At 33.8% G+C, this 72,089-nt stretch overlaps 2 protein-coding genes across 5 annotated transcripts; one reads left to right on the top strand and one right to left on the bottom strand.

Moving 5' to 3' along the window:
- Positions 1 to 31,521: 31,521 nt before the first annotated feature.
- On the bottom strand, positions 31,522 to 32,808 carry LOC134688142 (uncharacterized). The gene is made up of 2 exons (XM_063548615.1): positions 32,454 to 32,808; positions 31,522 to 31,617 (listed from the first exon to the last, which is right to left on the bottom strand). The coding sequence occupies exons 1-2, from the start codon at positions 32,784 to 32,786 to the stop codon at positions 31,522 to 31,524; spliced, it is 429 nt and encodes a 142-aa protein (XP_063404685.1). The 5' UTR covers positions 32,787 to 32,808.
- Positions 32,809 to 45,551: 12,743 nt separating this feature from the next.
- On the top strand, positions 45,552 to 64,504 carry LOC134688513 (sex comb on midleg-like protein 2). 4 transcript variants are annotated; one of them, XM_063549290.1, is made up of 13 exons: positions 45,552 to 45,633; positions 47,782 to 47,857; positions 48,635 to 48,705; positions 49,096 to 49,330; positions 50,056 to 50,144; positions 50,663 to 50,906; positions 51,378 to 51,569; positions 52,126 to 52,326; positions 53,936 to 54,112; positions 54,711 to 54,857; positions 60,793 to 60,938; positions 61,586 to 62,960; positions 63,165 to 64,504. In XM_063549290.1, the coding sequence occupies exons 2-12, from the start codon at positions 47,785 to 47,787 to the stop codon at positions 61,706 to 61,708; spliced, it is 1,698 nt and encodes a 565-aa protein (XP_063405360.1). In that variant the 5' UTR covers positions 45,552 to 45,633; positions 47,782 to 47,784; the 3' UTR covers positions 61,709 to 62,960; positions 63,165 to 64,504. The 4 variants fall into 4 exon arrangements, with proteins under 4 accessions (XP_063405360.1, XP_063405361.1, XP_063405358.1 ...); XM_063549291.1 differs by having other exon boundaries at positions 49,084 to 49,330; positions 54,726 to 54,857; XM_063549288.1 differs by having other exon boundaries at positions 49,084 to 49,330.
- The last annotated feature ends 7,585 nt before the right edge of the window (positions 64,505 to 72,089 follow it).

Below are 72,089 nucleotides of genomic sequence, written 5' to 3'. Positions count from 1 at the left end.
GTGTTATGCATGTATATACTTGTAGAAAGAAAATCTTCCATAGATTTGATTTCTAATGATCATACAGGTGAAATATAATCCCTTTTGGGTGTAACCATGGCAACAATCTGCATTTCTTAGATACAAAATATAGCAAAAAAGGGGGGTGAACATGTAACAAAAGTCTCCAAAATGTGGTCTAAAGGGAAATTTCAATGAATTACATTGATACCTTTCCTGAATTCATAGGTTCATATCTATCAAGTGGTCAAAAAAAATCATATGCCTTCCTGCTCGTTTTTCCATAAAATTGATTTGAAAAGATCGAGCGCAAAATCTTTGTTGATAAACACTACAATAATTTATGGACCTATGAACGGTACGGATAGGAAAATACGGACCGTCAATCATAGAAATGGCCTATAAAACATGTTAAAATCAATATAAATGTTCATATAAACCCACTAAGAAGGCTATACTATTCTTCAATTATCTAAAAATCAATTTTATTGTACAAAAACTTTCATATTTAAAAAAATTCACAGGGGCCATAATGCGAAACTAAACTTCTAACTGTGTATTGCTACCTTAAGGATTAACATTTTTTTTCCCAATTCCACTTTAAATGGATTTCTGTTTTCTACTAGTTACAACGAGCATTTTTGCCTGCTAGTTTTGGAAGTAAATATTTTATGAAGGTTAACAGTTGACACTGAAATGCAACAAAAAAGTGATTTTATGAAACATGCCATGTCAAAGTGCATGTTCTCCTTTTTTAGTCAATTTTCTAAAACTGTACCTTCTAACCCTGTCTTTTCTTGTTTAAAAACTTTAATTAACCTTAACAGTAGACAACTTTTACAAGTTAAAGCTATTTTAAAGCTCTAGAACGTCAAATTTGTTGTGTATTACCATACCAAAGCCTTGGTTAAAATTTAGTAAATACTGAATTTATTTATTACAGAGGGGAAAAAAATAGGCTTAATTCATGCTGAATTGTGACTTTATACTTGCTAAAATAATAAATTTGATTAAGTCGCATGAAAAAATATAAAGCGTTCCCTTCTAATGTTTCTACATAACGCGCAATCTTCTTTTCCAAGGGGTAGCCCAATAAAGTATCAATCTATAACGGAGCCAAGTCTTTGTGTCAAAATGTCTATATTGGTTGCTAAGGACAATAAACAACAAAACTAACATATATTGTCATATAAAAGGTTGTTTCTCCCTTAGAAGTGTATCTATAACATAAATATCAATAGTTTTGTGGTATGTTTGTCTAAAAAAAAGCAATTATTTGCTTTGTCAAATGCCATAAGGATTAACATTTTTTTTCCCAATTCCACTTTAAATGGATTTCTGTTTTCTACTAGTTAAAACGAGCATTTTCGCCTGCTAGTTTTGAAAATTGGTTCAGAAATAAATATTTTATGAAGGTTAGCAGTTGACACTGAAATGCAACAAAAAAGTGATTTCATGAAACATGCCATGTCAAAGTGCATTTTCTCCGTTTTTAGTCAATTTTCTAAAACTGTACCTTCTAACCCTGTCTTTTCTTGTTTAAAAACTTAAATTAACCTTAACAGTAGACAACTTTTACAAGTTAAAGCTATTTTAAAGCTCTAGAATGTCAAATTTGTTGTGTATTACCATACCAAAGCCTTGGTTAAAATTTAGTAAATACTAAATTTATTTATTACAGAGGAAAAAAATTAGGCTAAATTCATGCTAAATTGTGACTTTATACTTGCTAAAATAATAAATTTGATTTAGTCGCATGAAAAAATATAAAGCGTTCCCTTCTAAGGTTTCTACATAACGCGCAATCTTCTTTTCCAAGGGGTAGCCAATAAAGTATCAATCTATAACGGAACCAAGTCTTTGTGTCAAAATGTCTATATTGGTTGCTAAGGACAATAAACAATAAAACTAACATATATTGTCATACTAAAGGTTGTTTCTCCCTTTGAAGTGTATCTATAACATAAATATCAATAGTTTTGTGGTATGTTTGTCTAAAAAAAAAAGCAATTATTTGCTTTGTCAAATGCCATAAGGTAGCAATACACAGTTAAGAAAAAAACTTAAAATTGATACTCATAATTTTTAAACACCCTCTTTTGTGTGTTATGCATGTATATACTTGTAGAAAGAAAATCTTCCATAGATTTGATTTCTAATGATCATACGGGTGAAATATAATCCCTTTTGGGTGTAACCATGGCAACAATCTGCATTTCTTAGATACAAAATATAGCAAAAAAGGGGGGTGAACATGTGACAAAAGTCTCCAAAATTTGGTCTAAAGGAAAATTTCAATGAATTACAGTGATACCTTTCCTGAATCCATAGGTTTATATCTTTCAAGTGGTCAAAAAAAAATCATATGCCTTCCTGCTCGTTTTTCCATAAAATTGATTTGAAAAGATCGAGCGCAAAATCTTTGTTGATAAACGGTAATACCAGCGGAAGAAGCGGAAGAAGGGATCCCGTAGACCGCCCTACGTCACGATTCATGAATTATGCATATTCTATTTATAGGCTATTTATAAACGATTCTGAAAATACTTATTCTAAAAATAGAATATTCTCAACATGTACAACTATTAAAAAAAACGACTCAAAATCATAACTTTCATGTAACACGGTGAATTTGCTTTATTTATTTTTTATCACATGAAAAAAAGGAAAATGTACCGCATTACAGTAGCATATATCATTGTGAAAATATATATATACAGATTCCTTTTTAAAATACATATGATACATTTGATATAGATATGATAAACAGTAGTACTTTAAAAGTGCCTTAATTATGTTGTAAAGACCTGCAAATGTCACATGCACGTGGTCCTATGGCTTTGGATGTACTATGGAATTAATAATATTTGTATTATCCGTTTAAAAGAGTATTTTATGTAGGCAAATTGAAAAAAAAGATATAGCCTACACATGTTAAACATGTTACACGTACTAAATTAAGGCTTTACAGGAGTGTGAGAGGATGTTTAAACTGGTCTGCGTTTAAAGAAACGAATCTGTTATCTGACCCCCTGTTGTCTGACCATTCTACTATAGCGGGACGTTCTATAGGAACCATTGTAACTTGTTTACAATAAAGCTATGTGAGGGCGTTCTACATGATCCCCTGTTGTATGAACCCTGTATATTTACTACAGAACGTTCTATAGGATTCCTTATATTGTTTGTTTATCATGTATACACTAAAGGACGTTCTACAGGATCCCCTGGGCAGTCTACAGGATCCATTGTTGTCTGAATATTATATATATATATATATATATATATATCTAGTATAATATAGAACGTTCTATAGGAACAAGTTTCTGGTCAGGATTCTTCTGCAAAAAGCTCATACCAAATTTATGAAATACATTCTTGGTGTAAACAGAAAGTCAAGTAATATAGTTGTAATGTCAGAGATTGGTAGATTTCCTTTGTATTTTACTATAATTTTATCAATGTAAAAACATTGTCATATATAAAATAAAAAAAAAGAAGATGTGGTATGATTGCCAATGAGACAACTATCCACAGAGACCAAAATGAAACAAATATTAACAACTATAGGTCACCATACGGCCTTCAACAACGAGCAAAGCCCATACCGCATAGTCAGCTATAAAAGGGCCCGATAAGACAATGTCTTTGTTCTAATTGCTCACTCAGTAAAGGTGAAGATGAGCTTCATTTTTTATTAGAATGCCCTCTTTATGATATTCAAACGGACGATTTTTCCAAGACATTTCTAACAATTGTTATAATTTTGTAAATTTAAAATCTTCTAAATTTTTATGGCTCTTGACCCAAAAACATGTTACTCTTATGGAAAAACTTGGCTGTTCTATTGGTGACTGTTTTGAATTAAGCAGATCAAGTATGAACTCTGACACTAAGTCAAGTAAACAATTTGAGAATAAATACATATATAATGTAATTTTATTAGTTTTTGGCTTGATTCTGACCAATGCTCATTTTCCAAATATATATGTGTACGCCTCTATTATTGTTGTTGTTACCAATTATGTAAACCAATTGTATCTGATTTTATGCCCTTTATGGGCACTGTAATTTTGGAGAAAAAATATATATAGGATCTCATATTGTTTGTTTATCATGTATTATACTAAAGGGCGTGTTCTCCAGATCCCCTGTTGTCTAAATATTATATATTAACTATATAACGTTCTATAGGATACCCTATTGTTTGTTTTTGATGTATCTACTGGGCTAAGAGAACGTTCTAAAGAATCCCCTGTTGTTTGTTTATTATGTTTATACTAGAGGACTCTCTACAGGATCCCTTGGTGGGTCTTTGGGATCCCCTGTTTTCTCAACATTATATATAAACTATAGAACGTTCTATAGGATACCCTATTGTTTGTTTCTAGTGTATCTACTAGGCTAAGAGAACGTTTTACAGGATCCCCTGTTTGTTTTTCAAGTGTATACTATAGGGCGTTCTACATGATCCCATAGGCGGTCTACAGGAACCCTTGTTTTCTCAACATTATATATATACTAAAAGACGTATATGATCCCCTGTTGTTTGTTTTTCAAGTATATAATACAGGGCGTTCTACAGAATACCTGAGCGATCTACAGGATACCCTGTTTATAAAAATTATGCATTTAAGATAGTACTTTCAATAGGTTCCCCTGTTGTTTGCCTATCATGTATATACTATAAGGCTTTCTATAGAATCCCTTGGTTGGTCTACAGGATCTTCTCTTTTTCAACATTGTATATCTACTATAAGACGTTCTATAGGGTCCCCTGTTGTTTGTTTAATATGTTTATACTATAGGGCGTTCTACAGTATCCCCTGGGTGGTCTACAGGATCCTCTTTTGTTAAAATATTATGCATCTGAGATAGGAAATTCTATAGGTTCCCCTGTTATTTGTTTTTCAGGTAGATACTAAAGGGCTTTTAAGATCACTTGGGCGGTCTGTAGGATCCCCTGTTTTCTCAACATTATTTATTTACTATAAGACGTTCTACGGGTTCCCCTGTTGTTTGTTGTTCATCTTTATACTATAGGGCGTTCTACAGTATCCCCCGGGCGGTCTGCAGGATCCCCTGTTTTCTCAACATCAATTATCAACTATAAGACGTTCTATAGGATCCCCTTTTTTTGTTAATCAAGTATATACTAAAGGGCGTTCTACAGGATCCCTTGGGCGGTCTGCAGGATCCCCTGTTGTTTTTTGTTCGTGTTGATACTATAGGGCGTTCTACAGTATCCCCTCGGCGGTCAGCAGGATCCCCTGTTTTCTCAACATTATTTATTTACTGTAAGACGATCTACAGGATTCCCTGTTGTTTGTTTTTCAAGTGTATACTATATATAGGGCGTTCTACAGGATCCCCTAGGCGGTCTGCAGGATCCCCTGTTTTCTCAACATTAATTATCTACTATAAGACGTTCAATATGATCCCCTTTTTATGTTAATCAAGTATATACGAAAGGGCGTTCTACAAAATCCATTGGGCGATCTGCAGGATCCCCTGTTGTTTATTGTTCGTGTTTATACTATAGGGCGTTCTACAATATCCCCTGGGCGGTCTGCAGGATCACCTGTTTTCTTAACATTATTTATTTACTGTAAAACGATCTACAGGATTCCCTGTTGTTTGTTTTTCAAGCGTATACTATAGGGCGTTCTACAGGATCCCCTAGGCGGTCTGAAGGATCCCCTGTTTTCTCAACATTATATATCTACTATAGGACGTTCTATGGGGTCCTCTGTTGTTTGTTGTTCATCTTTATACTACAGGGCGTTCTACAGTATCCCCCGGGCGGTCTACCGGATCCCCTGTTTTCTCGACATTAATTATCTACTATAAAACGTTCTATAGGATCCCCTTTTTTGTTAATCAAGTATATACTAAAGGGCGTTCTACAGAATCCTTTGGGCGGTCTGCAGGATCCCCTGTTGCCTTAACATTATATATCTACTAAAGGACGTTCTATAAGACCCCCTGTTGTTTATTTTTGTTGTTCATGTTTATACTATAGGGCGTTCTACAGGATCCCCTAGGCTGTCTGCAGGATCCCCTGTTTTCTCAACATTAATTATCAACTATAAGACGTTCAATAGGATCCCCTTTTTTTGTTAATCAAGTATATACTAAAGGGCGTTCTACAGGATCCCTTGGGCGATCTGCAGGATCCGCTGTTGTTTATTGTTCGTGTTTATACTATAGGGCGTTCTACAGTATCCCCTGGGCGGTCTGCAGGATCCCCTGTTTTCTCAACATTATTTATTTACTGTAAGACGATCTACAGGATTCCCTGTTGTTTGTTTTTCAAGCGTATACTATATGGCGTTCTACAGGATCCCCTAGGCGGTCTGCAGGATCCCTGTTTTCTCAACATTATATATCTACTAAAGGACGTTCTATGGGGTCCTCTGTTGTTTGTTGTTCATCTTTATACTACAAGGCGTTCTACAGTATCCCCCGGGCTGTCTGCAGGATCCCCTGTTTTCTCAACATTAATTATCAACTATAAGACGTTCTATAGGATCCCCTTTTTGTGTTAATCAAGTATATACTAAAGGGCGTTCTACAGGATTCTTTGGGCGGTCTGCAGGATCCCCTGTTGTTTATTGTTCGTGTTTATACTATAGGGCGTTCTACAGTATCACCTGGGTGTTCTGCAGGATCCCCTGTCTTCTTTACATTATTTATTTACTGTAAGACGATCTACAGGATTCCCTGTTGTTTGTTTTTCAAGTGTATAATATGTATAGGGCGTTCTACAGGATCCCATAGGCGGTCTGCAGGATCCCCTGTTTTCTCAACATTATATATATATATCTACTATAGGACGTTCTATAGGGTCCTCTGTTGTTTGTTGTTCATCTTTATACTATATGGCGTTCTACAGTATCCCCCGGGCGGTCTGCAGGATCCCCTGTTTTCTCAACATTAATTATCAACTATAAGACGTTCTATAGGATCCCCTTTTTTTGTTAATCAAGTATATACTAAAGGGCGTTCTACAGGATCCCTTGGGCGGTCTGCAGGATCCCCTGTTGTTTATTGTTCGTGTTGATACTATAGGGCGTTCTACAGTATCCCCTCGGCGGTCTGCAGGATCCCCTGTTTTCTCAACATTATTTATTTACTGTAAGACGATCTACAGGATTCCCTGTTGTTTGTTTTTCAAGTGTATACTATATATAGGGCGTTCTACAGGATCCCCTAGGCGGTCTGCAGGATCCCCTGTTTTCTCAACATTAATTATCTACTATAAGACGTTCAATAGGATCCCCTTTTTTTTATAATCAAGTATATACTAAAGGGCGTTCTACAGGACTACTTGGTTGTTCTGCATGATCCCCTGTTTTCTCAACAATATATATGTACTATATGACGTTCTATGATCTCCCTGTTGTTTGTTGTTCGTGTTTATACTATAGGGCGTTCTACAGTATCCCCTGGGCGGTCTGCATGATTCTCTGTTTTCTCAACATTATTTATTTACTATAAGACGTTCTACAGGTTCCCGTGTTGTTTGTTTTTTCAAGTGTATTCTATATATAGGGTGTTCTACAGGATCCCCTAGGCGGTCTACAGGATTCCCTGTTGTCTTAACATTATATATCTACAATAGGACGTTCTATAGGGTCCCCTGTTGTTTGTTGTTTATGTTTATACTATAGGGCGTTTTACAGTATCCCCTGGGTGGTCTACAGGATCCTCTTTTGTTAAAATAGTATGCATCTGAGATAAGAAATTCCATAGGTTCCCCTGTTATTTGTTTTTCAGGTAGATACTAAAGGGCGTTTTACAGGATCCCTTGGGCGGTCTACAGGGTACCCTGTTGTTTATGAAAATTATGCATTTGAGATAGGACATTCTAAAGGTTCCCCTGTTGTTTAATTATCATGTATATACTATAAGTCTTTCTATAGGATCACTTGGTTGGTCTGTTGGTCTATAAGACGTTCTATATGATCCCCTGAAGTTTGTTGTTCATGTATATATTATAGGGCGTTCTACAGTATCCCCTGGACATTCTACATGATTCCCTGTTTTTGGGATACGATTGCTGTCAAGCAATCTGTAGACTTTTACCGTTGATCCTATGATACACTCCCTCACGTCATTCGTTTTATTCTAAACATTCAGCAACATCTCAGATTCTTATGATTGTCTTGCTTTAAAAGGTAAAAATAAGCAAAACAATTGAAAATAAACAACTTTCCTGTAATGTTTTACTCATAATCTTCATGTGTGATATTTTCCTTGACTTATATGCGTGTTTTTAACAATACGGAAAATCAGAATTAAACAGTATTTATATTTAGTGTTTTTATAAATTTAGAAACACGTCAGAGGGAATTCCCAAATTTTGATAACTTGCAAGAGATCTCTGAAAGCCGATCGATAATTCTATTTCTGTCACAAGAACTGAAGTGGAGTATTTCTAAATTTTACCGTTATTAAACTGATATTTGATACTGTACTCTCATGACGAAATGGAGAACCATTCATCATATCATTTAATAAACGTTCTTGTTCCAAATCGCAAGTCGCGGTTTGTTTATGTATTAATGCCCATGCGTGGTCTCATTAATTAGAGACAAAAAGAATTGTAGAGACAAAAAGCGTCAAGAAGCGACAAGAAGAATAATATTAGCAACAAGAAACTATTTAGCGACAAGAAAACATTTTTTTTATTTATATTACTTATTCGAAATAAATATTAAAAAAATATGCAAAAGAAAACAATTTCAACGACAGGAAAGTGAATTTTGATAGGGGAAAAAATGAAACTTGTAAATCTAATTCAGTTGCTACATTTATTTACATGATATTTTATAAAGTATCACAGGAAGTATTACCTTTACCCTGTCGTTTTATGGTATTACTTATACTTGTGTTTTAGAACAATAATATATTTTGTCTTTTTATTTGTTTTTAAAACTATTTTTGTACAATATATAATTAACTTGCAAAATGCATTATTTGTGCATAATTGTCCAGAAAATACATACACAAATAGTGAAATACAAATTAAGAACTGAAATCAAACAAGAGGAAAAAATAATTATAATGTGAATATTTTTCATCATTTTATTTAGTGTATTGTCTCATTTAACGATATTTATCATGTTTATGCATATAGATTGAAGATTAAAGGAAACTGATGACAATCTTGAGTTTTCAACAGGTGTTCACTATTCGGTACAATAATTGGATATTCTGGTGTGTGTAATTGATGAAGGTGTTAATGGATGTTATTGTAGCAATAAAACAAAGGACACGCACCTAGTTAATCTCATTTGTTGCTCTTAATTGTGTATTACCTTAGAGTGAAGCCACAGCTAATGTTGGTCCTATCAGGAAAAATTAATTGTACAGTTATGAAGGAAATAATATTTCATGTTTTTGTTTTATTAAATCCTTCAAAAGGAAGGTGACAAATCTTTGTTTTTTTTTTTCATTTTATAGCGTTTACATTTCCTTTGCTCTTACACATGTTTAATTTCTTCATCTATCAATATGATAATAAAAAGTACACCATCATTTCCTCGAAAAAAAATTATTTCTTCATCTCTCAATATAATCCTAAAAAATTATTTTGATGTATGTGATAACAAAATGTATTCTTGTCGCTAAATAGCTTCTTGTTGCTTTTTGTCACTTATTATTTTTCTTCTTGTCGCATCTTGATGCTTTTTGTCGCTAATTAGTGAGACCCCACATGCGTGTAGTTTTCCTGATTTCAAGGGGTATCAGATTGAGTGATTCCCCGCTTCATTGATTAATTTGAAACTCATGGGACTCTTTCTTTGTCTGTCTGCATACGGAGGGCTATTGTTGTTGCATAATTTTAAATCATATGCATAATTTAAATTAAAATAAATGTTTCATCGTAAAAATTACCTATAACACCCCTTCAGCAGAAATGGATTCTTCCATATTATCGTTTTGAGTTGTCTCCCTTTTCGAAGTATTCGTCAAGAAGAATTAACTCGTTAATGCCGATAAACGTCGTATTATATTAAGAACGATCTCAATGTAAACAGAGGAGTGTGTACGGAAAGGATTCATGCCATCTGACCCAAATGAACTTCAATAATTAAAGAGTAAGAAATGGGGTTCCTCCTAAACTGGTCCGCCGTTCTATATATAGCTTCGCACCGAAGGTCAGTGTAGCGATAAGTGAACACAACAGGTGTCCAGTTTAGGGTTCCTCCTAGAATTACGGTGATAAGATACGGAAGCAAGTTAACTCGAACCACGGCATTGGAACCAAAAAAGTTAACTTGTACTACTGGGAAGTCGTACCATTCAGAAAAATATATTAAAAAATATGATGTTTTATGGGTTTCTGTTTGTAAACTTAATAGAAATAAAGTTGAATTACTTGAATTTTACACAGGAGTTAAATGAAAACTTAGACAAAAATAAAGACTGTTTTAAAGCATTAATGTTTTAACTGATCTTTCAAACTAGAACATAGGCAGATCCAGCCCCCCACCTTTTTCGTGGAAAAAAATTGGTTGATTATAAAGGAAATCATTGAAGCATGACTGGAGCGGGCCCCCTCTTAGGTCAGTCAGCGGGCTCCCCCTTAGGTAGTCCAAATAATTATGACTTCTTGAAAGGCTATGATAGTTTTTTTCTTTGACGCCTTACAGTCGATGTAAGGCGTCAAAGAAAGAAATTATAATAGCCTTTCAAGACGTCATAATTATTTGGACTACCCCTTAGGAAAAGTTCTGGATCCGCCACTGTAGAACTTAATCCAGAGGAAAGTTAAAACATTGCTTTAACTGTACCTTATTAAAATTGAACATGTTGAATATATATATATCCAATTTAAGTTAATTAAAGCTGTAATCCATGATCACAAATTGAATGCTATGTTTACAATTGTTGAAAGCCATGTGCTTTTTTTGCGGGAAAATGCGGACCCCCTTAACAGGAATCAGTTACATTTCATTGTTACATTTAATTATAGTCAGTAAAAATAATTTTCGCAATCATTTTGACTAACTGCTAAGATTTAATTATTCATGAAAAATTTTCTCCGGGTGAAACTGTTTATACTTTAAATAATTATCTACATCTGCCACAGTATTTTCTATCCAATATACAAGGAACATTAGCTACAAATTGGTCATTGTACTTTAAAATTATATACATTTTACAGACTTAAGAGGTATTGGGGGAAAGTAATGTATATCATGTATATTCATCATTTAACACCATTTGAATGCATTTAAATAAGTTGGTACGAGTTAGCAACGGTACGAGTTTGCATTGGTACAAGTTTTTTTTTAGTGGTACGAGTTTACATCGGTACAGGATAACTATAATTCGATAAAACACAATAAGTGCATGGCTCCTACACTTGTAACGGGGATTGGCTATTCTTTAAGTTGAGTGACTATTCAGATTGTTACATTTTGCATGTGCAGTTGAATTAGTTTAGAGAATAATACTATCCAGCTGTACCAGGGTTACCGGCCAAAAATGCTTGAGACTCACGCTTGTTCATGCTTTTTTGTGGCAGTATTCTTGGATCTATTTTTTTCCTCTTTGATCTTTTCAATTTTGGCATTTGTTTAATGAAAATTTGGCAGAACTGCTATACATGTGTCAATGAAAACTATGGCAATCTTATCCCTCAGAGCATTCTGCTCTTTGATTTTTTCAAGTGTATACTATTGGGCGTTTCTACAGGAATCCGTAGGCGGTCTACAGGATCCCCTGTTTTCTCAACATTATACATCTACTATGGGACGTTCTATATAGGTTAGACTGTTGTTTGTTGTTCATGTTCTTACTATATGGCGTTCTACAGTATCCTCTGGGCGGTCTGCGGGATACCCTCTTTTCTCAGCATTATTTATCTGCTATACGACGTTCTATAGAATCCCCTGTTTTTGTTGTTCATTCACTTGGCGGTGTACACAATCCCCTATTGTCTGAACATTATACATTTACTAAAGGACGTCCTATAAGAGCCCCTATCGATTGTTTTTCATGTTTATACTACAGGTCGTTCTACAGGATCCTCTTTTGTTTAAAATTATCCATCTGAGATAGGAAATTCTGTAGGTCCCTCGGTAGTTTGTTTTTCATGTATATACTATAAGGCCTTTATGATCCCTTGAGCGGTCTGCAGGATCTCCTTTTTTCTCAACGTTAAATATCTAAAATAGGATCCCCTGCTGGTGTTGTTCGTGTTTATTTTATAGGGCGTTCTACAGTATCCTATTTTGTCTGAACATTATATATCTACTATAAAACGTTTTATAGAATCCCATATATTGTTTGTTTATTATGTATATATTAAAGGGCGTTCTACAGGATCCCCTGTTGTCTGAACATTATATATCTACTATAGAACGTTCTATATGATCCCCTATTGTTTGTTTATCGTGTATATACTAAGGGGCGTTCTACAGGATCCCCTGGGCGGTCTACAGAATCCCCTGTTATCTGAGCATATATTTACTTAAGGACGCTATACAGGGTCCCCTGTTGTTTGAATATTATACATCTACTATGGGACGTTCTATATAGGTTAGACTGTTGTTTGTTTTTCATGTATATATTACAGGGCGTTCTACATGATCCCCTGAACATTCAAGGGTCGGTCTTCGGGATAGGTTAATAGTTGTGTATCTGCTATAGGGCGTTCCATGTAGAATCCCCGAAGGACATTCTTTGGGATAACCGGGTCGGTCTATAGGAGCCTTGTTGTTTGTGCACCATGTATCTATTAGAGGGCGTTCTATAAGATCCCTTGTGGTTTAATAATTATGTATCTGCTATAGGGAGTTCTATTGGATCCTTGGGGCGGTCTATAGGATCCCCTGTTGGTTGTTCATCATGTATCTATAACAGGTTATTCTATAGGATCCCCAGGTCGGTGAATATGATTCCTGTTGTTTGTTAAACATGTTTCTTCCAGAGGGTGCTTTATAAAATGCAATTTATATAGGAGCCCTGTGGTTTAATAGTTGTGTATCTGTATATGGCGTTCTATAGGATCCCCGGGGCGGTCTATAGGATCCCATTGTTTGGTTATCATGTATTCACTAGATTTATCTACTAGAGAGCGTTTTAATTGATCCCCTGTTGTGTCTATAGGATCACCTGTTATGTTATAATCGTGTATCTGCTATATGATCCCCTGTTATTTGTTCAACATGTTTCTTCTAGAGGGTGTTCCATAAACCCCAGGGTCGGTCTATAGGAGCCCTGTAGTTTTTTCATCATGTATCTATTAGAGGGCGTTATATATATGCTCCCATGGGCGGTCGATATGATCCCCTGTGGTTTAATAGTTGTATATATGTATTGGGCGTTCTATAGGATGCCCTGTTGGAATATATAACAGGTTGTTTTATAGGATCCCCTGGGCGGTCTTTAGGACCCCGTATTGTTTAATAATAGCGCATCTGCTATAGGGAATTATTTGGGATCCCCGGGTCGGTCCATAGGATCCTCTGTTGTTTGTTCAACATGTTTCTTCTAGAGGGTGTTCCATAAAATCCCAGGGTCGGTCTATAGGAGCCCTGTAGTTTTTTCATCATGGATCTATTAGAGGGCGTTATATATATTATCCCATAGGCGTTCCATAGGATCCATTGTGGTTTAATAATTGTGTATCTGCTATAGGGCGTTCTATTGGATCCCCTGGGCGGTCTTTAGGACCCCGTATTGTTTAATAATCGCGCATCTGCTATAGGGAATTATTTGGGATCCCCGGGTCGGTCCATAGGATCCTCAGTTGTTTGTTCAACATGTTTCTTCTAGAGGGTGTTCCATAAAATCCCAGGGTCGGTCTATAGGAGCCCTGTAGTTTTTTCATCATGGATCTATTAGAAGGCGTTATATATATGATCCCATAGGCGTTCCATAGGATCCATTGTGGTTTAATAATTGTGTATCTGCTATAGGGCGTTCTATTGGATCCCCGGGGCGGTCTATAGGATCCCCTGTTGGTTGTGCATCATGTATCTATAATAGGTTGTTGTATACGATCCCCTGGGCGGTCTATAGGATCCTGTTTTGTTTAATAATCGCGCATATTCTATAGTGCGTTCTAAAGGATCCCCGGGTCTGTCTTTAGAATCCCCTATTGCATTGTTTAATTACCTTGCATCTGCTATAGAGCGTTCTATGGTATCCCTTTCAAAGGGCGAGGGTGCATATTGTTATTGGTTGGTTTTTTTCTGTTTTTTTTTATTTTTCACCATAATTTTATTGTGGTCCTTTTATTGTCCCGACAAGTTCTCGGAAAAGGATAGACACATTCATATTTATGGAATTATGGCATAATGTAAACCATTATATAAAGTTGTGCTTTTTAATAATGGGATGGTCCAAGATGGTCTCGCTTACTATAAACACTGGTCAACAGTTTTTTTTTAATGTTTTTTGTATATAATTATAGTATTCCTGAGCATAGAACCATGATATTAAATATACAAAGTAGGTGTCAACAATTTGTATGATCCTCAGAACTACATGTACCTAGCAGTAGGTAGTTGTGTTTTTTTAGTATACATTTTATTTCAAAATTGCTGACGGTAACCTAGCAATGACAAGGTCACAGTGTGGGAACGGAACTGTACGGTTTTTAAATAAATTGGTCATTTGGGAAACTGTCAAGCGGGGCTCCGACATTTGCAAAATAACAAGTTTCTTGATGGAAACTTTGATGAATCTTATGCAACTATAAAACGTTTCTGTTTCAAGTTTTGATATCTAAAACATTCTTTATGTAAATATGAACCAATAAAATGATAAGAAACATATATGCACCCAAACGTGTTCCTTAGAATGGTGGAGCTCCGTGTAAAACGATAAAAATTGTCACACAACAGCGATCAAAACTGTCAAATATACATCGAAAAATCAATGTTTGCTACCTGCATTTTCACATGTACCTTTTCTGATTTATAGTCTTACCTGTCTGAAAGTTTCAAAGTCATTGTCCCAGTAGAAATCCAAATATATGCATTTTCTCAATGTCGGATATTTTTATTGACTGTACAATCGCTTGCACGTTTACTGTAATATCACTCGGAGCCTTCCTGTACAATCACTTTGAGCTTTCCTGTAGAATTGCTTGGCCAAATATATTATTGCATTGGTTGTTTCTTGCTGTCCTATTATAGTTATGCGTTTGCTTTTCTACATTGGCTGGAGGTATAGGGGAGGGTTGAGATCTCATAAACATGTTTAACCCCGCCGCATTTTTGCGCATGTCCCAAGTTAGGAGCCTCTGGTCTTTGTTAGTCTTGTATTATTTTAATTTTAGTTTCTTGTGTACAATTTGGAAATTAGTATGGCGTTCATTATCACTGAACTAGTATATAATGTGTAGGGGCCAGCTGAAGGACGCCTCCGAGTGCGGGTATTTCTCGTTACATTGAAGACTTGTTGGTGACCTTCTGCTGTTGTTTTTTTCTATGGTCGGGTTGTTGTCTTTTTGATACATTTCCCATTAATTCCATTCTCAATTTTATCTATGGTATTTGAAGTGAAAATAAACACAAAACCAGTCATTTTGACAATTAATATTCTATCAAGGAACCCTTTTATGTGACTATATCAGAGGCAAAAACAAAATGTGTACAATAGATATAAAAAAAAGGTGTTGTATGATTGCAGAGAGACAACTATCCAAAAAAGTCCAAAAAGACACAGAAACTACCAATTATATGTCACCGTGCGGTCGTCAACAATGAACAAAGCCCATACCGCATAGTCAGCTATAAAATGCCCCGAAATAACAATGCAAATCGAGAAAACAAACGGCTTATTTATGTACAAAAAATGAACGAAAAACAAATACGTAACACCTAAGCAAACAACCACTGAATACTTATACAAGACAAAAGAAAAGGACAGTACAAAATATGTTCAGAATCTAATCTTAAATAAAAATGAAAATAATCCTCGTACAAAAATAAATATTTATATATACCGACAGGTGACTAGATTCTAAAAGAGTAATTAGCATATTTTGAATTTTACTTAATATATTATTTACCAGCAATTTAAAAAAAGATAATAAATACATATTTGAACAATACAACAAAGATTTTTTTATTAAAGTATCGGGATATTGTAACTTGATAAAGGAATTCGAATGTGGAATGGTGGTAGCTAACCACTGATCCAAGAAAAGACACGTATATGTAAATAAACATGATATTAAAATGAAAAGATGTGGTATAATTTCAAATGAGATGTCTGTTTATTACAAGCTATAGCTACTGGTAGAAAAAGCTCCACTAAATCAAATTTTATCTAGGATGGGAGAGGACTTGATATCTGAAAGACAGAGAAAACACAAAATCCTTCAACATGATTTTTTTTTTATATCAATGATTCGGGAACCTTTCAATATTCTGCAACTATATAGCATCCGACAAAGGAACGAAACAGTTTTTGTTTTTTAGTGAGAATAACATTTTATCAAACCTCATTTATATTTTCAATATATTTTCAATATAAAAATAAGGAGATGTGATATAATTGTCAAATTTCAAAAAAAATAAATAGATGTAAGCAGTTATAGTCGGCTATAAAAGGTCCCGACATGAAAAATAAGAATCAATACCTTTCGAATTTAACTGACGGTCTAATTCATAATAAAACAATTTACGAGAAACATATATGACAGACATGAACCATGAACCATGTAACGACAACCACTGAACCACGGGCTCTTGACTTAAAACAGGTACATAAAGAAATTGGCAGGACGTCCACAAAATAAAAAAAAAATCGAAAAAAATGGGGTTTCAACCACCGAAATTCCCTCTCCCCGCATACCGGATACCGTCCAATGCAGGCTGCATCCATTCAAATAAAAGCTTCAAACATCAGTAACACTTTTGAGTGTGTAATTTAGTTTTAACAAAAATGATTACAATTCCAAATAATTAACTGTAGTGTAAGTTATTAAATCGTATCAGAAAAAGGAGAGAAAAATCATGTCCGACATAATAAAAATAACCAGGGATCCTATAGACCGCCCCGGGATCCTATATAACACCGTATAGCAGCTACACGATTATTAAACAAGAAGTGATCCTATAGACCCAACAGGGGATCATATAGAACGTTCTCTAGTAGATACATGATTAACAAACAACGGGATCCTATAGACAGTCCCGGGGATTCTATAGAATGCCCTCTAACAGATACATGAAAAACAAAGAACAGGGGAACCTATATAATTTCATATCTCAGATGCATATTTAAAAAAAAAAGGGGGATTCTGTAGCCCGACTAGTGGATCCTGTAGAACGCCCGATAGTATAAACATAAAAACAATCAACAGGGCATCCTGTAGACTGCCCAGGGGATCCAATAGAACGCCTTTTAATATATAAATAATAAACAAACAATATAGGGGATCCTATAGAACGTCATATAGTAGATTTATAATGTGAAGACAACAGGGAATCCTGTAGACCGCCCAGGGGATCCTGAAGAACGCCCTATAGTATGAAAAACAATCAACAAGGGGTCTTATAGAACGTCCTTTAGTAGATATATAATGTTCAGACAACAAGGGATCCTGAAGACCACCTAGGGGATCCTGTATAACGCCCTTTAGTATATACTTGATTAACAAACAAAAGGGGATCCTATAGAACGTCTTATAGTAGATATATTATTTTGAGAAAACAAGGGATCATGTAGACCGCCCAGGGGATCCTGTAGATCGCCCTATAGTATATACTTGAAAAACAAACAACAGGGGGCCCTATAGAACGTCTTATAGTAGATATATTATGTTGAGCAAACAGGGGATCCTATAGACCGTCCAGGGAATCCTGTAGAACGCCCTTTAGTATATAAATGAAAAACAAACAACAGGGGATACTTTGGAACGTCTTATAGTAGATATATATATTTTTAAACAAACGGGAATCCTATAGACCGCCCACTGGATCCTGTAGAACGCCCTTTAATATATACTTGATTAACAAACAAATACGGGATCCTATAGAACATCTTATAGTAGATATATTATGTTCAGACAACAGGGGAATCTGTAGAATGCTCTTTAGAATATACTTGAAAAACAAACAACAGGGGGCCTATAGAACGTCTTATAGTAGATCTATTATGATGAGAAAACAGGGGATCCTGTAGAATGTCTTGTAGTAGAAACATAATGTTGAGAAAGCAGAGGATCACACAGACCGACGAAGGGATCCCGTAGAAAGTCCTCTAGTAGATACATCAAAAATAAACAATAGGGTATCCTAAAGAACGTTCTATAGTTTATATATAATGTTCAAACAAAAGGGAATCCTGTCGACTACCTAGGGGATCCTATTGAACGCCCTATAGAATATACATGATAAACAAACTACATGGGATCCTATAGAACGTCTTATAGTAGATAAATAATGATGAGAAAACAGGTGATTTTTAAGAACGCCCTATTGTATAAACATGAAAAACAATCAACAGGGGGTCTTACGAACGTCCTATAGTAGATATATAATGTAAAGATAACAGGGTGTCTTTTAGACCGCCCAAGGGATCCTGTTGATCGCCCTTTAGTATATTAACAAACAATAGCGGATTCTATAGAACGTCTTATAGTAGATATATCATGTTGAGCAAACAGGGGATCCTGTAGATCGTCCAGGGGATCATTTAGAACGCCCTTTAGTAGATATAAATTTTTAAATAAACAGGGATCCTATAGACCGCCCAGGGGATCCTGTAGAACGCCCTATAGTATAAACATAAAAAACAATCAACAGGGCATCCTGTAGACCGCCCAGGGGATCCGATGGAACGCCCTTTAGTATATAAATAATAAACAAACAATATAGGGGATCCTATAGAACGTCCTACAGTAGATATATAATGTAAAGACAATAAGGGATCCTGTAGACCGCCCCGGGGGATCATGTAGAACGCCCTATAGTATAAACATGAAAAACAATCAACAGGGGGTCTTATAGAACGTCCTTTAGTAGATATTTAATGTTCAGACAACAAGGGACCCTGAAGACCGCCCAGGGGATCCTATAGAACGCCCTTTAGTATATACTTGATTAACAAAATATAGGGGATTTTTTAGAACGTCTTATAGTAGATATATTATGTTGAACAAACAGGGGATCCTGTAGAACGTTCTATAGTTTTTATATAATGTTCAGACAAAAGGGGATCCTGTAGACTACCTAGGGGATCCCATCGAACACCCTCTAGAATATACATGATAAACGACAACAAGGGATCCTATAGAACGTCTTATAGTAGATAAATAATGATGAGAAAACAGGTGATCCTTTACAACGCCCTATTGTATAAACATGAAAACAAACAACAAGGGGTCTTATGAACGTCCTATAGTAGATATATAATGTAAAGACAGCAGGGTATTCTGTAGACCGCCCAAGGGATCCTGTAGATCGCCCTTTAGTATTTACATGATTAACAAACAATAGGGGATTCTATAGAACGTCTTATAGTAGATATATCATGTTGAGCAAACAGGGGATCCTGTAGACCGCCCAGGGGATCCTGTAGAACGCCCTATAGTATATACTTGAAAAACAAACATCAGGGGATCCTGTAGAATGTCTTGTAGTAGATACATAATGTTGAGAAAGCAGAGGATCACGCAGACCGACGAAGGGATCCCGTAGAAAGTCCTCTAGTAGATACAACAAAAACAAACAATAGGGTATACTATAGAACGTTCTTTAGTTTATATATAATGTTCAAACAAAAGGGAATCCTGTAAGACTACCTAGGGGATCCTATTGAACGCCCTTTAGAATATACATGATAAACAAACTACATGGGATCCTATAGAACGTCTTATGGTAGATAAATAATGATGAGTAAACAGGTGATTCTTTAGAACGCCCTATTGTATAAACATGAAAAACAATCTTATTAACGTCCTATAGTAGATATATAATGTAAAGATACCAGGGTATCCTGTAGACCGCCCAAAGGATCCTGCAGATCGCCCTTTAGTATACATGATTAACAAACAATAGGGGATCCTATAGAACGTCTTATAGTAGATATATCATGTTGAGCAAACAGGGGATCCTTTAGACCGTCCAGAGGATAATTTAGAACGCCCTTTAGTATATAAATGAAAAACAAACAACAGGGGATACTTAAGAACGCCTTATAGTAGATATATATTTTTAAATAAACGGGGATCTTATAGACCGCTCAGGGGATCCCGTAGAACGCCCTATAGTATAAACATAAAAAACAATCAACAGGGCATCCTGTAGACCGCCCAGGGAATCCGATAGAACGCCCTTTAGTATATAAATAATATACAAACAATATATGGGATCCTATAGAACGTCCTATAGTAGATATATAAAGTAAAGACAACAGGGGATCCTGTAGACCGCCCAGGGGATCCTGTAGAACGACCTATAGTATAAACATGAAAAACGGTCAATAGGGGGTCTTATAGAAAGTCCTTTAGTAGATATATAATGTTCAGACAACAAGGGATCACAAAGACCGCCCAGGGGATCATGTAGAACGTCCTTTAGTATATACTTGATTAACAAAAAATAGGGTATCCTATACAACGTCTTATAGTAGATATATTATGTTCGGACAACAGGGGAATCTGTAGACCGCCCAGGGGATCCTGTAAAACGCCCTATAGTATATACTTGAAAAACAAACAACAGGGGCCCTATATAACGTCTTATAGTAAATATATTATGTTGAGAAAACAGGGGATCATGTAGACCGCCAAGGGGGTCCTGTAGAACGCCTTCCAGTACATACTTGAAAAACAAACAACAAGGGGTCCTATAGAACGTCTTATAGTAGATATATTATGTTGAGAAAACAGGGGATCCCGTAGACCGACCAGGGGATCCTGTAGAACGCCCTATAGTATATACTTGAAAAACAAACAACAGGGGGCCCTTTGAACGTCTGATAATAGATATATTATGTTTAGAAAACAGGGGATCCCATAGAGCGACCAGGGGATCCTGTAGAACGCCCTGTAGTATATACTTGAAAAACATACAAAAGGGGGTCCTGTAGAACGTCTTGTAGTGATACATAATGTTGGGAAAGCAGAGGATCACACAGACCGACCAAGGGATCCCGTAGAAAGTCGTCAGTAGATACATCAAAAACAAACAATAGGGTATCCTAAAGAACGTTCTATAGTTTATATATAATGTTCAGACAACAGGGGATCCTGTAGAACGTCCTTTAGTATATACATGATTAACAAACAATAGGGGATTCTATAGAACGTCTTATAGTAGATATATTATGTTGAGAAAACAGGGGATCCCGTAGACCGACCAGGGGATCCTGTAGAACGCCCTATAGAATATACTTGAAAAACAAACAACAGGGGGCCCTTTGAACGTCTGATAGTAAATATATTATGTTTAGAAAACAGGGGATCCCGTAGACCGACCAGGGGATCCTGTAGAACGCCCTGTAGTATATACTTGAAAAACATACAAAAGGGGATCCTGTAGAACGTCTTGTAGTAGATACATAATGTTGGGAAAGCAGAGGATCACACAGACCGACCAAGGGATCCCGTAGAAAGTCGTCAGTAGATACATCAAAAACAAACAATAGGGTATCCTAAAGAACGTTCTATAGTTTTTTTTTATATAATGTTCAGACAACAGGGGATCCTGTAGAACGTCCTTTAGTATATACATGATAAACAAACAATATAGGAGATCCTATAGAACTTTCTATAGTAAAAATATAAGGTTCAGACAACAGGGGATCATGTAGAACGCCCAGAAGAGCATGTAGAATGCCCTTATAGAACATGAAGCTTCATTATAAACAATTAACAGGGGAAACAAAGACCAGCACCCCCAACCCCACCACTACCACCACCCCCTCACACCTCGTAAAAGAAATGTCTAAGAACGTGTAAGCTACATGTTTTTTTTTTCAATTTGCCTACATCAAAGTACTCTGTTAAGCGGATAATAACAATATTATTAACTCCAATTATATTCAAAGCCATGGGATAACGTGCATGGGACATTTGCAAGTCTTTACAACATAATTAAGGCACCACTACTGTGTGTCATATATATGTGAAATATCATATATATCTTAAAAAGGAATATGTATTTGCTTAATGAGGGCACAATGATATATGCTACTGTAATGCGGAACATTTTCCTATTTAAGACACCATTTCACGTTGAACGTGAAATAGTTTCTGACATGAACGTTGCACGAAAAATAAAGACTTTTTGCATGGTGAACCTTTTGTGATTACTGTCCTCGTGTATATATGAACTTTTTATTTTACTTAATATTCCCTATTTAGTGTGTACACATTTATGATACAAATAATTTACAACTTTTAAAAAATTATATAAAGATATTCTGAATTTTTAAAATGCAAATAAAGGAACAACATCATTGGCCTTACCGCCTTATCATTTCTTATCACGGAAACAAAATTAAATCAATTTCGTTCTTGACCATGTTGACGATCCCTGTCTAGTGTTTGATTAAATTTTTTTAAATACTGAGCACGCAAATAAGCATTTGAATCACGAAGCACGTATAAAAATTACATATTAAGCAGAACATGTTGAACACCTATAGCTGTTTTGCACGACTGAACGTGAAATAAAAAGGTAAAAACACGTTGAACGTGAAATAAAAAAAACGCGATCACGTTCCACGAAAATAACCCTCTACCACTCTCCATGAAAGTTAATGATTTTGCATCGTCTTTTTTTAAGATAGTTTTATTTGTTAAGAAAATTCTATTTTTAGCATTAGTATTTTCTGAATCATTTAAAAATAGTCTATAAATAGAATATGCTTAATTCATGAATCATGACGTAGGGCGGTCTACGGGATCCCTTCTTCCGCTTTGATAAGCCTGCCTTTGATAAACACTACAATAATTTATGGACCTATGAACGGTACGGATAGGAAAATACGGACTGTCAATCATAGAAATGGCCTATAAAACATGTTAAAATCAATCTAAATGTTCATATAAACCCACTAAGAAGGCTATACTATTCTTCAATTATCTAAAAATCTATTTTATTGTACAAAAACTTTCATATTTAAAAAATTCACAGGGGCCATAATGCGAAACTAAACTTCTAACTGTGTATTGCTACCTAAGATATTACCTGCTGTTCCAGAATACCCGGATATTGACAGTTTGTAGCCACTGGACTCGTTGCCAACGTTGAAACTTGAGTATACTGCTTGTGCATTATTTCCATCATTATATTCCGAATCAACTCTCATGTTATATTTTCGTTGTGACAAAATGGTATGCAGATTATCATTTCCTGAAACGAATAAGATAATATTTTTCATTTATATGTCTTATCACATGTATAAAAAAAAAACATTAGTGCAAACACACGTCAGGGGCTGTGTTATTTTACTGTACTGTATTGAAGTTATAGATTTTGCAGATTGATTCTATATTCTAGTAACTATTTTATTGAACACTCGTACAAGTTTTTATAGTTTATCACAAAATTTATTATTTTCATACAAAATTTCAAACTGTGTCAAGAGTAATAGCGTGTTGCTGATGTTTCAGCATGACCAAATTCAAATATATTCTTCTCTATTTGCTGTTCATGTTAATCTATACTCTCCTGAAGGAGGATAATAAACATATATATATATATATTAAGAAGCTTGAGCATACAAATAGCATATAGCATTTTGAAATAAAACTGTAGAGAAATTTCACTCATTATTATTTTGATATTCTAAGAATCATACAACACAAGAGAAGTAAACATTTACCCATCTTACAAAAGAATGAAATTTGAAGCAGTTACTTATGGACAAGTGGCATGGACTTATATTGATTGTAATATTATGGAACACATTGAAAAGGGGGCGAAATATACCAATGGGACAGATAGAAAATAAACTAACAACGCCATGGCTAAAACATAAAAGACAAAACGACACATAATAGTACTCAAGACACAACATAGAAAACAAAAGATTAAGCAACACGAATTCCACCAAAAACGGCAAGCAGATACTGCTCCACATGTGGCATCCGTCGTGTTGCTCATGTTACTACAAACCCGGTAAATAGTCTAATTCGGTATGTCACATTCGTGGTGAAAAGGGATTGTAGTTACGACATAAGGTACATATCCGATATCATCTGTGAAACGTTTCCATAACGGTCAACCATCTCGTGATGGCGTCCATAAATTTACGAAGGGATGATTTCAATTTCACCATTTGGAACTCTTGGTTTAATATCTTCCTTGTGAGCAGCAACCCTCTATCAAGTCAATCATGATAGGAAATAAAAGCCCGGGAATATCGTTTCAACTGGGAGGTATATAATCCGTATGCTGATGGAATGTTGCTACATATAAATGGAAAGATTGCAATTGGGACTCTTAAGTCATCACATTTGTCGCAAAGATTTGTTTTCAATCGACTCGCATTATCAATTTCTATATGTAAGATGCAACTAATCATGGCACATGCTAATCCACTTAAACGTAGTTTTCGGAATGAATTATCATGTAACGCCAAACAAGAGTAGAGCCATAGATTACGTATTCAAAAATCTAATTTCAGCAAAGTATTTGACAAAGTTTAGACCACTAGAAGACAAAAAGAAAAGCAAACATGTATAAGAAATATGTTCCGAAAGACCAAAATAACAAGCTTATGTCTAGATAAAAAATCGTCATGATATATAGATATAAAATCAATGGTACCAAAGGAATCCAAATTAGGCTTCGAAATTATTTAAATACAACATTAAAGATATGCCAGAAAACCTTAGATATGCTTATGAGTCTTAAACAAAACTCTTAATTAAAAAAGAATATATGGATGCGTCATAGCGACATATAACACCAACACGTTTTAGTCAAAAGATGCATGGTATCAAGTACAATCTTGCATCAGAGTTGTTATGATGTGATAACATCAATAGCACCAATTGTTTCGCACCAGATGTGCATTTCGACCATTCTATATAAAGAATTTTAAAGACTGAATGATTTGCTGAATACTGCCACGGACAGAAGTCTTGAATTAATTCGTTTTTACTTGCATATTTGATTTAAATAGCACCATTATAATTCCTTGAAAGAGCGTTTGTGCCGACACTCAACGATTTGTTGAGTTGAATAATAAAACCTATAATTCCGGGGTTTTTGAAAACAGCAAGTTTTTTTAAGTCACAAAAGAAACTTACCTAACCAAAATTCACCGGAAATATTACCAAAACCAGTTTTGTATTCATGCCAGTTCTTTTCAAATGTTTGCTTTCCATTAAAGCGATGCTGTATTACCTTTTACGGAAGAAAATAAGTTACTTCTTATGTAAAACTATTTTCTTAACTATAAAATTTGTGTTTATGATGTGTTGCCAGAACAGCATTTCCTTGAAACTATAAGCGCCTATCTAATAAAACAACTTTAACTGTTTTTATATAACTCATTTGAAAGAAAAATACTTTTTTTCAAACATTTGTACAAGAAAAAGTAATTGGCTTTAAATGTAAGTTTGACGAATAATAAATATTTTTCACTATGGATTCAAATGTTGTTCGCACAAATGACGTTTTAAGGGGCACTAGAGCTGTCAAATTCATGGTCACCGATTTGACAAATTCTCATATTTTATTTATAACAATGTAAAACATTTATCCAAACTATCAAAAGTGTGAAATAAACAGTTTACAGAACATAGAGTCAATAATATGTAGATTCGTTTCGTGTGTAGTTAAGTCTAGATTCCATCTATCGAGTTGACTTCAGATGACCAGATAAGCGATGTAAACATGAATATACTAATTATTAGATATAAATCGATTAAACTAACACTGCAGTTGGATTTTTATAGGTCTGTTTAATTTTATTTTATACATTAAAAATATACGTTTCTCTTCGTTTTTACATGTAGAAGAAAGATAAGTAGTGGATCGAATCAGTCTTCAAATGATTAACCTTTGTTTTACTTTCAATGTTGACATTCCTTTCCTTTAAATAAACATTACACGTACAAAGCATGCGTTGTCCATCTCTACTTAAGGGGTGAAATTGAAGGTCAAATGAATACGGATTTAATGAAGTCAACTTATTGACTTGCAAGTGGATAATTCATTATCAATATTATTAAGCTTAATTTGACAAAATTGAACCATTTTGGCTGCTAAAAGCGAATTATTATTTCATTATTTCATTTTTATTATTGATTGAACAAAAACAAATCCTACTTTAGATTTGTATACATCTCGTAGCTAGTGCTCCTTTAAATGACTAAGGATGTTCCAACCCAGGAATGCATAACCTTAGCTGTATTATCAAAACCTTCTCAAAGTTCTTCAACCATTTTGGGAATCACTGATAATCCATTTTAAACGAAACGCGCGTCTGGCCTACACATTTGTAATCCTGGTATCTATAAGTTTATATACGAGTTTATACGAAGCTAAACAAATTTATAGAGAATAGAAAACATTTCCGTTAAAATAGTATATTAGGAAAAATTTCAAGTATTTAAGCGAGAACTGTCAACGTACTTATAAGGCTGCACAGTACTGCTTATTGCTTATAATTTTAATAGCTCTATAAAAACAAATTAATATCAAAAGGAAAGAGTTGAAACATATTAGAAAATAAACCAAATGATCGATGATTCATTGGAATCACAATAATAGAGCAATCTAAGAACATAAACGTACTGTCCATCCAGTTGAGCCAGCAACCATATAGCAATATACTGTTATATTGGTACCGATGACATAAATACCACTGGTGCTCCCTGTCGGAAGATCACTACAATCCGTTGGAAACTCATGGCTCTTTTCTATCAATTATAAGAGAAAATTAATATGTAACATCCTTAGAAATGGCCATTATTATATTATATTCGTTTCTGTGTGTGTTTCATTTTAATGTTGTGTTTCCGTTGTGTCGTAGTTCTCCTCCTATATTGGATGCGTTTCCATCAGTTTTGGTTTGTATCCCAGATTTGCTTTATCTCTATCGATTTATGAATTTCGAACAGCGGTATACTACTCTATATATTTATGGGTAAAATATCAATGTCCGTGAAAATTTTAGAACAAAGTTGGAACACAGTGGCGAGAGATATCATAGGGACATCCAAACTCACTAGTCAATAATAACGGACAACGATATGGCTAAAAAATCAATAAAAAATCAAACAAACAAACATCCAGACAAACAACACTTTAAAATTATTTGTTTTGACTTAAATGAAATCGTCGGTATTCTCGTTTTTCGCAGCATTTTATAATGGCGTGACACTTCCGCTTATACTGTTCAGATTGTTCTTCCCATTACCACAATAAGGGAAGAAACTGGTACGTTTTTTTGGCTTAAATACTGTATTCTTCAATCGAACATTTTATCTCGTCGTCAATGTCTTAAAAGGACACTGTAATGCTATCTATAATACAGGTTTGTAAACCATTAATTAAATGTGCAAATTTGAAAGACCTTTCCCATTACCAAAAGAATAGAAAACAACTTTTATATTCTCAGGCATTTCACTTATGTAGAAAATTGTTGATTTATCGTAGATTTATAGCTAGATAACCCGCTCACGTGTATGACAGCCACGTAAAATGAAAACGTTTTCAAAAATCAGCTTGGTTTATTTACTATTCATTTTTGTAAAAAGGAATAGCAAGATGCTCTGCAGTTCGTTTTTAACATTTGTTTTAGGTGTAATACCACCATTGATTTTTCCCTATTAGTCTTTGTTAAATTGACACTTTTAAAAACATTGTACAGTATTTACCTTTATTTCAACCAAAGAAATACTTTGCATGTGTAAAGTTTAATCCTTTCCAGTGATACAGTGAAAATTTCACACTACATTTCATTGCATATAAGAAAATAATCATCACCGGAAGTAAACAACCCAATTTTTACACTTGTATTTACTGGTTACTTGCTTTGGTATCTATGTTACCTTAACGTTCCAGAATATTTTATAAGACGATCAAATAAAAAAAGAATGATGCATTCAGACATCCAACATACATATTTACGACTCAGAAAAATTTAAGTGCATTGAAATGCAGGGTTAATTTTCTACAACTGTCAAATTCAAGGGAATATTTTTTTAGGCCTACTTTCGTATGCAACCGGATGTGGCGTACCATGATTTGGTGGTATTACACCTTTATGTAAGCATGGAATAGTTTGGTTTCATAGTTACCCAAAAAACTCATCAGTTGAATAACTTCTTTCATATGCTCTGTAAAAATAATAAAATAATGTTTTGACAGGAAAAACTGCTGTTATTTTCAAATGTAGGGTTGACTGTGTACTGAAAAATCCAACTAAGTAAACATATGTGTTGTCAGTATAAAACACTCAGGATCTCAATAATGTTTCATTCAAGCACTTGTTTCAGAGAAATATTTTCAAAAGATTAACTTCTTCAAAGTGGCACAAAACAAATGTATAAGTGCCTATGATTTTATCTTATGAAAGTGTTGTTGAAGAATTTTCAATCTAACTATATAAACCCTTCCAACATTCAACAAATGACGTAACAATAATTACATTTCGGACTTACTTATATTGTCATTTGGATTTTGAGATGACGCATTATTTGGCATTATCGCTGAAAAAAAATGTTTAGGTTTTTCAAAGTTCAGATTATGAAACATATGGCATAAAATGATATGAACAGTTATGATATAACCTGTTGTGAGGTGGCTACCCATATAATAACAAGCATTTCAAATGCTAAATAAATCAAAAACTGCAAAGGGGATATCAAGAATTTGGTGTCTAACATTCCCAATATAAAGATTTAACAACACAGTTCGGTGCACAGACCGGGCTTCAATATATATAGTACCGATATAACAGGCGAGAGGAACCGATTGTATTACTTAAAATTTCGATGAAGTTTGATGTGTGATGAAAAATGTTACATCAAAATTGATAGAATCAAGATTTGTGCTGGAAAAAAATGCAACCGAATATTTTTCAATCTGTTCCTGATTTGCTGCATAAAGTTCTATATTCTTGATATTTCAATTTGATCAGCCATACAAATTGTTTGACTCGGAAATATATGAAATAGTATATTGCATATTTCGTTGCCTAAACGATATTCACATAGAAAGTTTAGCTTTCCATCGACAAAATATCGCTGGCCTATTAGTAAAAAAATAATAGTATGTGTGTTTCCTATTATCTTTAAAAAAAAAAGGGTAGGTAGTTTTTTTTTTATTTTACCGCATTTTGTTTTACATTGAGTCTATGGAAGAGAAATTCTGACTTTAACAGTGCTTTTTGAAAAACTGGACAAACCAAAGCCAAATACATCTGGTAGAATTTTTCCAAATTGTATAAATTATTTGTCGTGATTGAATGTATGCACATTTTCTTTCGTTTTCATTTTATAAATTATGTATGTAGAACAATATCACCTTGTATATTGCTTTTAAATATAATTTACCTGTACTATTCAAAATGCATCGAAACTTAGTGTCCCATCTTCCTGAATGTAAGCAAAATGAGTACGGATGTCCCTGGAGTTTATAGCCATCCTTGCACCGAAACTTCAATCCAGCTCCGAGGTTTTTATGATTTCCGAACTTCTCATCAGAAATCGCATTATTTGCGTTTGGATTATCTACACAATCTGTTATGCGAAAGTGTACTTTTTACTAAGAATATGTATGAAAATATTTGCTTAATTCGCTGTTCTTGACTTTGATACCTTAACGGCTAATTATGACTTTGCCTTGATATAAAAACAAATCTGAAGAACACATGTTATATTTACTTTCAACCTTCAATAAGGTACATATAAATGTTATAGCAACCCAGACTTGGGTTTTCAATTTTCCATTAATCTAGTTTCCAGATCTATATTTTGTTTTGAAGTATCGAAAGTTTCTTCTTATTTTATATTTTTTTATTTTTCACGACAGTAACATAATGACGTAGATATGAGCAACTATTGGTTACCATACAATAGGCTTCAACAATAAGACTAACATAATGGAGTACAGTGAACTAAAAGGCATCAACATGACAAAAAAAGTATAGCATTGAAACAGTCTCATTTGTAAACAAAACAATAAAAGGAAAAAATGAACAAATAACGATAACCACTTAACCATTTGATGACGGACTTTCAGTTTTGAATTTTCCTCTAAGTTCGGTATTTGTGTTATTGAACTTTTCAATTAAGTCTTTTTTAAATTTTCGATACTATTAGTTTAGCTCTTTTACAACTGAGTGTTATAGTAATTTGAAGGCTGATCCCTTACAAACATGTTTAACCAAACAACATTATGTGTGTGCTAAAATCCATCCTTAAACTTTTTCAATGCCATCAACTTGAGCAATATAAAATCAACGGTACCAATTTTGTTGCACCAGATGCGCATTTCGACAATACATGTCTCTTCAGTGATGCTCGTGACCAAAATATTTGAAATCCAAAGCATATATAAAAGATGAAGAGCTATAATCCAAAAGGTCCAAAAAGTAAAGCCAAATTCGTAAAAGGAATCAGAGCTTTGCATGAGGGAGATACATTCCTTAATTTATAATAATTCCTAATATTTTGTAACAGCAAATTTCAATAACACATAAAATCCGTATTTTCATGCCAGTACCGAAGTACTGGCTACTGGGCTGGTGATACCCTCGGGGACTAATAGTCCACCAGCAGAGGCATCGACCCAGTGGTAGTAATAAAATCAACGGTACCAATTTTGTTGCACCAGATGCGCATTTCGACAATACATGTCTCTTCAGTGATGCTCGTGACCAAAATATTTGAAATCCAAAGCATATATAAAAGATGAAGAGCTATAATCCAAAAGGTCCAAAAAGTAAAGCCAAATTCGTAAAAGGAATCAGAGCTTTGCATGAGGGAGATACATATCCTTCATCATAGATCTATTAACTCGAAAATACTTTCCTATTCTAAAGATCAGTATGTACCTATAATTTCTCATACCCATACATAATCAAAAGCAAATTAAATTTTCAATTGCAAACACGTGTTGCATTATCTCAATATTGATGGCTTCAAGTCCAAACCTCTGATTGCATCATTGCTAGTTCACCATTCATATATAATTCAACTTGAATTGCCACATTATTTGTGTTGACTTTATATTGGCAGTAAAAAGTACAATTACAAAAATACCGAACTCCGAGGAACATTTTAAACGGAAAGTCCCTATAGGTTGGTTTCATATATTTCGTATGTCTAATACACAGGTGGCATTAACTCTCATATGGAGTCGCAGTAAGTATCGAATTTGTATAAATTGAACGAAATGTCTTGAAAATTGAACAAGCAATTTGGAAAAATAAATTTGTCCATAACTAAGAAAAGATCTAAGCGACATATTTGAAAATCTCCATTTACTGTATGAAAAGGGTTTGGTGATAGAACAATAATAAGAAGTAAAAGTACAATAAGTCTGTCCACAGAAAAGAAAGTTAATACATTGATTACTTACAAACTTGTTCACATCGAACTTTGTTATCTTCAAATAAACATTTGTCTCCTATAGCGCAATGGTCGGCTCGACATACTCCTGCTAAACTCTATAATTACAAAGAGAAAGTAAAAATAGATGACGGAAAACAGTTCTGAGATCAAAACACTGATTATTATGTATTTATTTTCAATCATGGAATACTTTTTGTATGTATTAATAAAATACCTATAACGTTATCAAAGGTACCAGGCTTATAATTTCATACGCCAGACGCGCGTTTTGTCTTAAAAAACTCACCAGTGACGCTCCGATCAATAAAGTTAGAGCAAGTTCAAGCGCATTGAGGACACAAAGTAATGCCAAAGGTTATAGTGATCTTTGTCTGGGATAAGAAAATTCCCGTGGAATATGTTAGAATGTTCCTCCTTCGGATAATGGGACTCAAAAGTAAATTTAAAACTAGGATTTTATAACAAAAGTGAAAATACGTATACATTTGTAGATTGATACATATTCATCCACCATCCATTCTTCAACTGATAAGAAAAAAATGATGAATGATAAATGAAATGTTTTGCAATGAAAAATTATTATAGATGTGGTATGATTGCCAATGAGACAACTGTCCACAAGAGACCAAAATAACACAGACATTAACAACCGTGCGGCCTTCAACAATGAACAAAGCCCATATTGCATAGTCAGCTATAAAAGGCCCTAATATGACAATGTAAAACAATTCAAACGAGAAAACAAACGGCCTTATTTGTATAAAAAAAATGAATTACAAGTATATTAATCCGTTCAAATGATATTCAAGTTCTATTATAAAAGGCGATATCAACTACCTAGTATTTAAAATGAAAAAGATGAATTAACGTTCAGTTTAAAAAAAAATCAAAATCGAACAAAAATGAAGATCAATGTAACGAATTTAGTTACCTCTGGCCAGGTTGATATATAGCTATACATACATCCATCTTCTACTTCCAAATCTCCCTGTGTTATTTCGCCAACAACGTCGCACATTTGCCAGTCTGGACGATAGTTAATGCCTTTACATTGTGAAGTGACCAGACATTCTCTAACACAATCTACCATACCAAGTCTCAACATTCTGCGAAGGACATTTATTGAACTGCATCGTGCAAACTCAAGTTTCCCTTGTTGTTTAAAAAATGGTTGCTTACAACTGAAGTCATTTTTGTGACAATATTCTTTCATGGAAAATCCATCTATAACAGGTAAAACGAGAAAGATACCAAACATAGACATGGTACTCTCAACAAGACACTGTCATAGCATATCAACTGTGCAACAGCTTTATACCTATTTTAAGGATAGTGCACATTTGAATTATTTATCAAAATGAAATGCATCCAAAAACAATCTGATTCAGAATGCCAAAACGATTTTTTATTTAAGAAAAACATGGATAATTGTGTAAAATATTGAGATATGTTTCAGTAGCTGTTATATTACCTAAATGTTATCATAAGTATACCGAAGGGAAAGAAAAACAGTTTTAAAGCATTGGCAATATGTTCTGTCTTTTATCGATTTTATAATTTTTTTTTTTAATTTTACGCTAAGTTAAGTTTTGTATAAATTAATATGTATATGTTATAGGAAATTTGTGAAATCAGGGATTTTGTAAAATCACTAAAATTTCAGGGAATTTAGAAAATCCCTGATTTTGACTAGTGATTTTACAAAATCCCTAATATGTTTATATTAAGAAAAACACATTTCTGAAAGAAAGTTATACTTTATTGTATTCATGGATTTAACAAAATCCTATATATATAGACCTATTTTCAGTGAGTTTGTAAAATCCCTAACAATTTCAGGGATTTTACAAAACCACTGAAACTGTTAGTGAGTTTACAAAATCACTAAATAGTCCGGTGATTTTACAAAATCCCTGGTTTTACAAATTCCATGAAACATATACATACTAAATCTAAATCTTTGAAAACATTTTTTGGGAAAATGAAAAATGAAAAATGACGAAAATACCAAACTCCGAGGAAAATTCAAAATGGAAGGTCCCTAATGAAATGACTAAGTCAAATGCTCAAACACATCAAACGAATGGATAACAACTGTCATATTCCTAACTTGGTACAGTCATTTCGTATGTAGGAATTGGTCTATTAAACAAGGTTTTAGAGCTAGATAGACCTCTCACCTGTAAAACAGTCGCTTCAAAATTCCATTATATTGATGACGATGTGAGAACACACGTGTTTAAATGTCCAAATTACGGGTACAGCAGTCAACATTGTGTTCTATTTGATAATCGAGTTCAAAAAGCATCTGAAATCAATCTTTCAATTTAATAACGTGATGAACATTTGAGATCCATCCGTCGGCCTATCTATCAATAGCTCTTTTATGGAGCCGTCGATATTCTTTTAATAAGCGGGGTTGCGTTCAATATCGTAGCGCCTACATACGGCTGGTCGTAGATTTAAGACTATTGAACGTGTATCTAGCATAGCTGCTACATAGATATTGATAGCAACTAGGCCAGCTACTCATTTGGTCGACAAAAATCAACATAACACTACGTAGCCGTTACAATATTGAACGCAACCCTGTCGATCTATTTATTTTCTACTTTTCGATATAGTTCGTACTTTTTATGCACTTATGTTTAAATTCTCCTATTTAAATGATAATTTCATTTTCTACTGTAAACAGTTAATAACATGTAATTTTATTATTCCTGCTTATGATGACCAACATGTTATATTCAATAATTCAACATATTACATATATTCCCGACGTTAAGTTGCAACATGTGAAATTTAATAAGTATCGGATCTATCGAATATATATTGTTTATAATAAATTTTAAATGTAACTCCAGTTTTTACCTTAAACGTTATGTATTCCTTATCGTTGTTTTCTTTCTTCTATAAAATAGGTTTTTGCTAATAGCCTTGCAGAGACTTGCTCATTCATTTTCCTTTGGATGATAACTTCGTGTCACACTAACATAACTATCATCTCGCCATATTTTATTGCTATACGTTTATTATCTATGCAACTTTATATAAATTATAAATGTAAAAGTTGCGTGTATATGGTTTTCAAATAATTCAGTTGATACGACATCGAGCACCTTTTTTTTTTTTTTTATCTCATTACCTGATAGTATTATCAAGCAGCGTCATTGCTATCATACAAATTAAATGCCGAACATCGTTTGGGTCAAGGTCAGGGTTATCTTTCATTCGGTATTCAGATTTTCATTATTAATTACAAATGTTATATAATTCAATAATCGTTAACTTCTTATAAATAAAGTAAAATCAAACGATAGGTATTCCATGATTATTTGTCATATTGATTCTCTCTTCCCACGAAGTATAATGGGATTCATGATGGTGAAAGTCATTCGGTTCAGATATGCTTTAGAATGACCAGAATATCTTTACGACGATGGTGACAGACATTTGCTTAACAAATCACCGATTTGACTTTCCAACATACTGTTTGACACATGTAGGCTGAAGCAGATATGGAGTTCGTGTAGTCTTGCAAAATATGGTGTACTTTGAAGTTCTAAAGAACTTCTGAATAGTTTTAAATTTCGGTCTGTTTCTGAAATTAATTATAACATAACTTTTTATTTTAAACTCTGTATACCACCATTCCCTATGTAAAATTAAGTATTTTCTAATATACATTGACGACAAAATTTCTTCCTATTTGACGTTTACATTTTCTGACGTCATGCATACGAAGCAATGAATGTATTTTTTTTTTATTTGATACATGCTTTGTGTGCATTAGTGTAAATGCTTGTTTGTTTTAAGATTAAAACACTGTGATGAATGCTGTACCCATATTTTGACCATTTTACCTATTATGTCGCATCGTTGTAAATATAACGGAATTTTATGCGACTGTCATACTAGTGAGAGGTTTAGCGGTATAAAACAAGGTTTAATTCGCCATTTTCTACATTTGAAAATGCCTGTACCAAGTCAGGATATGACAGTTGTCCATTCGTTTGGTGTGTTTTGTCACTTGATTTTGCCATTTGATTCAGGACTTTCCGTTTTTAATTTTCCTCGGAGTTCAGTATTTTTGTGATTTTACTTTTTTGTTTTAATTCGATTACCTATGGAAAGTCTTTGTGTGCAGTATTTGACTGCAAGCTATACATCGTTCTTATCCACAGCCCTCACAGCAGTCTTCTGACGACGAGCTTAATTTAGATCATAAATCAGTCCTCATCAACATACTTTTGGGTATTGTATGTCTACGGATAGTCGGTACGGTTGACCTGGAAAGGAGAGTTCGAACGACGTCGATACATTCTTCGATGAGTTCTAGATTTACCGCAGTGGAAAAACTAACTAGAGGCTCTAAAGAGCCTGTGTCGCTCACCTTGGTATATGTGAATTTAATAAAGGAAACAGACAGTTCATGACAAAATTGTGTTTAGGTGATTGTGATGTGTTTGTACATCTTACTTTACTGAACATTCTTGCTACTTACAATTATCTCTATCTATAATGAACTTGTCCGTGTAGTTTCAGTGAAAATGTTAGTAAAAATTTACAAATTTTATTAAAATTGTTAAAAATTGATAATAAAGAACAATAACTTCTTAGGGGGTCAATTGACTATTTTGGTCATTTTGACTTATTTTTTAGTCTTAAATTGCTGTACATTATTGCTGTTTACAGTTTATCTCTATCTATGATAATATTCAAGATAATAACACAAAACAGCAAAATTTCCTTAAAATTACCAATTTGAGGGCAGCAACCTAACAACGAGTCCGATTCATCTAAAAAATTCAGGGCAGATAGATCTTGACCAGATAAACAATTTTACCCCTCCACAGATTTGCTCTAAATGCTTTGGTTTTTGAGTTATAAGCCAAAAACTGCATTTTACCCCTACGTTCTATTTTTAGCCGTAGCGGCCATCTTGGTTGGTTTGCCCGGTCACAAAACACAATTTTTAAACTAGGTAGCCTAATAATGATTCTCCCTATGTTTGGTAAAATTTGGCCAAGTAGTTTCAGAGGAGAAGATTTTTGTAAAAGATCATGGAGATTTACGAAAAATGGTTAAAAATTGACTATAAAGAGCAATAACTCATAAAGGGGTCAACTGACCATTTTGGTCCTGTTGACTTTTTTGTAAATCTCACTTTTCTGAACATTAATGCTGTTACAGTTTATCTCTATCAATGATAATATTCAAGATAACCCAAAACAGCAAAATTTCCTCAAAATTACCAATTTGAGGGCAGCAACCTAACAACGAGTCCGATTCATCTAAAAAATTCAGGGCAGATAGATCTTGACCAGATAAACAATTTTACCCCTCCACAGATTTGCTCTAAATGCTTTGGTTTTTTAGTTATAAGCCAAAAACTGCATTTTACCCCTACGTTCTATTTTTAGCCGTAGCGGCCATCTTGGTTGGTTTGCCCGGTCACAAAACACAATTTTTAAACAAGGTAGCCTAATAATGATTCTCCCTATGTTTGGTAAAATTTGGCCAAGTAGTTTCAGAGGAGAAGATTTTTGTAAAAGATCATGGAGATTTACGAAAAATGGTTAAAAATTGACTATAAAGAGCAATAACTCATAAAGGGGTCAACTGACCATTTTGGTCCTGTTGACTTTTTTGTAAATCTCACTTTGCTGAACATTAATGCTGTTACAGTTTATCTCTATCAATGATAATATTCAAGATAACCCAAAACAGCAAAATTTCCTTAAAATTACCAATTTGAGGGCAGCAACCTAACAACGAGTCCGATTCATCTAAAAATATCAGGGCAGATAGATCTTGACCAGATAAACAATTTTACCACTCCACAGATTTGCTCTAAATGCTTTGGTTTTTGAGTTATAAGCCAAAAACTGCATTTTACCCCTACGTTCTATTTTTAGACGTAGCGGCCATCTTGGTTGGTTTGTCCGGTCACAAAACACAATTTTTAAACTAGGTAGCCTAATAATGATTCTCCCTATGTTTGGTAAAATTTAGCCAAGTAGTTTCAGAGGAGAAGATTTTTGTAAAAGATCATGGAGATTTACGAAAAATGGTTAAAAATTGACTATAAAGAGCAATAACTCACAAAGGGGTCAACTGACCATTTTGGTCCTCGTGACTTATTTGTAAATCTTACTTTGCTGAACATTATTGCTGTTTACAGTTTATCTCTATCCATAATAATATTCAAGATAATATCCAAAAACAGCAAAATTTCCTTAAAATTACCAATTCAGGGGCAGCAACCCAACAACGGGTTGTCCCATTCATCTGAAAATTTCAGGGCAGATAGATCTTGACCATATAAACAATTTTTCCCTCATGTCAGATTTGCTCTAAAGGTTTTGGTTTTTGAGTAATAACCAAAAACTGCATTTAACCTTCATGTTCTATTTTTAGCCGTGGCAGCCATCTTGGTTTGATGCTGGGTCACCGGACACATTTTTAAAAATTAATACCCCAAAGATAATTGTGGCCAAGTTTGGATTAATTTGGCCCGGTAGTTTCAGAGGAGAAGATTTTTGGAAAAGATCATGGAGATTTACGAAAAATGGTTAAAAATTTACTATAAAGGGCAATTACTCCTAAAGCGGTCAACTGACCATTTTGGTCATGTTAACTTATTTGTAAATCTCACTTTGCTGAACATTATTGCTGTTTACAGTTTATCTCCATCTATAATAATATTCAAGATAATAACCAAAAACAGTAAAATTTCCTTAAAATTACCAATTTAGGGGCAGCAACCCAACAATGGGTTGTCTGATTCATCTAAAAATTTCAGGGCAGATAGATCTTGACCTGAAAAACAATTTTACCCGGTGTCAGATTTTCTCTAAATGCTTTGGTTTTTGAGTTATAAGCCAAAAACTGCATTTTACCCCTATGTTCTATTTTTAGCCATGGCGGCCATCTTGGTTGGTTGACCGGGTAAAAAAACACAGTTTTTAAACTAGATACATCAATGATGATTGTGGCCAAGTTTGGTTTAATTTGACCCAGTAGTTTCAGAGGAGAAGATTTTTGTAAAAGTTAACGCCGGACGACGGACGACAGACGACGGACGATTGACGACGACGGACGACGGACACCAAGTGATTAGAAAAGCTCACTTGGCCCTTCGGGCCCGGTGAGCTAATAACAAAATCTGAAAGACTGAAGATGGCCTCAACAATTATTCATTTATTATTCAGTCTATTAAGGTAGCACACTACAAAGATTTTGTTACTACCAATCACTAACCTTTAAAAGACTGTAACTTTCTTATCAATGCATAAAAACAATAAAAGAGGCAAATATAGATAGATACAGGATAAATCTTTTAAATGAATGCAATTTTTGTATTATGCAATCATTATGTAATCAATTATTTTGTAATTAGTGGCAATATATCGATCATTTCACTTGAATGAATTAAGCTCTATCATCTCTTTAACTATACAGAAAATTTTAACGAAATCTTAAGCAACACATCATGGGCTTCAAAAGGGTGTCCCAAATTGTCCCTATTGTATTCCTTTCTCTTATTGATCTCTAATTAGTGTAAACATCCTAACAACATAAAAGAAGATAATGTTTAATTAGGTGTTAAATTTGTTATATACATTCTATCTGAAATCTGAGACACCCGTTTTTAGATAATGGCCATAGGAACAATATATATAATAATCAACCCACTAGGAATACCGTGGAAATTTGGTGAAAAATATTTTAGACACAGTTAACATTGTAATTGGTTGCATAATTGTTGCATAATACTAAAAATTGCCTTTATTTGAAAGAGTTATCTGTTGGCTATCCAAAACTACTACTTTTATAAATTTTTAAGCATAATTAAGAAAGTTTTAGCATTTTAAAACTTGGTAGTTGGAGTTATTAAATCTTTGTCTTATGCTACCTCAAGAGCTTTTCAGATCAAAATGACCGTTTCTGGTTAAAAAATGGTTTGCTAGTATTTTTTTAAAGTGGCACATTTACTGGGTTTGAGGAATCCATGTACGTGTTTCCTTTTAAAACTGTCCTGGAATTTCGATATCTTCTTGTTTCTCATCTGAGTCAACACTATTTATGTTTCCTGAGTGTTAATGTTGTCCTTTACTTGTTAGAAAATTGTTCTTTCGCCCTGATGGATATATCTAAATTGTTAAGATATTCTTTCAATTGTAAGTTATCAACTCTGTCCGGGACAGAATAACGTCCTTTTGATAAAAAATCTGATATTAACACTTTAATTCTGTCAGGGATAGAAATAAAGTCCTTTTGATTTAACTCTGACATAAAGACTTCCTTTTTAGCTCACCTGGTCCAATGGGACAAGTGAGCTTTTCTCATCACTTGTCGTCCGTCGTCCGTCGTCATCGTCCGTCGTTGTTAACTTTTACAAAAATCTTCTCCTCTGAAACTACTGGGCCAAATTAAACCAAACTTGGCCACAATCATCATTGGGGTATCTAGTTTAAAAATGTGTGGCGTGACCCGGTCAACAAACCAAGATGGTCGACATGGCTAAAAATAGAACATAGGGGTAAAATGCAGTTTTTGGCTTTTAACTCAAAACCCAAAGCATTAAGAGCAAATCTGAATGGGATAAAATTGTTTATCAGGTCAAGATCTATCTGCCCTGAAATTTTCAGATGAATCGGACAACCCTTTGTTGGGTTGCTGCCCCTAAATTGGTAATTTTACGGAAATTTTGCTGTTTTTGGTTATTATCTTGAATATTATTATAGATAGAGATAAACTGTAAACAGCAATAATGTACAATAAAGTAAGACATAAAATAAGTCAACATGACCAAAATGGTCAATTGACCCCCTAAGGAGTTATTGTACTTTATAGTCAATTTATAACAATTTTCATTAAATTTGTAAATTTTTACTAACGTAGCAAAGTACGATTTACAAATATTTCAACATGACTAAAATGGTCAGTTGACCCCTATAGGAGTTATTGCCCTTTATAGCCAATTTTTAGCCATGTTTTGTTAATCTCAGGAATCTTTTACAAAAATCTTCTCCTCTGAAACTACTAGGCCAAATTAATCCAAACTTGGCTACAATCATCTTTGGGGTATCTAGTTTAAAAATTGTGTGGCGTGACCAGGCCAACCAACCAAGATGGCCGCCATGGCTAAAAATAGAACAGGGGTAAAATGCAGTTTTTGGCTTACAACTCAAAAAGCAAAGTATTTAGAGCAAATCTGACATGGGGGTAAAATTGTCAAGATCTATCTGCCCTGAAATTTTCAGGTGAATCCGACAACCCGTTATTGGGTTGCTGCCCCTGAATCGGTAATTTTAAGGAGATTTTGCTGTTTTTGGTTATTATCTTGAATATTATTATAGGTAGAGATAAACTGTAAACAGCAAAAATGTTCAGCAAAGTAAGATTAACAAATAAGTCAAATGACCAGAATGGTCAGTTGACCCCTTTAGGAGTTTAGTAAATTAATCCAAGCTTAGCCACAATCATCTTTGGGGTATCTAGTTTAAAAAATGTGTGGCGTGACCTGGCTAACCAACCAAGATGGCCACAATGGCTAAAAATGGAACAAAGGGGTAAAATGCAGTTTTTGGCTCATAACTCAAATGCATTTTGAGCAATCTGACCACTTTTAAATTGTTTATCAGGTAAAGATCTATCTTACCTGAAATTTTTAAATGGATCGGACAACCTCTTGTTAGGTTGCTGCCCCCTGAATTGGTTATTTTAAGGAAATTTTGCCGTTTTTTATTATTATCTTGAATATTATTATAGATAGAGATAAACTGTATACAGCAATAATGTACAGTAAAGTAAGACATAAAATAAGTCAACATGACCAAAATGGTCAATTGACCCCCTAAGGAGTTATTGTCCTTTATAGTCAATTTATAACAGTTTTCATAAAATTTGTAAATTTTTACTAACATTTTCCACTGAAACTACGGGGCCAAGTTCTTTATAAATAGAGATAATTGTAAGCAGCAAGAATGTTCAGTAAAGTAAAATGTACAAAAACATCACCATCACGAAAACACAATTTTGTCATGAATTCATCTGCGTCCTTTGTTTAATTTTCACATAGACCAAGGTGAGCGACACAGGCTCTTTGGAGCCTCTAGTTTTCTTATATCTACAATATCGTTCACGAGCAATTGGCAACTGGTTTTCACGACGCCCTCTGAGAAGCCTTGTAGATGTGTTGATGAGGGTTGATTTATCATATTAACATCTTACTACTGGCCAAATGAAGTCCTTGTGTGACTTCAAATATTCACGTTTTATTCAGATGTGTTATCTCTCAATCGATTTATGACTTTTGAACGCCTGTATACTACTGTTTCCTTTATTTGTTTACCAACAGGAACATCATCTGAGAAGCAGTATACTCACTACAATTGTTATGTGTACCCTCCTTATAGAAGCAGAGCTACACATAAGACAATCCAAAAAGAGTCCTGCACTCAATTCGTCCATCTGAAAATCAAAACTCAGCGGATATTATCATGTGTTAGTATCGAATAGAAATATGCAATCGGACTTTTCTCTATAGAACTGAAAATATCCATTTAAATACAGTCTACCGAACTTGGAAGAGCTTCTAGCTTGTTTCCCAACAAAAAAGGGGGAATGGCAGGTCTGCTACCGGTATACACATTTTGAGGAACAATACATTTTGGTCACTTAGTATACAGAGAAATCGGCCTTTATCGTATTTGTATTGACACTCGGAGTAAAATATGGAAATGGATGCAGTTTGAAATTTCCGGGGAAGCATAGAAAGCTTTAATAACAGTTGAAAAACTGGAAATTGAAATTCGACTTATCTATCTCTCACAGGCGGCGGCCACTGAAGAAATGTTATACACTTTGTGCAAACCCAGTTTGCCCTGTATACAAACTAGCGAAAGAAAATCTCTACATTTTTAACTAAGTTTAAACAACTCTGGGAGATGTTCTAATGACCTAATAAGTCCCATTAAAACAGAGTAACAGTTATATATTGATAAAATTGGAATCCATCAATGGAAAACTAAGATTCAAAATATGGACACCTAATGGCTATGGTACGCCCGAACCACTTCACTTGCGATTAATCTAGATAATCTTAAGGGGGTTCTTAAGATTAAGTAAAAGGTGGTTAAAGCGTGACATGAACACCCAAAGCAACTGTATTAATTGTAGAAAATTAGTGGGCACAATATTTCAAACTTGTGGATTATTTTCTGAATATTGTTGAATCAATTTCTAGCACTTTGAGTTAAGAATTACATCAACAGACGTTATCACAGTAAAAAACTCAAACATAATTTAGCAGGATCATTTGTCTCATGCAGACTTGAATTTAAACATTACTTTTCAGATTTGAAAATAGTTGTGTGTATAAAATACAGTTATTTGTGAGAGTATACGAACCTCAGTGAGGACAGTTTAAATATACATGCACTTGTTGGTATTTTTGTATTCGGAAGTCGAAGAGCTATAAAACGTAAATAGGGATCTTATTATATTCAATAAACTATAATAAAATTGAGAATGGAAATGGGTAATGTGTCAAAGCGACAACAACCCGACCATAGAGCAGACAACAACCGAAAGCCACCAATGGGTCTTCAATGTAGCGAGAAACTCCCTCACTCTGAGGCGTCCTTCAGCTGGCCCCTTGAAAAATATGCATACTACTACAGTGATAATGGACGTCATACTAAACTCCGAATTATAAACAAGAAACTAATACCAAAAATCATACAATACTAACAAAGGCCAGATGCTCCTGACTTGGGACAGGCGCAAAGTTGCAGCGGTGTTAAACATGTTTATGAGATCTCAATCCCCCCCTTACCTCTAGCCAATGTAGAAAAGTAAACGCATAACGATACGCGCATTTAAATTCAGTTCAAGCGAAGTCCGAGTCCGATGTCAGAAGATGTTACAAAAGAAAATAAATAAAATGGCAATAATACATAAATAACAACAGACTACTAACAGTTAACTGACATGCCAGCTCCAGACCTCAAGTAAACTGATTGAAAGATTATTTCTTCATCATATGAATATCAGGCACAATCCCTTCCGTTAGGGGGTTAGTATCATACTATCATAAAATATATGAGAAGAACATAACCCGTGTTATGACAACAACTGTTTAAAAAAAATGTGTTTAGTTCCGATGCAAAGACCCTATAAGTGAATCAATATTAAAGCCAAAATATGCAATCTTTAATGACCTGACAACAGTATCGTAACTATGTCCCTTCTTAGTAAGTCTGTTTAAAGATTTTGTAAGCTTTTGAGGTGAATATTGACATTGTTGTGCTTTGTAAAGAATATTACAATAAATGATTGGATCGCATGATGAGTTATATTTACGAAGTATTTCCGTATACCGATGATCAAATTTAGTAAATGTTTTGACTAGTTTGTGATATCGAAAACCCTGGTGTAATAATTTTTCAGAAAAAACAGAAATTTCTCTAGCTAAAATCGTATACGTTGTTACATACACGAGCGAATCGTACAGATTGAAATATATAAACACCATAAGATGGTGACAAGGGAACGTCACCATCTAAAAATGGATAATTAATGATAGGAAATGAAAAATCATCTCTTTTATCATAATTTTTTGTATTAAGCTTCAGAAAGAGCAGTGGTCATTGTTAGTATTAGCTTTATTTAAAGTAAGTTCAACAGGCCGATAAATTTCTTGAGTATACATACTGAAGTCGTCATTATTGAGAGCTTATATATCATCCAAATACCTAAAAGTATTGTTAAATTTTTGTTTCAAATGTTGTTTCGATGGGTCTTTGCTAATGTTCATAAATTGTAACTCATAACAATACAAAAACAGGTCCGCAATTAGTGGTGGACAGTTAGTCCCCATTGGAATTCCAATAAATTAACGATACACAGAACTCCAAACCGAACAAAGAGTGTTATTAAGTAAAAATTCAAGAGCATATATAGTATCAAAGCATGTCCAATTGACATAGTTCTTTTGTTTATTGCTACTAAAAAAAATAACAAAAAAATGAACATATGTACTCGCATTCTGATTTTTTAAATGCCCAGTTAATTATAGGGATGTGTTCATCCTCAATATGCATGAAATATTTGCCACTGGACGTTAAGCAACCAACAATCAATCATTCAATTAGGGATGTGATTTTTTTCTTAATAAGAATATGAGGCAAAATGGTATATAGGGTAGACAAATCAGAACTTTGAACAGATTCAAAATAACCTAAATATGCATGCAATTTATCAAGTACTTTCAACGAGTTTTTGACACTCCAAAAGTAATTAATTCCACTATTTTCAAAGGCCTTATTTGAACAATTTATTATCAGTTTTTTTTTATTGTACCAAGTGTACTAGTAAGTAAAATAGACAATTAAGTAGGGAACAATGACTTGAAGATGAAATAAATCTATATGTGTAAGGTTTTTTTTTGTAGCTTCGGAAGCCAGTTCATAGTTTGGACTTCATGATCTTTCATTGTTTTCATTGTATTTGGTTCTGCTTGTAAAGAAGTAGTAACTGTTAAAACTTTAAAGTTTGTGTTTGTATATATATCCAGATGTCGTTTTATATAAGACTTAGAGCCTTCAGTGTATATAAAAACTTGTCAAGGCGGACTGCTTTAAATATCTTCCTTCCTAGTTCATCGATATAATAAGAAAGGGGCCCTTGTTATATTGTATAAGTGACTGATTTTACCCGTTTTCGCCCCGTATCTACTGGTATCTTCCTCACCTAACCACACGAGGAAGATATACAGCCTAAAGAAGAAGATGCTGGCAAGAAACATGCTAATTTTTGTCCATTTCATATATTATCATATGGAACTGTTGTCTATATTTAAAGGAGTTTTTGTCAAAACTTTTGTTAGCTATGGCAAGGACGTATGTTAGTTATACGTCCTTGGTCATTGGTTTATTTCACGTGTTTTACTACTATGAACAATTTTCCGTAATTTCAACCTTGTCCGTGACCGAAACCGATTTCCAATTAAAATTTTCATCACAAAAATGGCGCATTTAGTTGAAGATGTTGATCGATGAAAATGTGTTAGAGATTTGTTTTATGTAACAGCCCATAAATTGGTAAAAATCGTACATTTTCTGACATTTAAAAAAATACTTTATCTTCCAATATTGACATTTTTAACAATGAAAGGGAAACACAAAAATAGTCCAGCAAAGTAAAAAGTTGAGACAATCCGGTTTGTTTACATAAGTTCTATATTTACATCATCATGTAGAACTGAAAGTTACTGATCATTAGTCAGGAAACTTCATTTGGGAAACCATAAGTAGTAACAAAGATTTCATTTTGCATTTGCTTTTTATTTTGTGGGAAAACACAGATTGTTTGTAAGTTTCTGATACTCATACTGTAAGTAAAATTCTTAGCTTTAGGTTGTACTGATCAGTAACATAAAGTTAACAGATGAAAAAGTATTGGTCTTGTCTCCGTATAATCATCTTTATAAGGATCACCACCATGAGTTAAGTCGTTTTAAAGGAAGCATTTGAGCTTGTATCGGTACAGATTGATGTGACCATCTTTTACCAATTCTTTAAACATGTTAAAGAAGTTAAAGAATGATCTGTAGCCTCTTAAAATACTTCATGACTATTTACTTCTTTTTTCATTGTTTATGTCAGTAACTGACACATCTGTGTAGGTCGCAGTCCAGTGTATCTGCGCACCTAAGACTTATGACTTCACTTCATTCAACTGATAAAAGTACCAATTATCTGATAATTTTGTTTGAACATAAATAATTATTCATAAAAACTTTGATTTCATAAAAACATTAATCTTCTGTTTGTATGGTTTCATCCTCTGGATTTTTTGTAATGTGTGTCCAAAATTAGGGAAACCCCTGTTCTGAGAGTTCCTCCAATGTCTGGTGATTTCGCGCATGCCTTTCAAAAATAGCTTATTTGGAAAAAAGGAACGATTTTATACTATGAAATACAGCTCAGTTTAATTTGTACCAAACACACTTCCAAGGATGAAGAGTAAAAATTATTTAAATCTGATATTAATTTGACGTAAACATGGTAAATGAAACTAATTTTATCTGATCATCATGATCATGCTGATGGTGTAATTTTTTTAATGGAAATTGGCCAAATATGGTAAATCACTGGATTTCATTTATTAATTTATTCTTGAACTTATCAATTTTATTCTTTTTTATCCCTTTCGGAAACAATAACAAGAACGATTTTGTATGTGTTACTGTGTTACTGTGTTGAAATGAAGAAATCAGCTAATGCATGATAAAACGGGCCGGTCGGACACTGTAAATTTATAAATGTGTAATTGCACTGACTGATACATGTACTGTACATATACACGCTCTGTAAAGGAATTGAAGAAACATGAGCATAATGAGCAAAACATTTTGTTTGTTTATGAAAAGTAACATGAAAGCTGAGTAAATATATATATGAAAAATACAAAGAAGGAAAGTGAGAAAAATAAATATTAATAATAACCTACAAAAAACAACGATATCCTAATAACATGTATAAGAGGGTCATAGACTAATAAGGAAAATATGATTTTGGTGGTGCTCTGTCTTTATGCAATGTGCATGTACATGTATACAAAAACATATATACACTTAGTTTATCAAAGAATAGGCAATCAAGGGCAATATTATAGCAGTTGTATTTGTCTGAAGACTCTGAACAATGCTGAACTCTCCTCTCATGCCAATGTACAATGTAGGAAAGCCCAGCAAATTTTTGAGGTCCACTAGCTTTTTATTGCTGTTAATAGTGAAGTTTAACTGACTTTTAATTCACTATTTTGTCTAGCACCTTCTTATACTCACACACTTAAAGAATAGTCACTTCTTCCTTCAAACAATGTATAATAAAATATCAGTTTGTTATTTATTGACTGAATATTTTGCGTTTTATAACAAATATAATTCTATGACTGAAATGAGGTCATTATAAGAAATGAGCGATTTGTACACATGTATTTTGTTTGATGAATGCTACATTGTAGCTTATTACTGGTGATAATTATGATCTGATGCATAATCTAAAATAAGATACAACTAACACATCAATAGAGGCAAATATCCACCAGGGTCCAAATGACATGGATGTTAGCAACTACATATTGAAGGTCACTGCACAGCCGTCAACAAAGAGCAAAAATCATATCATATTGTCAACTTACTAGATGAATTGCAAGATAAATATATGTAAAATCTTATATTTTAGTTGATGTTCATGAGAAGAAGTAAAAGAAATATGTCAGTTTCTCCACAGAGTAAAGGTCTGGTTTCAACTCACCAAGGTAAATATGTCAGTTTCTTTATAGAGTAAAGGACTGGTTTCAACTCACCTAGGTAAATATGTCAGTTTCTCCACAGAGTAAAGGACTGGTTTCAAATCACCAAGGTAAATATGTCAGTTTCTTTACAGAGTAAAGGACTGGTTTTAACTCACCTAGGTAAATATGTCAGTTTCTCCACAGAGTAAAGGACTGGTTTCAAATCACCAAGGTAAATATGTCAGTTTCTTCACAGTGTGACATGATATTTAAATCTGGTAAGTCAAATTAGAATTATTGCCACTGTTATGAGGGTGGTAATTGGGATACCTTCATCACAAATAACGGTAAAAAATTTTGCCTGATTGGTCACCTCTCCCACAGAGGACTGGTCAATCAAAATCCCTGTTTCCTGAAGAGTTTGTAGTGAGTTATGACTTCAGGCCCTTATAATAAGGAGAGAGTGATTACAGGAAAGGACTGAACTATTCTGGTTAGTTTGCCCTCTAACATGACAAGGGAAATAACTCCAACTAAAATTTTGTCGACTGAAAATTTTCTGGTATTAAATACTTTAAAATTCTATTTTAATCAACTACCAACTAGAACTAAGTATCTTTTATATATGATATATGAAATTTTTTACACTTACAAATATGATTGTTCTTAATATGCCTAAAAATGCAATATTTTCACTGGTAGGCAAACAACGATCAACCAAACTTATCAAAAAAACTTCATATTATATTTAAGAAGGAAAATAATTTATGTGATTAAAAATGAAATGTTTGCCTATTTCAGGAGGTTTTGATTGGGACCAGTATTTGAAAGACTGTGAGGCAGAAGCTGCACCTCAAAGCTGTTTTAAGCAGGTACTTATGAGATAATACAAGATTTAACTTATTACACAAACAAGAATATCATTGTAAACAACTCCCTATATGACTGAATTGTCATCCAAAAATATAAAATCTTTCAAACAGATCCAAATTAGTTTCAGTTTTCTGTTTCTATCATAAATAGAAACAAAAAATAAACCTAATTTTAGATACTGAAACTAGCTATAGTTTATTCTGCATTTTCAGTGAGTAAGTGTGTCTTTGAAATCTTTTAACAGTGCTTTGTATTTAAGAAATGTGTTTTTGAATACGATTTAGCGGTGACAAATCTTCCCACTTAGTTTACACTTAAAGTTTTATAAAAGATATATAATATTTCTTTCCATATTCAGTAAAGTAAAGTTTTCACAGGTTTCCTTTCAGAGTGCAGAACCATCTGATAATGAGTTCCAGGTTAATATGAAGATAGAAGCTGTAGACCCTAGGAATCTGACGTCAATATGTGTAGCCACTGTTGTAGGAATGATTGGACCTCGGTTGAGACTTCGATTGGATGGTAGTGATAATAAGAATGATTTCTGGAGGATGGTTGATTCATCTGATTTACATTCTATCGGTTACTGTGAGAAACATGATGGCCTTCTACAACCACCATTAGGTTTGTAAATATACACAAGTTCAACAAATTATTAATATTAAGAATCAACCACAAGCTCTACAAAACACTGGCATTTAAATTTACATAAGATAAGATTCTTCCAAGATAGAACAAGTTCAAACGCCTACAGCCTATCTTTCTTGCCGAGGACCATTAGGGATTGGAACAACCTACCAACCTCAGTCTCATCAGCCAACACTGTTGAGGGATTCAGAGCTGCCCTAAAGGCATGTTCTGAAAGGAAGCAGGAAACACCAGTTGTAAATAATTTTAATTGTATAATATTGCGAAAGTTTTAAATGTAATTCGTAAAAAGCCAAGAGAGAACTCTCTGTGTTGCCTGACACTGTGTAAAGTTTTTGCGTGGAACCAATAACATTCAGTTTTGAATCCTATTCCTTACCTGGAAGAAGAAGAAGACAATTTAAATACTTTCTAGTCACACCAGTAGACAGCAAAATGAATGAGTTCATTAATGTAGGACATAGACATTTTGTTTTTAATGTTTCCTAAAACTTTTTTTATTCTGAATTAAAAGCAATTGTTACATTGAATTCTTTAAAAATATTTGATGTTGCCTATTTGTCAGAATTAGTATTTCTCTTAAATTGACCAAATGCTGTTGAATAGGATTTACTATATAGCTATGCACTTGTGAATTGTGAAATGATCAAACATCTCCAGAGAATAGAAAAGGTAATTGAAATGTTTAATGTAAATTTCAGGCTTCAGAATGAATCCCTCTTCGTGGCCATCATTCCTACAGAAAACACTTACTGGAGCAGTCGTAGCACCTGACAGTTGTTTTAAAAAGGTAGGTTTTGTTCAGGAAATCTCTGTGTGATTCTTGATTTGGTCTTAATAATGCTCTCATGTGTTCAATTATTGCCATATTTTTATAAAACTTATAGCATAGCTTTAAACTATCTATGTCTTGGACAAGTTCAAATATCAGTGTTGATAAACCAAATGATAAGAGCTATGCCCCTTTGAAATATGAATTGCATTGTAGTTTAAAAGGAAGTTATTAATTAGCCTTTTTGTATGCACTCTCACATGTACAATATTTTTATGAAATTATACCAAATCTTTATATAAGGCAATGTATTTAACAGTTTCCAAAATCATTGTCAATCAACAATTCTTCAAAGAGTTATGCTACTAAGAAACATTCATGTATTTTATTGAAAATTTCATTGCATTTGCTGTCAAGCCTTGAATTCTCTCAGATATTTAAATAAAAACAATTTAAGAACGTTGCCCTTGGACAGATAACATGTGCAATGTAGAGGACATCAGAACTCTGTTCTCTTATAATTATTTATTTTACAGGAACCATCTACTCCAAAAAATAATGAATTTAAAATTGGTCAAAAATTAGAAGCTGTTGACAGAAAGAATCCTCAGTTACTTTGTCCTGCTTCTGTTGGTGCTGTTAATGGTGACCAGATACATGTTACATTTGATGGATGGAGGGGTGCGTTTGATTATTGGTGTAGATTTGACTCCAGAGATATATTTCCTGTTGGTTGGTGTAATGCAAGTGGTCATCCTATACAACCACCAGGACAGAAAGGTATTTATCTTAAAAATCATAAATTTAAAAAAAAATCATTCTCCTCAAGATATTGCTAACATTTTTCATAGTCTATGGTTATGTGCTTTGATGGAAATTGATGTAGGTTCCCTATGGCTAGGAAATGTCTGAGGCTATATCTTCACTTACCATGCAGGGAAGTATTGTTTCAAAATTTACCTTTGACTGATGGATATATATATATATATATATATATATATTTATGACCTGTAATACAACATTTTGACCATCATGTGTTAATATGATTTTGTAACATGTAATTGTGAATATTGTTGGTTTTGTTGACAGCACACATTCAATTATTCAACTAATATTATCATCTAAAAAGACCAAATTTCAACAGGTTTCTAAGTGTCAGAGCTATATATTTTGATTAAGAAAGAAAAGACTGATATTTTCATGGCTTAGACAGATTTTTATTTGTCGCTGATTTATTTCTTCGTTTTCTAGGTTCTAGTAAATATAAAGGAAACAGAGGGGTAAAAGAATCCACACCTACTCCCTCACTACCAAGTCAGAGTGGATCCTCTCCCTCTCCTAGTCCTAATCAAGATAAAACCCTGCCCATGTCTCCAAAGAAGGAACCAGAGTCAGCGGTACAAGTCACAGAACCAGACACAAGTTCTCCTAGTCTTACAACAGGTAACCAGATATTTCAATCAATCAATATAATAAGCTGTATTTCTTATGACACTTAAGTATTACTAGTGAATTGCGTTGGTATGAATCAAGCAAGAAAAATCGAGAACACATCAATGTGACAGCAATCTAAATAATCCAGTTAAGAGAAAGGAAAGATCTAGAGATCTTTATTGATGGCAATTTGTAAGCCCCTAGTTTGTGTGTTTAGTATCCCCTCTATAATAACCTCAGTTTATAAAGTTAGGATATATGTATTCAAAGAGAAAACATATCATTATTTAAAACATGGAAGTGTGTCTTTAAGTAAACAAAAATATAATATCACAAAAAGTCATATAAAACTAAAATATTTAAAAAAATATTTGCAAAATTTGAAAATAAATAATAATAGAAGGAGTTAAATTACCAGCAATTTATTGAAAACATAACTTAATAAAAAGGCTTAAGGGAAAGTCAGACAAAATCTATAGTGTTATTGTATCATGTTGGTTAATAAAACTGTAGTCAGTAAAACAATTCTATGATTTTATGTTGATATTTTATTGAAATATTTCAGTTTGTGTATTTGTAAATCACAATTGTTCTTGTGGAGGTTACTTACATCCTAGGAAAGTCAGTCATCTTCCAAGTCAGTATGGACCAGGGGCTATTGCCAAGGTGATGAGGGAAGTGGCCCAGGCCTGTATAGATTGTGCCTTACAGGAAAAACAGGTGTACAACATGATGAGAGAGGGGAGTGGAAAAGTTATTGTCACAGGTATGATTGATTGTGTATGATTCTGTTTTTACACTGTGATTAGTCTAGGCTTATTGTAATAGCTGACTTTTAGGCCTCAAGGAAAACTAAAGTCGCTTTGCTAGGGTTCAAGATATATTTTAATCAGTAACGTAAAACACCCTGTAATAACAATATAATAAAGTTATACTAATTTTACAGATCAAAAATTAAATTAGTAATACACATAATAAGTATAATATTCTTTCATTACATATAATGGTATTATACAAAACATTGCACTTCAAAAATACATTTAAGTTATGAACATAATGAGATCAAATATTATGTTTAATCATCAAATCATAGTATCAATGTCTTTACATATAATATTCAGTTGTTCAGATTAACAACATTGATAAATTAAACAAATATTAAAAGCATCTAAAATCAAGGGAAATAACTCTTTATCAAAACTATGTGCTTAACATACTCCATAGTTAATTCAACCTTTTAAACGAAATACATTATAATTCTAATAACATATTACTAATCCTTACCAACTTGTGGAGCAAGGTTGTTACTGTCGTGGCACAAACCAATTCAAACGTACATACTGTTGTATCACACAGTGATATCTATATGACAGCTTACAAGTTCTGTAAACCAAAATTACAATGTTAAATAACGGATTTTAATGAAACCGTATTTAAACATAAACCTAATTATAAAACATACAATATAAATAATGTCCTTGTGTATACAATAAAACATAACTCGGACAATACTTTAAATATGTGCAGAAACGTAGTTCGCTATCTAATACAACTTTGTTTATGTTTTCTATTTATAATCAATCAACAATGTTATTGTGTACGGACTAGTTCACACAAGTAATACACGGTGGTATTTAAATCTATTCATAACAAAGTCTTATCGAATACACCTCAAAGTATCGATCGGAATGTGTGTACTTTCTAAAGTGATTTACATATAACTCTAACGAATGACTACCAGTACTTTATATAATAAAACAAGTGTATAATATATGCATTTTATGTTGCGATAATACTTTTCGGGATCGTAGAGAAAAATAACCTTTCATACCAAAATCATTCAATCTATGAAAATATATTAGAAATATTAATAAAGAAGTAGATAAAGAAAACTCACGTCAAAATGTCAAGTCTGTCAATGTAATACAATCATAACTATTCTTCAAACTATAAGTTCTCAAACACTTCAATGGCTACTGGACATAAACGTCTGTCCATTTCGACTCCATTAGTCCTTCTAACTCTAAACAAAGAACCTCGGAACTGAGCGGTAAAACTTTAAACTAACCAATCAAATCCAAGTAATCATGAATAATGTATGGAAACGTTTCAGTGTAATAAAAGTTTATATGAAACAATATGTTTTGAAGTTTATTTAATATTAACATAATTATACATCTTTATTTTACAATTACAATATATACAAAATAAAGAGGCTACCACATTATGGCCAATACTATTGTTTTGTTAAATGGTTCAAATTCTAAAAAAAATAATTAACCTTAAAGTGTTATTTTAACTGTCATAGTTGTACATTGATAACTGCACACATTGAAATATCTCAATTCATGTTTTTTATCTTTTTTTAACTTTAGCAAATCAAGGAAACAAAACACTTACAAAACGACTGCCTCCTGTAGAGAGGTTATCCACATTATGGAGGTTTATAGAGAGGATGCTGGAAGAATTGGGGTGCTGTGAAAACTTATTTACTAGTCAACCATTGCATGGTAGCTGTCCAAAGTGTAGCCGTAGTGGAAATCCTAGATCTGGTAGGTAAACTTATATGTCAGTAAACAAAAAGATAGAGAGGTGTAGTGAGCCTTGAATGGACAAAAATGTTTAAAAAGTTACAATTTTTTGTCTCCGGTGTAAGGCTTTGCAGGGGACATGGAAATACTGTCTGTCTGTCCAGTCTTGTTAGCCCTCTCACGGACACAATTCTAGCGAGATTTAAAAAAAAAATTATACTATAGGTTGATATCAGCAATATCTTGGACAAGGTCTGAAATGGTGGATGATTATATTAAGTTTTTGGAAAATGGCCCTGATAGCGTTCTCACTGGTGCATTTCTCAACAATTTAAAAGGTGGCGACCAACTTTTTTCAAAGAGTTATGTCCCTTGGAAATAAATTAAATAAGTGCAAGACGGGGGACATTTGAACTCTTTTATTCATAATATGATCTTTAATATTTAAAGTAAAAACCTTTTCATTTAATAGTGTGAATATAATTTTGTTACAGAAATGAACATCGTTTTTTGAAAATTCATAATGCAAGTGACACTTGCTAATGTCATAAGGTATCTTTTCTACCAGAAATTAATTTGTTGGAGAAGAACAGTTTTTATATGAAAACATTTATTTTAGTGTTCAACTTTACAGAAGAAGAATTAGAGAATAGAACAGCAATAAACAAAGCATTGAAACGACGATGGTCAACAGAATCGACAGATAGTATGAAAATAAAAAAGGCTGAACAGAAAATACGCAGATTCTCAGCATTTGAAGCTGAAGGTAAATAGATATAATGTATTGTGTAAATTCTTAATCACTTTGGGTAGATTTAGTTCATTTACCCACATTGTTTTATACCAAGATTTAAACAATTAAGAAGCAGTTCAGCTCACAATCAGAGTAAGGGCTATTCCATCCATTTAAACATAGCTCATACCCACGGACGGCAAAGAAAAAAATTTCTATCCCTGGCTGTTGTCTGAAATAAATTGCTTCTATCCAGGTGTGTGTATTAATAATAAATGCATCTCTACACGGATATTGTTAGCTTGAATGAAAATTCTTCTCGGGGGGGGCTGTTTTATGAGTGGTGAGAGAATCATTTGTGGTTTTTTTTTTGCGTTTGTTTGACAATTTCAGCCAAACCAAAACATCTGACATCCGAGTCAGTTTACCCCTTTGAACCACGTGTATACGCAGGAATCCAGGTTTAGTTCAAAGCGCATTTGCGACCGAGATCGAAGTAGAAGAGAAAAAGGCAACCGGATACGGAAAAGAAACGAAAAAAATCCGGTAATCGTAAAAATATACGATTTTTTTCAATAAAAATTTTACAGTCGGGAGGCTCTCAATCGGCTCAGTCAGGCTACCTCAAGGAAACATTTTTTTTTAAAAATTTTGGCCTTACATGTATCATTTGTTGCAACAAAATGATAAATAATAAAATATTTACTTCATATTTGTTGGACACCCATCATGGCCATTATAATACTGAAGTGAAAATAATTGTCATATTATAGAGTTCCTTGTGTTGCCTTTAGGAAAGGTGAGCTAAAAAGTGAAATGCCAATTTTGGTAAATTTCCTGCAACGCTCTCAGACCTGTTATAAACACAAAAGTACCTAGCAACCATATATTTTCAGACTCAGTATGTTAGTAGCAATCTACAGGCAATTTGGTTTCAAAAAATAAATGCAAATTTTGAAAAGGCCTTAAAACAAAAAGTTGTGTTTCCGGTCACCCGACGGACCCTCCTTCAGACCCTCGACTCAAAAGTTTTTATACGACCGCAAATTTTGAAAAAATTTTCGTCATATATTGCTATCACGTTGGCGTCGTCGTCTGCGTCGTCGTCGTTGTCGTCCGAATACTTTTAGTTTTCGCACTCTAACTTTAGTAAAAGTGAATATGAATCTATAAAATTTTATCACAAGGTTTATGACCACAAAAGGAAGGTTGGTATTGATTTTGGGAGTTTTGGTCCCAACATTTTAGGAATTAGGGGCCAAAAAGGGCCCAAATAAGCATTTTCTTGGTTTTCGCACTATAACTTTAGTTTAAGTTAATAGAAATCTATGAAATTTTGACACAAGGTTTATGACCACAAAAGAAAGGTTGGGATTGATTTTGGGAGTTTTGGTTTCAACAGTGTAGGAATTAGGGGCCACAAAAGGGCCCAAATAAGCATTATTCTTGGTTTTCGCACAATAACTTTAGTGAAAGTAAATAGAAAATAATGAAATTTAAACACAATGTTTATGACCACAAAAGGAAGGTTGGTATTGATTTTGGGAGTTTAGGTCACAACAGTTTAGGAATTAGGGGCCAAAAAGGGACCCAAATAAGCATTTTTCTTGGTTTTCGCACCATAACTTTAGTATGAGTAAATAGAAATCTATGAAATTTAAAAACAAGGTTTATGACCATAAAAGGAAGGTTGGTAATGATTTTGGGAGTTTTGGTCCCAACAGTTTAGGAATAAGGGGCCCAAAGGGTCCAAAATTAAACTTTGTTTGATTTCATCAAAATTGAATAATTGGGGTTCTTTGATATGCCGAATCTAACTGTGTATGTAGATTTTTAACTTTTGTCCCTTTTTCAAATTTGTCTACATTAAGGTCCAAAGGGTCCAAAATTAAACTTCGTTTGATTTTGACAAAAAATTAATCGTTTGGGTTCTTTGATATGCTGAATCTAAAAATGTACTTAGATTCTTGATTATCGGCCCAGTTTTCAAGTTGGTCCAAATCGGGGTCCAAAATTAAACTTTGTTTGATTTCATCAAAAATTGAATAAATGGGTTTCTTTGATATGCCAAATCTAACTGTGTATGTAGATTCCTCATTTTTGGTCTTGTTTCAAATTGGTCTACATTAAAGTCCAAAGGGTCCAAAATTAAACTTAGTTTGATTTTAACAAAAATTGAAATCTTGGGGTTCTTTGATATGCTGAATCCAAACATGTACTTAGATTTTTGATTATGGGCCCAGTTTTCAAGTTGGTCCAAATCAGGATCTAAAATTATTATATTAAGTTTTGTGCAATAGCAAGTCTTTTCAATTGCACAGTATTGGGCAATGGCAAGAAATATCTTATTGCAAAATATTGTGAAATAGCAATTTTGTTTTTAATTAGAGTTATCTTTCTTTGTCCAGAATAGTAAGCAAGAAATATCTAATTGTAAGAATTTTTTTTATTTGGAGTTATCTTTCTTTGTCCAGAATCAACTTAAATCTTTGTTATATATACAATATACAATGTATATTCTCTTTTTACTACCAACTGATAAATTAAAATAATCTTTACCATTCAGTGATAACAAGCAGTTTTTTTACATCTTAATATTTTATGATGTATTTAAATGAGTAGTTATTGTTGCAAACTCCATTAGAAATTTTAATTGAGATTAGTTTTGGAATAAGGGAAAGGGGATGTGATTAAAAAAATTGGGTTCAATTTTCTCATTTGAAATTTCATAAATAAAAAGAAAATTTCTTCAAACTTTTTTTTGAGAGGATTAATATTCAACAGCATAGTGAATTGCTCTAAGAGAAAACAAAAATTTTAAGTTCATTAGAACACATTCATTCTGTGTCAGAAACCTATGCTGTGTCAATTATTTAATCACAATCCAAATTTAGAGCTGAATCCAGCTTGAATGTTGTGTCCATACTTGCCCCAACCGTTTAGGGTTCAACCTCTGCGGTCGTATAAAGCTACGCCCTGCGGAGCATCTGGTTAAAGCTGATATGGGGGAAAAAATAATTTGTATACCTACCGACCGTGTTTTCTGAAGGAAATAGAATAATTCTAAGTCCCTCAATCTTTTTATTGCCCCAAAAGAAAACAACGCTAATTTTAAACTCTAGGCTTATTTTTAGAATGTACTGGAAAGTGGAATCTTCTTGGCTAATTATATATGCTGGAGCATGCACAGTAGTTATTTTTGTTTATCAGTGTTTGAACATGGCAACACAACGCGTCCTATTCAATGTTCAACGCAGAAAGTGTGACCATTTCGCGGAGAAAAAAATATTTCTAAATTTTACATAATGTAACACACAAGAAAGTGTCCTGCCAGGTACAGTGTATATAATATATTTGTCTATCTGTAGGTTTGGGATGATGTTTGGTTCATGTTCCTATAAATGAATCTGCCCCACATCTTCTCAATTTCTTTCTCTGACAATCCCAAACTTTTGGTCCTGAAATAGGGGAATTGGGTTAAAAAGCTAATTTCCAAGGGGAAGTGCTGCCCAAATTTTATTTAGGTTTGGACTTGGGTTTTTTTTCAGGGGTATTTTTAAAGGGGGTAAACTAAAAGTTATTTCAGGGGGATTTAAAAAGGGGTAAACTAAAAGTTATCTCAGGGAGATTTTTAAAGTGGGTTAATAAAATAAATCTCTTTCTATTAAATCCCAAACTTTTGTCTGGTAACTGGAAATTGAGTTTTATATAACTTAAGCTTATTTCTAAGGGGAAGTGCTGCCCTTTTTTAGGGTTTGATTTAGCTTTTAACAAGCTATTATTTGAACTTGGAATTATTTTTAATTATGGAATTTGCTTGATTTCTTGTTATTGAATTTTTTAATAAATTCCATGTTTATTCTGTATTGAAATGTTCTGTGCTGCGCACAACACTTTCTATTACAAAGAAAATAGTATATTTTCAATAGAATATGTACTGTGCCGCGCACAACACTATCTAACAAAATACATTGTATGGAAAGTGAAATTAACCACTCAAAAGATATAATATCAAATAAACATGGAATTTATAAACAAAAATTTAAACACAAGAAATTATGCAAATTCCATAATTAAAAATAATTCCAAGTTCAAATAATAGCCTGTTTTTTATAGCTTGCTGTATTATATTTAAGTTGCTGCATCATGGATGCAGGAGCTCTATACTTTTCACTTTGTCTATCTGTCCGTCAACTATTTTTGTCAAGCTGAAAGTCAAAAATTATATACAGTAGAAACATAAAATGTTATGTATACACTGTTGTTAATAATATAAAAAAAAAAAAATACCTACCTACCGTCCCTTCAAAATTTCAAGGGGGTGATCGGAAACACAACATTATTTTTTTTAGGCCTAAATTTCCTGCAACATTCCAAGATTTTTTATTTAACACAAATATACGTAGCAATCTGTCTGATTTTCAAGGTCAAAGTTCAATTTACACATTCACAGCTGCTTCAGTTTTATATGATTGTGAACTGTGCAAGTAGAAAGTTTAAGATGCATAACTCTAAGATCTCTTTAACATTGAAAGACTGCCTTAATACTGATTAAAAGTTCAAGTTATGAATATTTATTATCAAACCTCAGTGTGCTTGCCAGGGGTGGACCAGGATCTCTTTTAACAAATGTGTGCTCCCACCCCTCAACTATTTTTTTTTCTTTTTAGCCCATTTTCCCTATTTTTAGGCCTAGAAGCCATTAGCCTTCCTTTGCCCCCAACATTAAATCATTGAACCATCCCTGATTGCAACCAGGGGTATGTGATTTTAACAAACAACTCAATTAAATCCAATCATGATGTGCAAACAGTTGCATAAATTCCTTGGACAAGTGATAACAAAAATATACAGGTATACATGGAGTATTTGAACAGAATACTTTGTATTGCCTTACAAAAAAAATGACAAAATAATTTTAAAAAATGTAGTTTAAGATATCAGCAATATTCTGTCGTTAGAATTGAAAATAATTTATGTTTTGCTTCTTCCCATAAATTGGATCTTGAAACTTTTTCCTTTCCTCTGAAAAAAATAATAATATAGTGAACTTGTACCCTTGACTTTCACACAATGCGTACAGTGCATTATGCCATTCCACATCCCAGAAACATAGGTACATACAGTATATATAACAAAACAACATGATATACCTAGCAAAAGGTTTCTGACAGTGATTGTTGTAAAAAAAACCTTTCTCATCTCAAAATTAAATTGATTTTGATACCCTCCAATTTTGCCTTTACAAAAAAAAATAAGAATTTTAAATTTGCCTTTGTTGGTGGTAGTAATTTATGAAGAAAAAAATTGCTTCTGTAGGAGGTGTCTGCATGTAAAAAAAAAACCACTTGTATTGGTGGTGGTGGAACAGAAAAAAACACTTCTCTACCATTGCCGAACTTGAAAAATATCACTTCTATGGGGGGTACCTTGAAATTTCAGGTGCCTTCCTTGGGGTTGAGCTATGTTTTAATGGAATAGCCCTTATTGTATAGGGCTTTTCAAGAATTAATTGTATAGGGGAGGGGGAGGGGGAGGAAGGCGCTTTTAATAAAATTTGATGGATTATGGTTATTTAAGAAAGATTGTTTGAATATTTAACTGAAATATCTAATTTAAAATGTATGCATGGTGGGGTAAAAAAAGTGCCTTCCTTTAGCCCCCATACATTTATTTTTGGAACAGCCCATAGCTGACCAGCTGTCTGGGTTTCCCATACCAAAATAAGATAATTCTTTTTATTTTCATTTGTATATCTACAACGTTTTGAAAATGTCTACATTTGCCAGGATTGACTGTTTTCCAGATTGTTCTATTTTATGTACTCTGAGTTTTTCCACAAATAACAACTTGCTGCCATGATATATCCACTAATGCTAAAAACCACCAACAATGTTCTATAAATTAAAAAATTATTGTCAACTTTTTACCTGAATTAAAAATGTAATTTAGCTATTTTTGATTGCAGCAAGTTCAACAACATCAGATACTAAGCCAGTAATTCCACAGAAACTTTCCTCTGATCCTACCCTGTGGACCATAGACGAAGTAATACAACATATTACTGAAACAGACCCCGCCCTCAATACTCATTCAGACCTCTTCAGAAAACATGTAAGTATACATCTGGCGTATATATATGTATAAAAAAAATTATGATAAATAAAAAGTAGAGCTAAAAACCTATACCCTATTTCTGGAAACATTAATATATGCTAAGTCTCTTCTGATGTTTGAATATAGAGGAATGAGACAGTTATTAAAATCTCGGACTATAGAATTTGATAGTGACAAATGCAGTTATACTGTTGAGTGTTGACATAGGGAGTGTAGACACTAAAACAGATGTTTGTAACCATCACATCCAAAATTGACTTCTTCAAATACATTGCTGTTTCTACGTTTATAATGGGATATTAGGCAAATGTTGAAAAGAATTTGAAAACTAAAACATCGACTTCTATTGTACTACAACCTTCAACCAAACAATTGGCAGCAAACATCATCCAATCAAAAATGATGTAACATATCATATGGCACTAGAATTATTGTTTTACACAATGTTCTCCTTTTTGAAAACATTATTCGTCACATGATGGCAGTGTGGTATGATTAAAAGTACAATTGATGATAAAAGATCATTTTACAATTTGAAATAAGAGAGAAGTATATAATAATTGAAATAGCTTTTTAATTGTAAATCATATTGTATTCTTTCTTTCGCAATCAGATTTCATTAAATTTTATATTTTTATTTCCAGGAAATAGATGGACGTGCATTTTTGTTATTGAACAGTGATATGATGATGAAATATCTTGGACTTAAGTTAGGACCCGTGTTAAAACTATGTAACATTGTAGAAAAGCTAAAACACAAAAGATAATCTGGACCAGTGCTAAAACTTTGTAACACATTAAAGCTAAAACACAAAAGATGATCTGGACTGCTAAAACTATGTAACATTGTAGAAAATCTTAAACATAAAAGATAATCTGGACTGCTAAAACTATGTAACATTGTAGAAAATCTTAAACATAAAAGATAATCTGGACCCAAACCGGTTGATAAAACTGCAAAGAAAAGATATTTTAATATAAGTCATAGATATCAAGCATTGTGCAGGCAAAATAGATAATAGACTCATAGATGGAGTCTTTCAACGTAGCTGTCTTTTGGTATAAGTTTATATGATGTAAATATCAGTCTAAGAAATCCTCATCCTACATGTTAACATTTTAAAACCAAAATAAATTGATCAACTTAATAATAAACCTATCCATTCATGTTTATGTAATCATTAATTTAGATGACATTGTGTATGTTTTTGTTAATGTGGACTTTATCCATTGGTACTGTGTAATTGTTATGAATAGTTATCATGGTTATTAGTAATGTCTCTCGTCTCTTCAATGTTAAATGTATATTTTTTAACAACATCTGTTTAATACTTGCAGGCGAGTTCTCTTTACATGATGATTTAAACACTTTTGTGAACAATATTACAATTTGTATTTCATCTTAGATGCAAGACTACAGCAAAAGTAGTTATTCAATTGGTGCTAAAATAATATTTCTTGTTATATTGTAAAAAATATTGCCTTTGTAGAGTTTTTTTTTTATGAAAATACAATATTATAAATGATAAAAATGACTGTCCTTTATGTAATTTTAAAATGCTTCAGCAAAAAATGTTGACATTGGAAAATTGTGATATTAATTGAATGAAAATGATTTTTCTTTTGAAACACAAAAATATCTTCTTGTGTAACAAAATAACAAGGCATTCACAATTTGAAAATAAAATGTTATACATTGTACACACTAGGTTTGTTGAAAGATAATAAAAAAAACCCATAAGAACAGAACAAAATAATGGGGTTGGGATGTATATTATAGCAATTTTAAAAAGAAGAATAAATGAATTTCAATTGAATAGATGAATACCTCAGATTATAAGATGGTTGGTTGATATGAAGAATTTCCTGTAGTAAAGATGCTATATATTAAGCTTGTATGTTACCACTAAAGGACGGGTTCTTAAATATTGAAACTTGATTTATCACAATTCTTTATTTCAATCATGTATTTCCAGAAAACAATGTTATCAACATGTTTTACTGTATATAGTCACTAAGGTTAAGACATGTTTTACTGTATATAGTCACTAAGGTTAAGACATGTTTTACTGTATATAGTCACTAAGGTTAAGACATGTTTTACTGTATATAGTCACTAAGGTTAAGACATGTTTTACTGTATATAGTCACTAAGGTTAAGACATGTTTTACTGTATATAGTCACTAAGGTTAAGACATGTTTTACTGTATATAGTCACTAAGGTTAAGACATGTTTTACTGTAGATAGTAACTATGGTTGTGTATTTATGTGATATAACTGTATATAGGGCTTTTTACCTTCTATATGTATATAATAATTAAAAGACGAATTTTGTTAAAGCTGTTTTAATTATCAAATTAACCGTAAAATCTCATTTGAATAGAAAAATGTGTCTTGTTAGGTTTCTGCTAGAAATTACAAAAAACCAGGGCAAAGCTCCAAGACTGATATGCAGATGTTACTTGCATTGTTTTATGATATAAGTCCTGAGTTTACACGTTATCCATTGTGTATTTAAGACAGGTTTTGCTGTTCAATTACATCATGTAATTTCTTTCATCACTCAAAGTCCCTGCATTTCATTAACATAATAAATTTAAAAAAAAAACAACACACATGTGGCAAATTAAATAGACGTATTTACACTTGTATGCAAATTTGTCCGCCATTACGTAGAATCACACAGGTTCCCATAAACTTTTATATAACAATTCAAAAATGTTGATGTCACAATATTAAAAAGTGTTTGTTGCTTGACGTCAAAAGGTTATTTGGAGGCGATCTAAGGTCATTTGGAGACAAAATTCAGCTAAATACAAAAGTGAAAATACGTTTATTGCTAACCAGCTTGGTAATTTCAATTTTTATTGAGATTTGTAATTACCTATTCAGTGATTTTGAATGCTTACTTAGTGCATCATTGTATATACTATTATCTGTATGCACTTGTTTACTTGTACATTTTACTTGTAAATATTTGTTAGTATCTTTTTCTTTTAAGTTTGTAATTTTTGATGTTGCTATTATTGTACAGCTGCCTTATTATGTTGCTTTTATACCAATATAGGCATGGCTCTTTGATATGGTCCATGTGATATATTTATGCCATAAATTGCAAGTACCATAAGAGCTAGGGTTCTGCAGCAACACTATTGAATAGTACTGTCATCTTTCATTGAAAAATGAATCAGTTTTAATCATGTTCATAGAAAGTAAGGTGTACTTAGTCCAAAAAATAACTAAAATCACTCAATATGCTTGTCATTCTATGTATCTCTAGTTATATCGCTGATCAAGAGGTGAAGGGTTGAGGATTCAACTTGATTGTTATTTAATCAATTTTCTGGTAAAAGTGATAAATGAATTATAAGTGTACATTCCATTTGGGTTTAGAGACTATATTTGTGCAGAGCCAATTTGACTTCAATTGTATTTTCTATTTGTTGGTAAAAATTTTAACAATGTTTTAGTATCCTGAAGCATCAAAAGTAATTGAGGTTTTACACCTTGCAAATTTTAAGGTGTAACATAACCCTACAGGTAGATAACTCTGTAACATTCAGCTAACTCTGTAACATTCAGCTAAACATTTTATTCACGTCCTATTGTTAAGGAAATGTTATGATTCTCAATAGTAAAAATCAGTGTTTGTCAAACTGCTATATAACCAATGGATTTTTAGGCAATAAAGTGTGTAAATTTTATGAAAAATAATTTTAGTCAAGTCATTTGGTACAACCTTAAATATGTGTACAGAAATCTGTTTAAAAAACATTGATATCCCATCTAGAGGCATAAAACAAAATTCAATTCCATGAAAATTTTAAATACGACTTGATTTTGAATAAAAGAAATGGATGACATTTCAATATGATAAGGTATGTTTAGAACACTACAGGAAATATGAAAGATTTTTTCTAGCTATGTGAAATACAAGTGATTACAGCACATCATGAGATAATTTAAAGCTTTCAAAATCTGCTTTGGACTCTTAATATACACATTATGTAAATTCATGTTAAAATTTAAATTAATCATGCTGCTATTATTTCAAAATATTTACGTATTTTAAATTAGTTTTAAGTTTATAACAACTACAGATGTTGATCATGCTTCAAAATTTTAATTCGTTTTCATAAGATACTTAGTTTTGTACATTTAAGCAAACAAATTCTGTGAAATAGAAAGCTTTTGTAAGAATTCTTAAATTTATATATATTGATTGAATTTAAATGGGAAAATTAAATTAAGATTTGTATAGACTTTAATGAATTTTAGTGTATATTAAGCAAAGTTTTGCTTTTGTTTTATAGCAAATCTACAAGTTATTTTTCAATATTGTATGTATTGTGATTTTTAAACCAGCTATATATTTTTGCTCTTTATTTATTAGTGTGTATGCCACTTGTATATGTAATGTATTTGATAGACTTTTAATTTGACTTGGAAATAACAAAAAAACAATGTCTTCAGCTTCGATGACAAATGATATGAATTTTGATATTTATTTGTGCGTTTATATATTTTCATTTAATTATAAATGACAAAAATCGACTGATAACAGGCCAGGGGAGCTAACTTGTGTCAGACCAATAATGTGTATTGAGATATTAAAAATCCTTTTCTTAAGACATCAGGATGAGTACACAATATTTAATACCAGCATGCTTCACTTTATAACTTATCATGTTAGGAGGGAATGTAAAATTGATAACTTATCATCATTTTTAGAAGAAAATGTAAAATTCATAACTTATAGTTTTTAGAAGGGAATGTAAAATTTATAACTTATCATTTTTTAGAAAGTAATGTAAAATTTAAAACTTATCGTTTTAGAAGGGAATGTAAAATATTAAACATTATTGAAATCCATGTACAAGCAACTTTTCACAAAAAGGGCTACAAATATGAAAAATTGTGTTTATTAAAAAGATGTTAAATTTGTTGATGGATTTCATATGTAATATTTACCTTGAATATCTTGATCATCCTGTTAGTCATATTCATATAAAATTAAAATGTGATCATGAATATAATTTTACTATGATTCACTGTACATGAAGCATGCACTAGTCAATCATTCATTCATTCAATATAACCAATTACATTGTAAATTTTATCATGTTATACTGCATACAAATTTTACCCAGAATTCCACATCATTTGCTTGATTTTTAAAGATGATAACTTTGCAACATGTAATATATATTTGAATAAGAAAAAAAAACCATATTTATCTCATTTTTCATGTAATCACGGTTCATAAATTCTTTAGAAGGATAATAGTAAGGTTTTAATCAAAATAGATTTCTAAAATTAATCTTTAAAATATATAACTGGTTAGATTTGAATAATTTAATTTTGTATGTAACAAGTCTTCAGCTCATATACTTAATTTTTGTCATGTGAGAATGATGTAATCAACTTTCATGATTTACTTCTATATAATGGGATTTAGAATTGAATTACATGGAATGACTAATACTTTATCTAACTATTTGAAATAACCTTAAGCCAGTGGTGCACAATTTTAATTATTTGCTACATAGGTTATTTAGTGTGTACCAAAAAAAAGTTAATTTTGGGTACTCATTGCTCAAATTAAAATTTAGATTGGCCTTTTTTAAATTTCTGGATGTCACTTATTAGTCATTTATTTAGAGACACGAAGCTCTGAATTAAAAGGATTTAACATTTAATGGGAATTTCAACTAAAATAATCTTTAAATATTTTGTTTTCATATGAGGGTACATTTAAGCCCCTCACAACTACCCTGGCTACTGATGTGGCTTATGATTGAAAACAAGATGTCCACATATTTAAAACCAATAACTGTAGAATCAGTTGAAACAGTCTGACATTATACATTTGTTATTCGTTACTTTATACTACTCTATGCAAGTGTTAAGCTATATCTGTTGTTGATACCTTGTACAGTGTTATAACTCAGTGTTGTCATCCTAATAAAGGAATTCAATCAGCTGTGTTACTTCTCATGTTATAGGGGGGAAAGTATGTTGGGAAGCCATCCATGATACAGTACATGGACTGCAAAAACTGCACAAAAAGCATCATGAGGGTAATGGAAAAATGTGAAAAACTCAACACTCCACAAAACACTACTGTAATTCAACTTATTTTCGTGAGCGATTTATTTTCGTGACTTTCGCGATTAGAAAAATAACGCGAAAATAAATCGTCGTGAATATGTAAACCTTTGATCTTTCCTTATTAAACTTCATCAACTAAATCAGAAAATCGCGAAATTAAATAGCCGCGAAGTGGTCAAGAAAGGGGAAAACGCGAAATAAGGTATCTGCGAAAATAAGTTGGTTTACAGTATATTTAAAACAAAAAGATTGACAAGCATAAACCTCTCCAAAACCAGTCAATAATTAAGGTACTCAGAAAATTCCTGTACAACTTCGGACACCAGATTCAAAGCAGCATAAACCCCACCAAAACAAGAGATGAACTAAAGTTATCAGAAAGGGTTGATAGATCCTATTCCCCTACTGTCATCAGAGCAGCTTGAGCCCTTTCAAAACCAGTGATGAACTCAGGTAATTAGGCAGGGGAGAACGTTCCTGTTCCCCTTCTGACATCAGAGCAGCATGAACCGCACCGAAACCAGTGATGAACTCAGGTAATTAGGCAGGGGAGACCGTTCCTGTTCCCCTTCTGACATCAGAGCAGCATGAACCCCACCGAAACCAGTGATGAACTCGGGTAATTAGGCAGGGGAGACCGTTCCTGTTCCCCTTCTGACATCAGAGCAGCATGAACCCCACCGAAACCAGTGATGAACTCGGGTAATTAGGCAGGGGAGAACGTTCCTGTTCCCCTTCTGACATCAGAGCAGCATGAACCGCACCGAAACCAGTGATGAACTCAGGTAATTAGGCAGGGGAGACCGTTCCTGTTCCCCTTCTGACATCAGAGCAGCATGAACCCCACCGAAACCAGTGATGAACTCGGGTAATTAGGCAGGGGAGACCGTTCCTGTTCCCCTTCTGACATCAGAGCAGCATGAACCGCACCGAAACCAGTGATGAACTCAGGTAATTAGGCAGGGGAGAACGTTCCTGTTCCCCTTCTGACATCAGAGCAGCATGAACCCCACCGAAACCAGTGATGCATGCAAGTAATCAGACAGGGAAGGCAGTTTGGTACCCTACTGGAATTAGATTCATAGCAGCATAAAACCCCTCGAAAACCTGTGATTAACTAAGGTACTAAGAAAGGGTAGGAAGTTCCTGCTTTACTTCTGATTAGTTTATCAATAGTTTGGAAAGGTATATGCTGTTCTGATGTTAATATTGAAGCAGGAACTAACCACCCTTCTTGAGTACCTTAGTTCGTCACTTGTTGTGGAGTACATGCTTGTCTGTTGTCATTAGTGGAGCAGGAACTATCCACCCTTCCTGAGTACCTTAGTTTGTGACTTGTTTTTGAAGTACATACTTGTCTGTTGTCATTAGTAGAGGAAGAACCACCTACTAGTACCTATTCTGAGAACCTCAGTCCACCACTTGTTTTGGTGGGATTCATTCTAATCTGGTGTAGGTAGTGGAGGAGGAACTACATACCAAACCTGAGTACCTCAGTCCATCACTTGTTTTGGTGGTATTCATTCTAATCTGGTGTAGATAGTGGAGGAGGAACTACATACCAAACCTGAGCACCTCAGTCCATCACTTGTTTTTGTGGGATTCATTCTAATCTGCTGTAGGTAGTGGAGGAGGAACTACATACCAAACCTGAGAACCTCAGTCCATCACTTGTTTTGGTGGGATTCATTCTAATCTGGTGTAGGTAGTGGAGGAGGAACTACATACCAAACCTGAGCACCTCAGTTCATCACATGTTTTGGTTGGATTCATTCTAATCTGATGTAGGTAGTGGAGGAGGAACTACATACCAAACCTGAGCACCTCAGTCCATCACTTGTTTCGGTGGGATTCATTCTAATCTGGTGTAGGTAGTGGAGGAGGAACTACATACCAAACCTGAGAACCTCAGTTCATCACATGTTTTTGTGGGATTCATTCTAATCTGATGTAGGTAGTGGAGGAGGAACTACATACCAAACCTGAGAACCTCAGTCCATCACTTGTTTCGGTGGGATTCATTCTAATCTGATGTAGGTAGTGGAGGAGGAACTACATACCAAACCTGAGCACCTCAGTCCATCACTTGTTTTGGTGGGATTCATTCTAATCTGGTGTAGGTAGTGGAGGAGGAACTACATACCAAACCTGAGAACCTCAGTTCATCACATGTTTTTGTGGGATTCATTCTAATCTGATGTAGGTAGTGGAGGAGGAACTACATACCAAACCTGAGAACCTCAGTTCATCACATGTTTTTGTGGGATTCATTCTAATCTGATGTAGGTAGTGGAGGAGGAACTACATACCAAACCTGAGCACCTCAGTCCATCACTTGTTTCGGTGGGATTCATTCTAATCTGGTGTAGGTAGTGGAGGAGGAACTACATACCAAACCTGAGAACCTCAGTCCATCACTTGTTTTGGTGGGATTCATTCTAATCTGGTGTAGGTAGTGGATGAGGAACTACATACCAAACCTGAGCACCTCAGTCCATCACTTGTTTTGGTGGGATTCATTCTAATCTGGTGTAGGTTGTGGAGGAGGAACTACATACAAAACCTGAGCACCTCAGTCCATCACTTGTTTTGGTGGGATTTATTCTAATCTGGTGTAGGTAGTGGATGAGGAACTACATACCAAACCTGAGCACCTCAGTCCATCACTTGTTTTGGTGGGATTCATTCTAATCTGGTGTAGGTAGTGGATGAGGAACTACATACCAAACCTGAGCACCTCAGTCCATCACTTGTTTTGGTGGGATTCATTCTAATCTGGTGTAGGTAGTGGAGGAGGAACTACATACCAAACCTGAGAACCTCAGTCCATCACTTGTTTTGGTGGGATTCATTCTAATCTGGTGTAGGTAGTGGATGAGGAACTACATACCAAACCTGAGCACCTCAGTCCATCACTTGTTTTGGTGGGATTCATTCTAATCTGGTGTAGGTAGTGGAGGAGGAACTACATACCAAACCTGAGCACCTCAGTCCATCACTTGTTTTGGTGGGATTCATTCTAATCTGGTGTAGGTAGTGGAGGAGGAACTACATACCAAACCTGAGCACCTCAGTCCATCACTTGTTTTGGTGGGATTCATTCTAATCTGGTGTAGGTAGTGGAGGAGGAACTACATACCAAACCTGAGCACCTCAGTTCATCACATGTTTTGGTGGGATTTATTCTAATCTGGTGTAGGTAGTGGATGAGGAACTACATACCAAACCTGAGCACCTCAGTCCATCACTTGTTTTGGTGGGATTCATTCTAATCTGGTGTAGGTAGTGGAGGAGGAACTACATACCAAACCTGAGCACCTCAGTCCATCACTTGTTTTGGTGGGATTCATTCTAATCCGGTGTAGGTAGTGGAGGAGGAACTACATACCAAACCTGAGCACCTCAGTTCATCACATGTTTTGGTGGGATTTATTCTAATCTGGTGTAGGTAGTTGATGAGGAACTACATACCAAACCTGAGCACCTCAGTCCATCACTTGTTTTGGTGGGATTCATTCTAATCTGGTGTAGGTAGTGGAGGAGGAACTACATACCAAACCTGAGCACCTCGGTCCATCACTTGTTTTGGTGGGATTCATTCTAATCTGGTGTAGATAGTGGAGGAGGAACTACATACCAAACCTGAGCACCTCAGTCCATCACTTGTTTTGGTGGGATTCATTCTAATCTGGTGTAGGTAGTGGAGGAGGAACGTCATACAAAACCTGAGCACCTCAGTCCATCACTTGTTTTGGTGGGATTTATTCTAATCTGGTGTAGGTAGTGGATGAGGAACTACATACCAAACCTGAGCACCTCAGTCCATCACTTGTTTTGGTGGGATTCATTCTAATCTGGTGTAGGTAGTGGATGAGGAACTACATACCAAACCTGAGCACCTCAGTCCATCACTTGTTTTGGTGGGATTCATTCTAATCTGGTGTAGGTAGTGGAGGAGGAACTACATACCAAACCTGAGAACCTCAGTCCATCACTTGTTTTGGTGGGATTCATTCTAATCTGGTGTAGGTAGTGGATGAGGAACTACATACCAAACCTGAGCACCTCAGTCCATCACTTGTTTTGGTGGGATTCATTCTAATCTGGTGTAGGTAGTGGAGGAGGAACTACATACCAAACCTGAGAACCTCAGTCCATCACTTGTTTTGGTGGGATTCATTCTAATCTGGTGTAGGTAGTGGAGGAGGAACTACATACCAAACCTGAGCACCTCAGTCCATCACTTGTTTTGGTGGGATTCATTCTAATCTGGTGTAGGTAGTGGATGAGGAACTACATACCAAACCTGAGCACCTCAGTCCATCACTTGTTTTGGTGGTATTCATTCTAATCTGGTGTAGGTAGTGGAGGAGGAACTACATACCAAACCTGAGCACCTCAGTTCATCACATGTTTTGGTGGGATTTATTCTAATCTGGTGTAGGTAGTGGATGAGGAACTACATACCAAACCTGAGCACCTCAGTCCATCACTTGTTTTGGTGGGATTCATTCTAATCTGGTGTAGGTAGTGGAGGAGGAACTACATACCAAACCTGAGCACCTCAGTCCATCACTTGTTTTGGTGGGATTCATTCTAATCTGGTGTAGGTAGTGGATGAGGAACTACATACCAAACCTGAGCACCTCAGTCCATCACTTGTTTTGGTGGGATTCATTCTAATCTGGTGTAGGTAGTGGAGGAGGAACTACATACCAAACCTGAGAACCTCAGTCCATCACTTGTTTTGGTGGGATTCATTCTAATCTGGTGTAGGTAGTGGATGAGGAACTACATACCAAACCTGAGCACCTCAGTCCATCACTTGTTTTGGTGGGATTCATTCTAATCTGGTGTAGGTAGTGGAGGAGGAACTACATACCAAACCTGAGAACCTCAGTCCATCACTTGTTTTGGTGGGATTCATTCTAATCTGGTGTAGGTAGTGGAGGAGGAACTACATACCAAACCTGAGCACCTCAGTCCATCACTTGTTTTGGTGGGATTCATTCTAATCTGGTGTAGGTAGTGGATG

Source organism: Mytilus trossulus, chromosome 10 (genome assembly GCF_036588685.1).
Source record: "Mytilus trossulus isolate FHL-02 chromosome 10, PNRI_Mtr1.1.1.hap1, whole genome shotgun sequence".
NCBI lineage: Eukaryota > Metazoa > Mollusca > Bivalvia > Mytilida > Mytilidae > Mytilus > Mytilus trossulus.
This window is presented reverse-complemented; position numbering and strand designations above follow the sequence as displayed.

Excerpts from the sequence above, each read along its gene's own strand:
- LOC134688142 (XM_063548615.1), bottom strand. The coding sequence starts at position 32,786 with ATGTCTATGTTTGGTATCTTTCTCGTTTTACCTGTTATAGATGGATTT. Across the intron at positions 31,618-32,453 it reads ATATATCAACCTGGCCAGAG|AGTTTAGCAGGAGTATGTCG; the intron begins GTAACTAAATTC and ends TTGTAATTATAG.
- LOC134688513 (XM_063549288.1), top strand. The coding sequence starts at position 47,785 with ATGTTCATGAGAAGAAGTAAAAGAAATATGTCAGTTTCTCCACAGAGT. Across the intron at positions 49,331-50,055 it reads CCTTCTACAACCACCATTAG|GCTTCAGAATGAATCCCTCT; the intron begins GTTTGTAAATAT and ends TGTAAATTTCAG. Across the intron at positions 51,570-52,125 it reads TTCTCCTAGTCTTACAACAG|TTTGTGTATTTGTAAATCAC; the intron begins GTAACCAGATAT and ends GAAATATTTCAG.